Consider the following 72089-nt stretch of genomic DNA (forward strand, 5'->3'; position numbering starts at 1 on the left):
TCGCAGCATCTGGTCTGGGCCCAAACCTGGGTCCTGGCTTAGGCTATGGTCCAGGCATTGGACCTGACCTCCAGGTTGGGTCCCTGCATCAGGCCTGGATTTGGGCTGAGGCTCCTGCATCAGGACCTGGTCTCCGGACCAGGTCATGGCATTGGGCCTGTGCCCTGGCCTAGGCCCAGGCCCAGGCATTGAGTCCTGGCTTAAAGCCTGGGCCTTGCATAGAGTGTAGTCTGAGGTCACGGTGACCTACTGCGGACCAGACCTATGGAAGTCCAAGACTTCATCCTGGGCCTAAGTGTCAGGACCATACTGATGCTTAGGCCTAGGCTGAAGCCTCAGCATTGCATAGACTTAGGCCAGTGTAGGACTCTGAGGTTTCAGTCTATGCCGTATACAAGGAGCAGGCTTCGGCTTCCCCAGACTGGGTAAATGGGAGCTGGGGAGGATCCTGGCTCCAGCATTTTTTCGAGTGGGAGGGATGGGTGGGGAGATTGGGAGACCTTGGGAGGCCCAGTTCTGTGAGGGTTTTTTTTTTTTTTTTTTCATTTTTGGGGGATTTTTTTTTTTTTTTTAAATAAATGAAATATCTAATGAAATGAAATTTGTGGAAAATCAAACCCTAAAAATGAAATGAAAAATAAATCATTTTTTCTTCTTCCCACCCCTATTGATTTCCCATTAAATTCAATGGGGGAATCAATGTATAATATTTTGAGCTCAAAAACTTGGGGATTCTATGCAAGTTTTATGAAACTTTTGCAAAGAAGGCATCAGCAACAGTGGGGAAAACACTACAAGACATTGAATGGGACAAAGTGGCACCAAGAGTGGTAGGACTAGCCCGAGGCACTAAAAAAGGGGTAAAACAACACTAACAATGTCATGAACAACACTGTCTTGAGCATCCCAAGTATGCCAAGACAATGGGGTTGGACAAAGCAACCCAAACAGAGGCATGAAAAATTAAAGCACTGTGAGAAGAGCAAAGCAGCACTAGCAGTGGCTTGTAATCCACACCAGTCTTTTCCTCAATGTTTTGTGGCAGCAAAGACACTCACAGACATTGTGAAAGGGATAATGCATCATGAATGGTGAGCAGAAGCCCAAAGGATTTTTTGAAGGAGGTCCACAGCAATCCTGTCATAGATTCCCTACAGCATCAATGGTGAAAAAGAGGCCAGAAGGTCTGATTGACTTCCTCTTTGTTGTGCCTTTTCTCAAAATTGTACTGGGGGGGGGGGGGGGGGGGCAGTGTTCCCTTTCCCAGCATGTCAACCTTGCATATTCAGCCACTTTGTTCAATTGTGGGGAAGTGTGAACAGAGTCAGAATACATTGTTATATGTGCATTAAGGGCCATTGCTTACACCACTGACTGTTTCTGCTGGGAGGAGGGGGGGAAAAGAGAACTGGCTGGGTTTGGGCTGGAGGGAGAGTGCAAAGTTCATGCTTGAGGGGGCAGTGTGCTGGCATCAAGATCACTAGGATTGGACTAGGATCAGAGAGTGGGAAAAGGTTCTGGGCGGGGGGGGGGGGGGACCAGTTCCTTGTCAATCACCTTTAATCATCTCCACATTGCACCTCTCACACAGGATTGCAGACTGAAGAGGAAAGGCAGGAGAGAGATTTGGAGACAGAAGAGTTAGCATTTGAGCTCGTGGACTATTTAGAAATGGATGTGTGTGCTAGGGGCCAGTGAAAAAGATTACCTAAGACAATTTTGACACCAAAAGTAAAAACTATGATAAGTAAGATTATGAAGGCCATATATTTATAAAGGGAATATCTCTTGATATAAAAAAAATAAGTTGGATATAATATTGTACAGCAAAACTCATAAATGAGAGAGTCTTACCAACAAGGACACAAGGTCAGAAGAAAAGGGAACAGGCAATAACCCCTCCTTAGAAAAATATAAAGAAAAATAAAATTACTGCATGCAGAGGTGTCACTGATAGATCTCTTTCTCAAAGGACTGAAGATGCTAAAACAAAAGAGAAAAATTCAAACCTCAAGTTAAAACATGTATACCAACAGAAGACCTTAAATTTATATATACTTGATTAACAAATTAAAAATAACTGCAGAAACAAAAAAGCTGTATAGATATTTAGAAAACAGATGTGAGAGATATCAAAATAAAATATTTAGATTGAACCCAAAATAATTCTACCAGGAAATGGGAAAGAACATTAATATGGTTAAAATACCACCAGCCAAAGCTGAAGCAGAGGAGCTCTGGAGAAAGATGTCCTTGGTCATCTTGACTATTGTAGCACAATCTGTATAGACTTGCTGAATAAATTGATGCATGTTTTGCAGGTAATACAACACTCCACTGCACATCTAGTTTTAGGCTTATCGAAGTTTCATCATATAATGCCAACTTTGTTTGCATTACATTGGCTACCTATAAAGTATAGAATGAGGTTTCAGTTACTTATGTTAATCTATGTTGCTGCATGAGGAAACACCCCTATATTTTAAAAACAAATTTAATTAATATGTGCCAGCATGCATGTTGCATTCTCTAGAACAGCACTCAGTATGTGTGCCTTCTCATAGAGTTTATAGGCTGCAAAAAACGGGAGTTAGGGCTTTTTCTTATGTAGCTCCTGTTTATTGGAATGCATTATCATTACAGTTAAAAACAAAGTTGGATATTAAAATATTTAGAACATAAGAAAACAAGATTTGCCATACTGGGTCAGACCAAATGTCCATCAAGCCCAGTAAACTGTTTCCAACAATGGCCAAGCCAGGTCACAAGTACATGGTAGGTTCCCAAGGGGTAGATTCCAAGCTGCTTATCCCAAGAATAAGCAGTGGATTGCCACAACTCAACCTTAATAATAATGGTTAATGGACTTTTCCTCTGGCTATACTAATAGCTTTCATCACATGCTCTGGCAACAAATTCCAGAACTCTGGCAACAAATTCCAGAAAAATCAGCTCACCTATGTCAAGTAAAAGAACGAGCCCCTGAAGCCCACGATCGAGCCGACTGGACTGCCTCCCACCACCGAAGCTGCCGCCCACTGAACACCATGTCATCAGACGCGACGAGGGACAAGTTTAAAGGCCGGCCAGTGAGCCATAGGCGCTGTGCACTGGGCATCGCATCTTGAAGGAGTGTGAATAAGGGGCCTGCCCCTTGTTGCACCCTTTTGTGCAGCCCCCTTTGTGTGACCCCCACCCTTCCCAACCCACCCAGCACAAGCCGGCACCAGAGCTTTTTAAAAGGCTCCAACAGACCTGCGCCCACCAGTCAAGCCACTGAGAGGAGGAGGAGGAGCGATCCCCTCCCAACCACCGTCCCAAGCTGGATGGACCCCAGGCTGCTGCCACGCTGCACTGGCCTGATGCAGATGGCCACCCCCACTCCCTGACATCATCGGGAGCGCCATGGGCCAGCACAAGCTGGCACCAGAACGAGGCGTCGCGCACCGAGTGTTGTGTGCCGAAGGTGCGCGCCAAAGGCACGCAACAAAGGGGCACCACCCTTTGTATGAACCCCCCTTTGTGCGAACCCTTCCTATGAACCCTTCCTGTGAACCCTTCCTGCGAATCCTGCTGCACACAGTTACACCATCCTGTATACTAGCAGCACACAACATGAAAAATATGTCAAACCACCCGCTCCAATCCAACAACAGCAACAAATGCACCAACAGAGAAGAACCCACCATAATATCAAGAAACAAAAGACGAAGAAAAACAAAGACTGAAAGTGAGTACCACAACTTAAACATTACACACAGCAACCATAAGATCTACTGCAAATACATTTTCTATCATTCATTCTATTTAATGCACAGTCCCTAGTGAAAAAGATCCCCATAATTTCCGACCTACTCAGCGATGCAAAACCAGACTTCATAGCAATAATGGAGACATGGATAAAAAACACAGACACCATTCTAATCAATCAAATGAACAACCCAAACTATAAAACCTTCTCAATTCCCAGGCCGAAAAAAAATGTGAAGGAGTAATGCTAATCGCCAAAAAGAACCTTCAATTGAAAATTATCCCAACAAAAATATGCTTCCCATTTGAACGTGCCCTATTTGACTCAGCAAAATTACAAATATGTTTAGCAAACTGCCCCCCCGGGTTTTCTTGACCAAAATTGCTCCCCACTTATCGAATTTCTGATTGCCAACCTAATAAGCCCATCATCCTACTAGGAGAATTCAACATACACATGGACACACTGCCCCACTCATCCACATGTGAAACAATCACAGAAGCTCTATCAACCCTAGGACTAAAATAAATTATCAATAGCCCAACCCATAAAGCAGGACACACACTAGACCTTGTCTTTATCAATACTGACACCTGGTCAACACACCAAACAAACATAACTGAAATCCCTTGGTCAGACCACTCTCTAATCCAGACCACCCTGACCTACAACTCTAAACTCACAATAGAAATAAACAACCCAGTGACAATCTCTTACCGTCCTCCTTTTGATAGCGAAACACTGCAACAAAAACTACAACCAGAACTCATAAACATAGACCTAATGAACACTGAAGCGGCCACAACCTCATGGATCAATATCACCAAAGCTATAGCAGACAATATTAACCCCATCGTAAAAAAGACAATAAAAAACACAAAACACCTAAACCAATGGTACAATGACAGCATAAGAACTGAAAAACGTGAACTCAGAAAAAAAGAAAATACCTGGCACAAGAACAAGACACCATCCCTTCTCACTGCCTACCGAACACAACTAGCCCTCTACAAAAAAATGATACACAATGCTAAGAGAGAATTCTACACGAGCAAAATAAACAAATACCATCATAACCACAGAATGCTATTCTCAATAGTGCAAAGCCTCACCAAATCGGCAAATGAACCACCAACCAACATAAATAAATGCAAAGAATTTGCAGACTTCTTTACCGAGAAAATAAATAACCTAGTAAAGAACAATCTCAGCATAAACACCCATAACATAAAAATGATAACCAAACAAACCACAAGCTGGCAGAACTTCGAGCTGGCCTCCTCACTGGAAATATAGACAATCATCAAAAAAATGAATCCAGCCAATCATCCCATTGACAGCATCCTCATACCAACAATCAAGCTAATCGAGCCCGCCATAACCAAAACAATAACCAACATAGTGAACCTTTTCCTTGCGGAAGGAAATTAACCAGATTGCTTAAAGTCAGCAATAATTAAACCCCTATTAAAAAAGAATAACCTGGACCCAGAAAACTTACTAAACTATCAACCCATATCCAACCTACCTTTCATTGCCAAAATCATGGAAATAGTCGTCCACAACTAGCTCTCTGAACACTTAGAAAGGAACAACATTCTACACCCCTCACAATATGGCTTCAGAAAATCCTAAGAACAGAAACACTACTACTCTCATTAAATGACACCATACTCAGAGGTTTTGACAAGGGCCAAAGCTACCTGCTAATCCTCCTGGACATATCAGCTGCATTCGATACAGTAAACCACACAATACTTCTGGACAGACTAACTGAAATAGGAGCCACTGGTAAAACTCTACAATGGTTCACATCATACCTGGGTCACAGAAGCTTACAAGTAACATTCAACAACACCCTCTCTAAGAATGGAATCCTCAACACAGGAGTCCCACAAGGATCAACACTATCAGCAACACTATTCAACATTTACCTCCTTCCAATTTGTTACCTGCTGGATCGCCTTGGTCTGACACATTTTCTATAGGCAGATGACATACAAATACTAATCCCATTACACAACACCTTGGAAGCAACTTACAAAAAAGCAGCCAAATATCTATCAGAAATTAAACAACTGCTAAATGATCTAAAACTCATAATAAACATAGATAAAACAGAAATAATCATCCTAGACAGAAAAAACAGCAATGCTACTACAACACCACTCAAAATGGAGAACCCAAAATCTTCAATTTCGCCTGTCGCACATGCAAGAAACCTGGGAATCAACATCGACAGTGAACTATCCTTCAAGATCCACATCACTAACAAATTAAAAGAAGGATACCACAAACTACTAACCCTAAGATGACTCAAACCCTTCCTTTCTCAAAATGACTTCAGAACAGTTTTTCAACTACTTATTTTCTCCAACCTTGACTACTGCAACTCCTTACTATTCGGCCTACCCCTCACCACAATCTGTCCACTACAAATCCTATAGAACGCAGCCGCTAGAATACTAACAGAAACAAAAAAAATCATGACCATATCACCCCATCCCTCATGGCGCTGCACTGGCTCCCAATTAAATATCGAATAGACTACAAAATACTAACAATACTTCACAAAACAATCATAGGACTGCAAACCAGCTGGTTATCTAAAATGATCGAACTGCACACCCCAAAACGAGCCCTTCGCTCGACAAACAAAGGTCTCCTAAAAATTCCTCCCACTCAAACCACGCAATTCACCACAACTCGAGAAAGAGCCATATCCATTGGAAGCCCCAAGCTATGGAACTCCCTGTCAATCAAAATAAGAACACAACCAAACCTAAAAACCTTCAAGAAGGACCTAAAAACATGGATATTCACCGAAGCCTACTTAGATACTCAATGAAAACCATACATCTGGTTTCACAACCATAAAACCAAACGAGACAAGGACACATTAAATACTACAAGCACATTTTACACTTTCTGACTCACACAACTCTAAGAAGCTTGACAACCATCCCAACCATAACATTACTATAACCTCTCACAGATCATATTGTACTATCTAACTTAAATCTGTAATTGTATATTGTTTCTTTGAATATGAACACGTTGATATGTTAACCTGCTAACACTTTTGTAAACCTGATGGCAAACCCAAATGACGGTATATAAAAACCCACAAATAAATAATTACAATAAATAAATCTTTGGCAGGCACAAAAATTTGGAATTCCTTACCCACAGAGTTACGTCTCCATCCTAGCTCTAAAAATTTCTGAAGGCCTATCAGGATGCAACATAACTTTTATTCTTTTGATTTAATCTTTGCTTTTATTATAATTCAGAATCGATGACTTTCCAGCATTGTTAGTTTTATTCACATTCTAGATTTTATCTAGATTTACTTATATTGTTACTTTTATTGTCTGTTTCAACCGTAGGCTTTTGCTTTGTTTTAGTTTCATCTTTTATTCTTTTATATATCTTTGTATTTGTTATTTGCTCTTTATTTTATGCTTACAAATGATGTAAACCCTTGTGATGTTTCGCAAATGACGGTATATAAAATCATTAAATAATAATAATAAATAATAATCAGGCATTGAGTAAAAGATGATTTTCTTTTATTGGTTTTAAATGTTTTACCTAGTAACTTCATTGTGTGTTCCCTTGCTCTTTGTATTTTTCACAAGAGTAAACAACTGATTGTTTACTCATTCCATTCCACTCATTACTTCATAGATCCCTATCATTCTCCTCTCAGCCATCTCCAAGCTGGAGTCCTAATCTCTTTAGCCTTTCTTCATAGGGGAATTATTCTATCCCCTTTATCATTTGGATCACCCTTCTCTGTACCATTTCTAATTCTGCTATATCTTTCTTGAGATGTGGTGACTAGAACTGCACACAATATTTCAGATACGGTCACACCATGGAAAGATACAGAAGCATTATGATATTCTCTGTTTTATTCCCTATTCTTTTCTTAATAATACCTTGCATTCTATTTGCTTTTATTTGGCCACTGCTGCTGCTGCTGCACACTAAACAGAACATTTCAATATATTTTCAACAATGACACCTATATCCTTTTTCTGACTGGTGATTCCTAATGTGGAACCGTGCATTAAGTAGCTATAATTGGGGTTACTCTTCCCTAAGTGCATCACATTGCATGTGTCCACATTAAATTTTATTTGCCATTTGCATTCACAGTCTCCAAGTTTTGCATTTCTCACAATCCTCTTGTGTTTTAACAACTTTGAATAATTTTGTGTCATCTGCAAATTTGATCACCTCAATTGTTGCTGCCATTTCCAGGTGATATATAAATATATTAAAAAGCAGTGATCCAGATCAAATCCTTAGGGCACTCCACTATTCACTTTTACCCATTGGGAAAATTTAACATTTAGCCCTACTCACTGGGGCATGGTTAAAAGCAGGGCCGGTGCAAGGGGGTTGGGCGCTCTAGGCACCTTCAGCCTTGCGCCACCCCCAGCCGCAGCCCTGACTCCTCCCCCCCCCCACAAAAGAAAACGTACAAAATACCTGGAGGTCCAGGTGGGGGCCCGGGAGCGATCTGCCACTCCCAGGGCCTCAGCTGCTACAAAACTAAATGGCGTCAGTGGCCTTTAGCCCCTACCATGTGACAGGGGCTACCAGTGCCATTGGTTGGCCCCTGTCACATGGTAGGGGCTAAAGGCCACCGGCGCCATTTTGCTTACTGGAAGCCGAGGCCCCGAGAGTGGCAGATCACTCCCCGGCCCTCCACTGGACCACAAGGGGGGCGTCGGGAGGGTGACGCAGTGAGGCGGGGGCTGGCAGAATTTTGAAAGGGCATTTTGCCCTTTCAAAATTCTGTTGCCTGCCGTGGTGCCCCCTAATTCGCGACGCCCTAGGCATAGGCCTAGCTCGCCTAGTGGTTCCTCCAGCCCTGGTTAAAAGGTAAGGTGAAAGAGGCTATTTTAGCCAAAAGATCTTCATTCAAAAATGGGATAAAGGATCCAACAGTTGAAAATAGGATAAAGCATAAGCATTGGCAAGTTAAATGTAAGACATTGATATGACAGGCTAAGAGAGAATTTGAAAAGAAGTTGGCCATAGAGGCAAAAACTCACAGTAAAACCTTTTCTAAATATATCCAAAGCAGAAAGCCTGCGAGGAAGTCAGTTGGATGGTTAGATGATTGAGGGGATAAAGGGGTACTTAAAGAAGATTAAGGCCATCACAGAAAGATTAAACAATTTATTTGCTTCGGTGTTTACTGAAGAGGATGTGGTGAGATACCCGTTCGGAAGAAGGTTTTCATGGGTAATGATTCAGATGGACTGAACCAAATCACAATAAACCTAGAAGATATGGTAGGCCTGACTGACAAACTGAAGAGTAGTAAATCATCTGGACCAGATGGTATACACCCCAGGGTTATGAAGGAACTAAAAAATGAAATTTCAGATCAATTAATAAAAATGTGTAAGCTATCATTAAAATCATCCATTGCACCTGATGACTGGAGGGTGGCTAATGTAACCCCAATATTTAAAAAGGGCTCCAAGGGAGATCTGGGAAACTACAGACCAGTTAGCCTGACTTCAGTGCCAGGAAAAATAGTGCAAAGTGTTCTAAAGATCAAAATCACAGAACATATAGAAAGGCATGGTTTAATGGAACAAAGCCAGCATAGCTTTACCCAAGGCAAGTCTTGCCTCACAAATCTGCTTCACTTTTTTTGAAAGGTTTAATAAACAAGTAGATAAAGGTGAACCAGTAGATGTAGTGTATTTCAATTTTCAGAAGGCAATTGAAAAAATTCCTCATGAGAGGCTTCTAGGAAAAGTCAATGGTTAGGTGGTGATGTGCTTTCATGGATTACAAACTGGTTAAACGACAGGAAACAGAGAGTAGGATTAAATGGACAATTTTCTCAGTGGAGGGGGTAAACAGTGGAGTGCCTCAGGGATCTGTACTGGGACCTGTGCTTTTCAATATATTTATAAATGATCTGGAAAGGAATACAATGAGTGAGATAATCAAATTTTCAGCTGATACAAAATTATCCAGAATAATTAAATCACAAGCAGATTGTGATAAATTGCAGGAGGACCTTGAGAGACTGGAAAATTGGGCATCCAAATGGCAGATGAAATTTAATGTGGATAAGTGCAAGGTGATGCATATAGGGAGAAATAACCAATGCTGTAGTTACACGAAGTTAGGTTGCATAATAGGAGCTACCACCCAGGAAAGAGATCCAGGTGTCATGATGGATAATACATTGAAATCATTGGCTCAGTGTGCTGTGGCAGTCAAAAAAGCAAACAGAATGTTAGGAATTATTAGCAAGGGAATGGTAAATAAAATAGAAAATATCATAATGCTTCTGTATCGCTCCATGATGAGACCGCACCTTGAATACTGTGTACAATTCTGGTTGCCGCATTTCAGAAAAGATGTAATTGCTATGGAGAAGGTAAAGAGAAGGGCAACCATAAGGGCTCCCTTATGAGTAAAAACTAAAGGGAACATCTGTTCACCTTGGAGAAGAGACAGCTGAGGGGGAATAATATAGAAGTGTTTAAAATCACGAGGGGCCTAGAATGAGTAAATTTGAATCGGTTATTTACTCTTTCGGATAATAGAAGGACTAGGGGGTACTCTATGAAGTTAGCATGTAGCACATTTTTTTTTCACTCAACGCACAATTAAACTCGAATTTGTTGCCAGGGGATGTGGTTAGTGAGGTTAGTGTAGCTGGGTTTAAAAAAGGTTTGGAGAAGTTCTTGTAGGAGAAGTCCATTATCTGCTATTAATCAAGTTGACTTAGAAAATAGCACTGCTATTACTAGCAAACCTTTTTTAAACCTAGCTACACTATCTACACTAGCCACATCCTCTGGCAACAAATTCCAGAGTTTAATTGTGCATTGAGGTACTTTAATTCGCATTGAGGTGAACATTTACTTATATCCTGGATTGGTCACTGTTGGAAACAGGATGCTGGGCTTGATGGACCCTTGGTCTGACACAGTACAGCATGTTCTATTGTTCTTATGTTTTTACTGTTTTCTATCTTATTTATTTATTTCGGTGCTTTTATATACCGAGGTTTAGCAGTTAGCCTTCACCCCGGTTTACAGTAGAACAACTAGTTACATCGAACCAGGACACGGAAAATAGAGTGGCAGAGAATACATTGAATACATCAAATCTTTTAATCAGTTGGCAATCCACAAGGATACTGCACCCTTCCAGAACCTCCATCCTGCACTTTCTTATGCCATTGGTGCTCACAAGTACAAAGGCAGATGCCTCCTCTCCAGCACTATTTAAAATCTTATTTATGTGATGCATGTGGTCCGCCATCTTCGCACCAGGTAGGCAAGTTACCAAGATTTTTAAGAAGGCATTTGCATGATGTGTTAAAACTTTGTTTAATTGTTTTATAAATCTCATGGTCTTATGTTATTTGTATAATTTGTGGATGTTCTTATTTAAACCATATCACACTCAAAATTTGTTGAAAGTTTGTAGCATATAGGTTTTTAACTACATTTTATTTGAGGATGCCATAAAGCACAACAGCGAAGCAGAATAGCTACCCAACATACAGGAGAATATGGTAAAGGCAAACATGAAAACTATGGAATGGCCTTGCGTTAACAACAAAAGAGCTGGAACCCAGGTAAAAATAAAATAAAATCCAAAACTGAAAGAGCCCAAGCCCAGATGTCCAACATTTATCTTAAATATTTAACATCTCTGCACTAAGACCTGGCAAATTTAAAAAATCAATTGCTAAGACAGCCAGAACTAATACCACAATGGCTAATAACAAGAACATTTCTCTTTTCAAAGTGAGACTAAAATAGCATCTCTAAAAATTACCAAGGAATAGCGTGCCTACCTAAAATCTACAAGCCGCTCACTGCAATAGATGCAGATAGAATATACGATCAAATAGATATTAAAAACATCATGGTAACAGAAGAGAAGGGCAACAGAAGAGGAGCATTTGGCACTAAAGATCTGTTGATACTGAATAAATTTAACATGGCCATCTGTAAGAAAGACTGAAACCTAAGCATAGCGAGGATTGACTATAAAAAAAAAAAAAAGCCTTTCATTGCATCCCACACTCTTGGATCATCATTGTTTATTTATATCACACTTTTTCAGCCACAAAGTTCAAAGCATGTTACAGCAGAAATGATTTTACAGTTTATCCTGAGCATAGTGATCAACACAATTTAGCAATTTTAAGTTAAAGTTTAGATATTCTACAGACAAGCATATAGATACAGTATGTTTCATTGGCAGAATAAATTAATAAGGCAGGAGGTACAACAAAGATGGGCAGAGTTTAGTGAAAGTCAGCCCTTGTAGGTTCTGGTTTTCAAATTAATATGTTTTATGGCAGGCATGCAAGTAAAAGTTTCCAACAGGTTTAGGCTTAAGCAACAAGTATAGTACATGAACAAGACTAAGAAGGTGGCTCCCTAGGCAAATCTTTGCTCATGCTTCCTTCTCCCCAACTTAACTATTTGAAGCAGCTCCAGCACAACGCTCTCTGCTACTACCAGCTAGTGGTTCCAGCACAGATCTCCCTTCTTTGGTGGTAATGACTCTGGCATCATTGTAGACCTTAAAGCATGCCTAACTGTTAGTGCTGCGGGTGCCTGCCCTTATCCGCGGTCTGCCTTTTCAGGCCTCTGCTGGGCTCTGTGCCGCGGCGGCAAGCCAATGCCGCCGCTGCCTGGGATGTCCTGCTGCCATGCGGGCCCTGACACCGCTGGCCTCGACTCCTCCAGGCGTTCCTTAGCTCATTCGCGCCGGAGCTCTGCCTCTTAAAGGGGCCATGGCGAGAAAACATAGCCTGGACCTTACTGACGTCAGGACTCTCTGCACTTATAAGGAAGATTCTCCGGATACTCCTCTATTTGGCAACAAGTCTGCTTCACTTTGGTGGAGTCTTCTGTGCTTCATTGATTCCTTGGTATTAGCTTGACAAAGCGATAGCTAAAGCCAGAAGAATGCTGGGCTGCATAGAGAGAGGAATATTGAGTAAGAAAAGGGAAGTGTTTATTCCCTTGTACAGGTCCTTGATGAGGCCTCACCTGGAGTACTGTGTTCAGTTCTGGAGACCGTATCTCCAAAGAGATAGAGACAACATGGAGGCGGTCCAGAGAAGGGCGACCAAAAAGGTAGAAGGTTTTCATCGAATGACTTATGAGGAGAGATTGAAGAATCTAAATATGTACACCCTGGAGGAAAGGAGGAGCAGAGGTGATATGATACAGACTTTCAGATACTTGAAAGGTTTTAATGATCCAAAGACAATGACAAACCTTTTCCATCGGAAAAATATCAGCAGAACCAGGGGTCACGATTTGAAGCTCCAGGGAGGAAGACTCTGAACCAATGTCAGGAAATATTTCTTCACGGAGAGGGTGGTGGATGCCTGGAATGCCCTTCCGGAGGAAGTGGTGAAGACCAGAACTGTGAAGGACTTCAAAGGGGCGTGGGATAAACACTGTGGATCCATAAAGTCAAGAGGACGTGAATGAAGAGTGGGTGGCTCGTGGGAATGATGGCTACTACCTGGAGATAATACCCTTATTCAATAAACATACACACGGTTAATGCAACTCCAACATTGCTCTAAGACTCCAACATTGCTCTAAGCTTCAACGGCAAGAGGAAATGTGGAAAAAAGGATTTGCATTCACAAAAAAGCAGGGAGTAGCTTGCTTGTTATGGCGGTTACTACCCCAAACCAAATAAGCCTGATAGTTCACTTTCAATGCATATCCAGCATAGCTCTCTGCTTCAATGGCAGGGGAGAAAGACTGATACTTCACGCATATCCAGCATAGCTCTCTGCTACAACGGCAGGGGAGAAAGTCTGATACTTCACTTTCAATGCATATCCAGTATAACTCTCTGCTTCAACGGCAGGGGGAATGAAGAACAACCAACAAGGACTGAATTACATAGTCTGGGTAAACAAATAAGCATGGGTGTAGCTTGCTTATTGCGGTGGTTCTACCCCTAACTAATTAAGCTAGATATTTCACTTAGATGCAGCTCCATCACTGCTCTCTACATTAATGGTGGAGGTGGAAGGGAAAAAGAACCAAAAGGTTACTAAGAGCCAAGAGTAACAGATAAGAATGTTAAGTATGAGAAAAAAAAAATTTGCGAAACTTGCTGGGCAGACTGGATGGGTCGTTTGGTCTTCTTCTGCCGTCATTTCTATGTTTCTATGTTTCTGTGGTTCCTGTTCCTGCCTTCCAAGTCCTGTTCCTGTTTTCCGAGTCCTGTTCCTATCCGTGCTCCCACCCTTGGTTCTTACGGACAGATCTTCTGGCTTCTGATTTCGGACTTGCTTTCGGCGACTCTCTGACTTCTGACTCTGGACTGATAATCGGTGATCCTCTGGCTTCTGATCTTGGACTGACTTTGGACGATTCTCCCGGCTGTTACCCAACCTTCTTCACAGGGTCCCACCTAAGACCAGCCGGCCACCGCACCCAAAGGCTCAACCCGCAGGGAATGGGGTTGGTATTGGCGAAGCTCCAGCTGGCCCCTGCAACAGTCTGACCTCGCTTACCAACAGTAAGGACCTGTGGGGGTTCGCCCTCTCAGATTGCACCAACTCCACCTTGGGCAAGGGAGTTCACATTTCTGTCAGTTAATACAACACTAACAGCATGACCAAATCCAAATACTCCAAAAGTGCTAATGAAAGTGAGTGACCAAAATCAGTATCCATCCTAAAGCTTGGCTAACGGTTTTAATTAATAGAAGGAATGTATTTATTTTTACACTTGAGATATTCTGCCTTTTCCTAAAGGTAGGCCCAAAGTGTATTACATAAAGCAATAAGGGTTATGAGTTTATATGTAATGGATACATACAGATATAAGGCAGATTGCAAGTAAATAGATTAAAAGTAGGGAACATTAGTTAGGAATAAAAATGTGGGTGTTTTGGGTATACATTACATAAATAAAGCTAAGTAAGTTAATTGCCACCAGTATGAGAGATATGAGAGGAGCCACCAGCACAAGAGGAGAAAGAAGCAATAGAATTTGTAAAACCAAACTCTCTAAAAATTTGGACCAGCAAGCAAGGAGAAACAATTGGCAAAAATAATTAAATATAGTAGGTCGTATAGAGTTACTCCCAAAACCTGATACAGGAATGGATAAGGAGAGGTGAACTTAAACCGAAAGATATGGGATGGGTAATTATAGCAAAGGATAGTGGACTATGGGCCAGATGATTCAAAACCAGCATATAAAAGGCTTCTAACACAGATAAATAGTTACACAGTCTTTAAAACAGAACTGGAAATGGTTGCACATTTTATGTATGCCATCCAGTACCTTTGCATAGACAGAAAACCAATAAAATAAAACGTCTCATCACTGGCACTGGATATCATGCTAGTATCAGAAGGCCTGTATATAGAAATGCATAATAAGGTGGCAGGACTCATCCACTGAAACTGTGCAAATAATATAACATTACTGTTCCATAGAAATATTGAGATCATGATTAAGAAAGAACTGTAGATAATAGGGATGGACAACTGGAACATTTTTGCTTATTTTTTTATTTTGCTTTTTATCCATTAATTTTATTATTTTTTTTAGTTTGGTTAAATTTTAATTTCCTTATAGTGCTCACTAAATCCATATTAGGAGCTACCACCCAAGAAAGAGATCTAGGTATCATAGTGGATAACACATTGAAATCATCAGTTCAGTGTGCTGCGGCAGTCAAAAAAGCAAACAGAATGTTGGGAATTAATAGAAAGGGAATGGTGAATAAAATGGAAAATGTCATAATGCCTCTGTATCGCTCCATGGTGAGACCGCACCTTCAATACTGTGTACAATTCTGGTCGCCACATCTCAAAAAAAGATATAGTTGCGATGGAGAAGGTACAGAGAAGGGTAACTAAAATGATTAAGGGAATGGAACAGCTCCCCTATGAAGAAAGACTAAAGAGGTTAGGACTTTTCAGCTTGGAGAAGAGACGGCTGAGGGTGGGATATGATAGAGGTGTTTAAAATCATGAGAGGTCTAGAACAGGTAAATGTGAATCGGTTATTTACTCTTTCGGATAATAGAAAGACTTGGGGGCACTCCATGAAGTTAGCATGTGGCACATTTAAAACTAATCAGAGAAAGTTCTTTTTCACTCAACACACAATTAAACTGGAATTTGTTGCCAGAGGATATGGTTAGTGCAGTTAGTGTAGCTGTGTTTTAAAAAGGACTGGATAAGTTATTGGAGAAAAAATCCATTACCAGTTGACTTAGAAAATAGCCACTGCTATTACTAGCAACAGTAACATGGGATAGACTTAGTTTTTGGGTACTTGCCAGGTTCTTATGGCCTGGATTGGCCACTGTTGGAAACAGGATGCTGGGTTTGATGGACCCTTGGTCTGACCCAGTATGGCATGTTCTTATGTCCTCCACACCTCTGATATGCAGGAACTCCTTTCCTTTTCTGGATACTTGGGAGCTATTTCTGTGGTTGGGGGTGATGGGTGGACAGAGGAAAAAGGCCATGGGCATCTCTAATGTTCTCTACTAGCTGCTCTTACTGAAGGGCGACCATTATTCTGGCAGTTGTTTGAATCTGCTTACTAGAACTATGGTTCTCAACAGGTGTGTCGGGACACACTGGTGTGTCTCTAGTTCCTGGAACGTATGTTGCATGGCTAGCAGGAGGCTGCTCTCCTTATCAGCCTGGGTGGGAGTTGACTGACTTCTTTATTGGACCTGACAGGAGGCTACTCTTGCTTCCTTCTCCTCTTTTTGGCATAGTGGGAGGTTGTTTTCTCCTTCACTCAGATCAGTGTGAGATACTACCAACTCCTGCTCTTCTGGGCCTGACAGGACTTCAACTTTATCTTACTCCACTGGGCCTAGAAGTGATGCTGTGATCCTGTGATGCTGGGCAGGGAGAAGTAGAAGAGAGAGGGATTGTGGGGATTGTTGAGCAGGAAGGAGTGGGAAACAGGGGATCTGGCTAGGCAGGGAGGGGAGAAGGGAGGAAGAGGGCAGGAGAGTCAAGCAGGGGAGAGAGGGTGTACAGAGAAGAGGATGAGAGAAGATGTTGGGAATGCTGGGCAGGGATGTGAGTGTTACGATTGTCGCTGCCCGACGTCTCCACTTCACCCTCCTTACCTCTCTGGCAACTCCTCCCGAGGTTGATGGACGTTTGGTTGCCGCGGCGTCTACCTGCCGTCCTCTCCGGCATCCCCGATCTGGCTTGGGCGCTGCCTCCCGCCATGCTGTCCAGCTGCCTTAGGGCTCACACGCCATGCAGCCCTGCTTCAAATACTTTCTTTGGCGTGACAGGGGCTGACCAATGGCACCAGTAGCCCCTGTGACATCGTAAGGGCAAGGCTATCGGCGGCATTTTGAGTCATAGCAGGCCTGACAGCCCGACAGCATGGAGGGAGAGATCGCTCGCGGGTCCCCACTGGACCACCAGGGACTTTTAGTGAGTCTTGGGGAGGGATCGGGATGGTGGGGGGGGGGTTATAAGAAAGTAAATGTGAAGGGTTGATGTGGGGTTTTTTTCCGATTCGCGGTTTTTTTTCTGATTCGTGGTTTGGGGGTTTTTTTATTCGTTTTTCAGGTTTCGGGTTTGGGTTCCAGTTTTCTTTTTGGCGAAAAATGATTCGTGGGGAAAACGAGTTTTCCCACAAAGTGCCTGAATCGAAACCTGACCCGAGCCAGAAAAACAAAGCTCATTTCTACTCAACAAGACTGTGGTGCAGGAAACGTATTTATTATGACATCTGCAACTATTTTATCAGTAAGGAATTTAAATTTGGACACGAACCCAGTGTATTCAATGCCTTTATTTGGTCATGCAGCACTCGCAGAGAAGAGAGATTTTCTATTTCCCAGGGAATAGCAAAAGGATGTCAGTCACACCTTCACTGGGACCAGAAAGGAGCTTTTTCTCCCAAGCCAAAGGATCCATACCTTGGTGAAAGAGGGGTTCCTGCCCCAAAGAACTTATAAATACATTTATGGCCCCATCCATGCAGGACATGCCCACAGAGCTAAGAGTCATCTAACTAACTATAGCGCTCTATTTGTCATTTGTATTGTTTTTATATAACTATGTGTGTTTTTATTGTAAGCCATCTAGAACTTTGGATCATGCGGTCTATAAATGTTTACAAATAAATTAATTAATAGCATAGTCTCTCAGTCACTAGTAGTGGCTAGAGCTTTGTAGTGTTACAATAAATGTCAATTTTAAGCCTTAGAGAACAGGGAATTATGGTCTGGGAGGAGTCTGCTGGGAAGGTGTATATCTAGCTGGGCCCAGGAAGGAATAGGAGGCCCAGGAATAAAGGAACACAGAGAAGGCCCAGATCGAGAGACTATAAATGTTCTAATACTACTTTATTTATAAATTGCAAAGGTGTACAAAGCTGGTTTTTTTTTTTTTTCTTTGTATGTAAAAAAAAGTGCATGAAAGTCCAGCCAGAGTCTAGCCTGCATCTATTCCCTGGACATTCTGATCGCACACAGTTCCACAAGGTAATATTGTTCCAGTGTTTATCAGATGTCCCACTTGCTTCCCGTGGTTGATGTCCTTTAAGCAGTGAATACACTGCGCTAAATGTGTTTCCTCCCTGACTTTGAAGTACCTCCAGATCACAGATATCTCCCATGATTCTTTCTCTACATCCTTTGGGGTTGATGGTAGCACTGGAACTGAGGTAGAGGGTGGACCCTGAGGAACAATGCCAGGGGCATCACTCACACTTTCTGCCTGTGCTGCTTTTTCTTCATCACCAGCCTCACTTTGTTCTATCTCCCCCATCAATTAATTGAATGCTAAGACACAACTGTATGCTCCTCACAAATTTTCTTCTTCTAGTACCCCTTCAATGTCTTTTAATTCAGGCAATCCAAGAAAATATTCTTCGTCTGAATCATTTAATGAAAATATTTCTTTCATGGCCTGAGTGGTAGTGAGTTGAGAAGAGCATGGTACTGATTTGGGGCATTGTTCTTCTATCCCTCCTGCTTTGCTACTCTCTGTATCCTTGCATAACTCTCCCATATTTTCCCTCTATTCAGAAACAGAAGAGAGAGAAGCAGCTGCCAACTGCAGTGGCGCATGCTCTTCATATTTTAATTTCTTATGAGTAGAACTGCCTTCTGCCATTCTAGGCTTGATGAAGTCTTGCTTTAACTTGGGGTACAGGATGACAACTTTTGTTACTGCCAATTTTGCCAACATTTCCTTTCCCTCTTCTACCTTTCCCAATCTCTGACATGATGGAATTTGTCACAAGGGTTTGCTTTTTTAAAATGAAGTTTTATTTATTAGTGGTGCTGTAACTGACTGTACATCCACTTACTGTACCATGCTGATGTGTATGTGTGTGTGTGCACGGAGAAGTATCACACACACACACACACACACAGAAAATGCAGTGTTATGCTGTGCAGTAGTGCTGAGATTGCTGATACTGACACAGGCTCCACAAAAAACACTGGTAGCCTGGTATCAGTGCTGTACAGACTTTTGTTCAACTCACTAGACTAATGCATACTGCCCAGGCAGACAGAGACAAAATCAATAGCACCACTGCAGTCTCCCCACTCTCTCCCTTCCAGACCCAGACACTCCTCCCCCAAGGGAGAGAAAAGCAGCAGCAAAGTGCTACTTCCTGTCTTTCTCTGCTACCTGGCACAATGGGTGAAAGTAGTGCGGCACAGACTAAAATTGCTGGTAGCAGCCAGAAAGCTTTTCCTGAAAAGTTGAACTCTGTAGGAGCTTTACTCCACTGCATCCTTCCAAGGCAAAGTCTATAGAAGAAATGCACAGTAATTCACGTTCAAGCTCAGCCTTCAGCTTCAGCTTCACTGGATCCAGAGAGCAATTCTAGGCTGTATTAGAATAATAGTTCACACTGATATTTTGCCTCTGTAGTTTCCTTGACATGGCCTACCCAAGCTGTGACAAGGATTTAAGGTCATATATGACTAACAGGGAAGAGCTGGTTGATATATTAAACCTGTTCCATTTCCCCATTGATTCCTATGGCCCATAGACATTCATGGGCTATAGGAATCAATGGGGAACTAAACAAATGAGACAAATAGGATTTGTTTCATTCATGGGACTCTCTCATTCATTTTGGGGATTCATGAAAGAATCAAATGGGGGTCCCTTTCATTTTCGATTTCCCATTCATTTTAAATACATTCATATCCCTATTTGTTTCCTAATTCATGTAACATAATCTCCTGAACACCAAAACATTGCTCTTCTGGAGGAGACATGGTCAGAAAACTAGATGTTTTCACATGAATTGCAATTTTAGTGTGATCATTTAAATGATAAGAGATGGCACATTTTAGGTACCATTAGAAATGATTTTCTATCCAATCCCCTATATATTGCTTCTCAGATTTGAAAGGCAAGTGTGCATTTCTCTGTAGTAAAGTTATTTCTCTACATAGTACAATTCTAGCTTTTAAAGAAATGGGTATGATTTACAAGTGTATTAGACTTTATTCCAATCCGTGTTGTGCTTTTCTCATACTGTACATGAGTCATATCAATTGGAAAGCAGGTGGCATGCAATAAGTACTTAACAATGTTTATAGGGCCCAAATGCATCCTGTTAGTATAGGCACTTAGGCACAAATTTAAGTTTCAGGCAAAAGTAGGGCTCTGAAAAGTACAAACATTCTGTAAGTCAGATTGCATCCATACTTTTGAAATAGTGCATCTTTTATCCAAGGATTTAAAGTTCCTGTAACTTCTAGAAAGGAAAAAAAAAATCCATTGAAAACCTGCAAGTAAAAACATCTGCAAAAAGTACTGCAAAACTTTTGCTCAAGCTGTAAATTAGACGATTTGGGGATAAGCTACAACTAGTAGAGTGAATATTAACTGCTAGCCTCTGCTGACCTGGAGACCAAAGTTTTCATATGTACAGCTGCAGGGTAGCATTCTCCCAAGGCACAGAACTGGCTTATTGCTCTTTATTTCTTTTAGTTTTGTCAGCTTATTTTTGTCATAGGATTTCTTTCTCATCATCTTTTTTGTGTGTGTGTGTGGGGGGGGGGGGGGGGAGTAATTTAGAGGTGAATGTACAAAACTGTAAATAGCTTTGTAAATGCAATAAAGTGCAGAAAAGCAACCAATTACCAATTGTGAATGCTAATAATGGGTGCCGATGTAATAAGTCATGCTAAGGCTACCATGGGTTCTTACTCCAATGTTAGCATGGGTTTTTCAGCACTATCCTTACTCAGATATGTAACATAGGTTTTAGCTTTGAAAAATATCTATGCTAAAACCAGAGTACAAACCCATGATAGGCTTAGTGTAGGTGCATGTAAATACCATGCACACAACTATTAGCTATTACAGGGCAATGCAAAGAGCCTCATTTGCAGGGAGACATTTTAGTGTGCTTTTTAACATGTGAAATTTAACCCCTGGGTCAGGATAGGAGTAAAACTTAAAGCACATTTCTGGTGGCCATTTTAGTCCATTGCTTGCAAATGTGGCTGTGTGTGGGTGTTTCTCGGTCACAAACATTGATTATATACACTAGAGATGTTATTCAGCCGAAACTTTTGGTTCAGCCTTCATTAATGGCCCGCCGTGGGAAATTTCATTTTCCCGTGGCTTGGGTCAATTTTAATTTGGCTGCCCCCGAAACAAATTTAGAAACCCACCCCGACCCTTACAATTTAATTAATTAGAATGGGGTTGTAAAAAAAAACAAAACACCCAAACCCACCTCAACCCTTCAAATTTAATTTAAAAAATGGCATGGGCCATCCATTGTGCCTACCATGTCACAGGGGCTGACCAATGGCACCAATAGCCCCTGTCACATGGTATGGGCAAAGGGCCATCGGTGCCATTTTGATTAGTGGCAGCTGATGGCCCAAGAGGAGGAGATCGCTCCCAGGACCCCGCTGGACCACCAAGGACTTTCGGTAAGTCTTGGGCGGGAGGGTCGGGCAAGTCTTGGGGGGTCGGGAGGGTGGAGGGTTGCAATTAATTAAATTTGAAGGGTTGGGATGGATTTGGGGTTTTGTTTTTTTTTAATATGCCCTTTCTCCCCCCCCAAAAAAAAAAATGATAAGAAAACCACACAAAATTTTGTGTGGTTTTCTTATCGTTTTGTCACCCCTCGAATCGCGACAAAATAGGAAATATCATCTCTATTTCCTATTTCATCGCAAACAAATGCACATCCCTAATATATACAATTTTTTGAATGTTTGGTACATTTTATGGGTCAGCTGAAAAATTTTAGCAGCAGATGCTTTACAGCAAAGAAGAGAGAGGGAACAGATTGAAAGAATATGGTTTATTGTGAAGAAGAGAGGAGAGCCTGGCAGGAGCTGGACCTGGCTCAAGCTGTTTGCAGAGGGGCATGCAGGCAGTAGATATTCCACCTGAGGACAACACTGCTAGGGTTGCCAGAGATAGATGTGGTGAAGACATATAGACTGAGCTCCAGGGCAATTCTTTCTCTCTATGAACATGGTTGTGCTATTGCAAGCTTGGTCAAGCTTCTTGGTCTCTTGCATTTTCTCGCCATGGGCTTCTTCCATAACACAGTGGCTATAGTGCTTGGCTATAGTCCATACTTTCAAGGCATTTCTGCCAGGTATTGAGGGCCATGATAAAAAGGGTAAAAAAGTACATCAACTTTTCTCAGCAGTTTACAGATTGGTAGGAGATGAAGCACGCTTTCTTTGATAATGCTGGCATGCCGAATGTAATGGGTGGGACTGACTCCCCAATACCGGTTAGAAATGGCATATCATCTATCCCTGAGATCAAGATGGCCGCCGAACAGTGAGGGTGTGCGGATCGCAGCTCCTGCCTCGTCAATTTTCCTCCCAGCTAAATCCTAAGAAATTTTTTCCTATTGACGGTAATCTTTGGCGTTTCTTGCAAAGAAAATGCCGCATACTAAGAGGAAGGCGCGGGTTCGAGAAAATACCTCTACTCCTGATTATTCGAGGCAGATGAGGATCGAAGCTGCCTTCGCCCAAACGCCATCTTCAGACCCGGATGTTATGGTCGTTGGGGCTGTGTTGGAGCAGCAGCACAGCCCCCAGACTTTTGAAATATCTCTAAGCCCGGGATATCCAACGACTCCAGACCCGCCTAAGAGAACATCCGACTTAGAGAACGCTACCCAGAGAGGAGATGGAGACTTCCCCTCGGTGAGCCTGGAGGAACCAGGTTCCAGGGAGTGTGGGAAAGAGGCCCAACAACAGCAGGGCCCAGGAGGAGAACTCAAGTCTAGCGGTGAAGGACTTTCGGACGTAGGAGTTGCAGTGAGTAATATTTCTTTCCTCAATACCACTTCTACCTTAGCTCCTTCGTTGGAGGAAATTAAAAACATCTTGATTGTGATGCAAAAATCAATAAATATACTAACGCTGACTGTGAAAGAAGCTATGAACAAAACTATACTAGTAGAAGAAAAAATGAGTATGGTTGAGACAAGAGTGGCAACATTGGAACAAAAAGTAGAAGGGATAGAAAAAATACAAGGGAATCTCAAGATCGGAGAAAATGTTTCAAAATAAGTTGGAAGCTCAAGAAAATATATCGAAGAGAGCAAATCTACGTTTCTTAAATTTCCCGAAAACGAGACTACAGTCACCTTTGGACTTGCTAAGAAGTTATTTTGTTAATGTTTTAAAATTTTCATCAGAAAATATTCCAGTAATAGCAACTACATATTATCAAGAACAACGAGGTCGTGAGAAAGGGAAATTGAAACCTGAAGAAAATCAAGACATACCAGAGGAAGAAACCTTGGATATTACAAATTTTCTAGAAAAATCATTTGAAATGGACATTCCATTAAGAGCGACGCTAATTGTACAATTCTCCTCTAGGATAGAAAGAGACAATGTATTAAAATTGTACTTTAGATCCCAAAATGTGAAATTCTTTGGCCAGCCATTACGTGTATTCCCAGACATAGCTAGGATAACTCAAATTAAGCGGAAAAAATTCTTAGAAATGAGGAAAGAAGTGGTAGAAAGAGGGGAACGTTTTTTATTGCGTTTTCCTTGTTGTTGTTTAATTTCTCGTGGTGATGCAAAGTATATATTTGTAGACCCTGAACAATTACGGAAACATTTAGATATCTCTGTGCAAACCTAGTTAATCCCAAAGTGTTGGAAGTAAGAGTATTTAGGTAGCGTAACCCACTGTTAAATCGGCTATTTTCTTCTTAAAATTATATTTTCCTTAATTGTACTGCTATAATCACCCTTGATCTCCCGGTATTTCCTTTATTATATTAATTCAATGTACACAAACCAGGTAACATTTAAAATTTGTTTCTTGTATGTGTTCACATAGGTGAAAGAAAGTGCATTATTTTCTTTTGTAACCTGGATAATATGTGAAACATTGAAATTTCTTGTTTGTTTAAACAAAAATCAATAAAGATATACATTAAAAAAAAAAAAGAAAAGAAATGGCATATCATAATAGGAAGCATTTCCATTCCATGAATATACAAGCTGTGTGCAATGCGCAAATGAAGATCATCAGTGTTGTCTCAAAGTTTTCTGGAAGCACCCATGACTGCTTCATCCTTGCATCATAGGTGCTGGCTCAACATTTCATTGAAAGGAAATACAGCAAAGGCTGGTTTATCAGCAAGTTTGAAATACAAATCAAAACAAAGCTTATGCTAAAAAGTTGAAATGTAAACTCTCTGGGGTGGGTACCAAAAGCAGATTAGTGCACCCTTTGTGGTGTACAGTACCAGAAGTGCATACTATTCTGCTACACATGTAAGCTCTCTGGGGTGGGTACCAAATGCAGTTAATGTCACTTTGTGATGCATGGTGCCAAAAGTCTGTAGAATCAAGTGTTTTGGGGGAGGGTACCAAAGTGTTACTTGCCCCTAGACCCTGGGAGTTAAATGTGGAGGGTGGGAGGTGGTGGGGTGGTGGTAGACACTAGACACTAGGGATTTTGTTATCTTTGGAAGGGAGGTTAGGGATGGGCCATCCTGTATAAGTGAGGCAGAGGAAGGGAAAGGGCCATTGCCGCATGTATGGCATTTCTTTATTTTTCATTTTGGGGGTGGCCAGTGCTGCCTTGGTAGCCGGCGAGGAAGCAGATGGGGGTCAACATTGACCCCTAAGGTGAATTTATTTTGCTTTGGGGTTGTGTATATCAGCCATCTTGACACTTTAAATTTCCCACAGGTGCACTGGATACCTGCAGTGCTCCTATGGGAAAATAATGGGGCTGACTTTTTTTTCCAAGTGAGCCATGTTATTTATTAGCATTGAGTTATCTATCTATAAGCAATATTGTGGGATAATGCCGCAATATGGCAATATTACATGATAGACAGCATTTAACAAGTCCAATCTTTGAGGACCATGTCATCTAAGACAGACTGAAGTTCCAAGCAGGGAATGGAACGGGTGACTTGGATCACAGATTGGAAGCTTGGCAGCGAGAACAAGAGCCGGACTCGCTAGTGCAGGAAACCAGAGCTGGAGCTTCACACAAACTGGAACTAGAGCTGGAAGTAAGGCTGGAACTGAAACTGGAAAACTGCAGGAGGAATCAGAGTTAGACAAGTCTGAAGCTAGAAAAGAAATTTGGAGCAAAGTTTCACCAAGAAAGGGGAAAGTTTGCTTCAGAAAAGAGCTTGGGTTTCCCTCTGCTTAAAGTGGACAACTTCCTTTCCTAGAAACCCCTTTTAGACTGTCTTTGACCAATCTAGTTCTCTGGCAGGCAGGGCTATTAGCTCCCTTCTTGGCTTCTCTGATTCCTAGCTCTGCTTGCTTTTAGTTCACTGGCTGGCTCTGTTGCTAAGGCTCCAGTTCTTACTTCCCTGCTTATGGCTGTTTCAAACCCCCCCTAGCACCTTTCTTTAACAGATGGGTGGGGATGGAAGAGAGGCTGATTTGTATCTGTAGTGCCAAGCAATAGATAAATATAAGGAGTAAGTGTAGAGACAAGATGAAAGAAGCAGGTTCTGTTTTTGTGTGTGCCTGTCAACATTATGCAACCTCTAACTGCCTCCCACAGAAAAACCATGGGAATTTTTTGAGAGAATTCCTTCTCTAAAAAAACAATTGGGTGTATTTTTTAAACTTACGTTTTCTCTAGGCAAGTCAAACTTGCAATCGAGGGGGCGCTCTCGAGCAGCGACCAAGATGGCCGCTTAAACCATCGCGCTCCACCAGACTTCGCTAGCATTCTTGGAATAATCCCCTTTTACCTCCTTTATTTTTTGGTATTGCGGACGAATGCGAATAAGCCGACATGTCTGTACCCAAATCGGGGAAAATTGAAGCAGCGTTCGCGGCGGTTTCGGGCTCAAAACGTGCCAAACCGGATCCCCCAACACCGGAGAAACTCGCCGCGCAAAAAAGTATGGCGTCTGCTGAACTGGTTCTCGTCGAGCTTAAGCAATTAAAAGAAATGCTCCAGCTTAATACGGATGCAACCACAGCCATAAGATCTGATTTGCAAGCTGTCTCTCAGCAAATGGCACACTTTCAGATCCGGCTGGATGACGTGGAAGCTCAGACTTCTTCTTTGCTGCTTACGACCTCGACTATCCCTAAACTTCGACAAGATATGGAGCAAATGCAAGCAGATATAGAAGACCTATCTAATCGAAATAGAAGAAACAACTTGCGGATACTGGGGGTGCCGGAAGGCACTGAAGGCAACGACGCTATAGCCTTTTTACAGCAACTTATCCCGGCGTGTCTTAAACTAAAATTCGACAAGCCCTTTGAAATTGAAAGGGCGCATAGGATCCCAACTAGGCTGCTACGAGATGCCACTCGTCCAAGGCCTCTCATATTTAAAGTGCTGCGACACCCGCATACTCTGCTCATCCTCACAGCGGCGAAAAATCAAGCGCCTATTAATTATAAAGGTAACACAATTCTTTTTGTCCCAGATTTCGCTAAAGCCACTGCAGCTAAACGGAAAGGTTTTCTTGCGCTTAGGCCCCGTCTCAGAAATATGGGTGCACAATATGGCCTACTATATCCGGCCCAAATGAAAATCACCTACCGCAACCACACACAAATTTTTCACAGTCCAGCTGCGCTAGAAGACTTTCTACGCACCCAGGACCAACCCTCAGAAATGGTAACTTGAAAATGTTATAGGTACAAATTGGTATCCGTTTTTCTACATGCGCTGCTGAACGCAGCATTTGTATACCGGCTCTTTTTGGTTGTATATATTACCCTCCGCAAAAGTCAGAGTTCAGCTACTTTTCTTTGAGAACCCTTTATATGCTAACTTCACTCTCATTTTCAGAGAGTAGCCGGTGGTAGTTATTTCTTTTAATTTTTTTGATTCTGTGTTTTGGGAAATGGTCGACTTTTATACATCCTTTTTCTATTTTATTTTTCCTGAAACATCTCCCACCTAACAAGGGGGTTTAAACCAGATTATTTGTCGTCATAAGTCTGGAGGAAACTGATTGGTTATTGGGACCTCTGGCACTACGAGAGGCTCATATGCAACTAATAGCCTGTATGGCTTTGTTATCAGTCTTTTTTGGGCTGGTCATTTTTGTTTACTTTTCTTTTTCTGGACGACTTTTCTGGACTTTTTCTAATGTTCTTTCTCTCTTCACCTTGCGATTATTGCCAGTATCACCAGACTATTTGACCTGGCTCCCCTGCTACCTAACGCGAAGATTCCAACTTATCTCATGGTGACTAACATTAATGAGATTACTGTCATCTCTCTGAACGTCAACGGCTTTACACACCAGATCAAAAGGAAAAAAATCCTGACCTATTTACAATCACTCCATGCTGACATCGCGCTCCTCCAAGAGACTCACCTTACTTCTTTGGAGTCAAGCAAACTCAAACAGCAATGGGTGGGCCAAGTCCTCTATAGTCCCGCTATTCATAAGAAAAGGGGCACTGCTATCCTTCTACATAAGAGATTGGACGCACAAATCATACACAGCTCTGCAGACTGTGAGGGCCGATGGACTATGCTTCAGATACAGATAGCACAGCATAAATATACTGTGTTAAACATATATGCGCCTAATGCAGATACCCCGGATTTCTTTCATCAGCTGTTCACTCAACTGCTTAATATGCCTCTAGCACCTATTATAATAGGAGGGGACTTTAATCAGGTTTTAGATCCCTTTCTAGACCGGACTACAAAATTGAAGCCAACGATTTCTAGATCCAGCAAACTTTTATTATCATTACTACACTCACATGGCTTATCAGACCCGTGGCGTTTATTGCATCCCACGACTAAAGACTATACCTTTTTTTCTGCTCCTCACAACGTTTATTCAAGGATAGATTTTTTCCTAATCTCGAAACAGCTTATCCCTGCATTAAAAGCAGCCTCCATTCATCCCATCCTGATCTCTGACCATGCTGCGATTCAACTTACATTTAAACTTCTTTCTCCAGTCCCTACAGAGCATCGCTGGCGTTTCAATTCTTCACTCTTGTCTGACACTTCCTTTATTTCCAAAATTCAAGGCCATATCGAAGAATATTTTCGATTCAATTCTACCCCAGATGTGTCTCCAGCTACCTTATGGCAAGCTTTCAAGGCTACGATTAGAGGCTCCATAATCAGTCATTCTATCAGTCTCAGAAAATCCTATCAAGCTACTTTATCTGCACTTCAGCAAGAAGTGGAACGACTTGAACATAAACATATTGAGGATCCCACTCTGACCACCCTTACGGCTTTGTTGAGAGCACGATATAGCTACAATCAACATTTAAGTTCTCAAGTTCAACTCCACCTGAGTCGCACAAAAGCGACCTACTATGCTGAAAATAACAAGTGCGGACATCTCCTAGCCTCATATCTTAAGAAACGCCAGGAGAGGAAACGCATAGACATGGTGCTGTCTGCCTCCAAGGCGCCTCTGACATCCGATGCAGACATCCTACACGAATTTCGATCTTTTTATGATACTCTCTACCAATCGGAAGCCGACTCCTCAGCGGAATCTATTCAGAAGTTCCTGGCGAACATTTCCCATCCAGCTCTTACATCATCTCAACGCTCCTCATTGGAAATGCCTTTCACTATTGAGGAAGTTTCTGCAGCTATTACATCGCTCTCCAGCGGTAAGGCCCCAGGGCCGGATGGACTTTCTTCTGACTTTTACCATGCGTTTAAATCAATGATTGCTCCTCATTTACATCACTATTTTTCTTCGATTCTCTCTTCTCCAGATGGTCTTACTAGCTTTACTGAGGCATGTATCATAGTTCTTCCAAAGCCGGGAAGGGACCCCTCGGTTATCTCTAACTATCGACCAATATCGCTATTGAATGCAGATTACAAAATTTTTGCTAAAATCCTAGCGATTCGTTTATCCAAAGTCCTGCCCTCTATTGTACATCCGGATCAATCTGGATTTGTAAAAGGTCGGTTGATAGCTAACAATTCTCGCATGTTTTTTCATATATTAGAACAAGCACCCACATTGACAACCCCGGCAGTGGCCGTATCATTAGATGCAGAAAAGGCATTTGATCGTGTCGAATGGCCTTTTCTTTGGGCTACTCTCCAGTGGTTTGGCTTTGGCCCGACTTTTCTCTCCTGGGTTCAAACTTTATATACCTCTCCCACGGCTTTTCTTTTTATCAACACCCACTCATCTGCGCCTTTTCTTTTACACAGAGGTACCCGCCAAGGTTGCCCTCTGTCTCCCCTTCTTTTTAACCTGGCTTTGGAACCACTATTACTATCCATTAGACAAGCAACAAATGTACAAGGATTTGAGTTAGGAGGTGAAATGTTTAAATTATCAGCTTATGCAGACGATGTTCTCCTATTTCTTACTAATCCTGAGATGTCCCTCCCCTCCCTATTTGCTCTTATTTCCAGCTATTCTCTCATTTCTGGCTACAAGATTAATTGGCATAAGACTGAGCTGCTCCCTTTAAATTCCCAAGGTGCCCTATTAAAATTGGCTCAACTTCCCATACAAACTGTTAAGAGTGGGCTTAAATACTTAGGTATCCGTTTTCAAATGGATTCTAATTTAACTGTTACTCATTGCGAGGAAACCACCATTCAGACACTTCGTGACGCATTGATAGCATGGTCCCCTTTGCATTTGACTTGGTGGGGTAGACTAGACTCTATTAAAATGGTTCTTGCCCCACGGATTATGTATATTCTATCTATGGTTCCCATATTTTTCTCTAGTAACTTCTATAAACAGATTGACCGCCTGCTTACCAGATTTCTTTGGAAAGATAAACCCCCCAGAATAGCATTATCTAAATTGAAGCTAGCTAATACACATGGAGGTGTAAATTTCCCTGATTTTTACACTTATCACCAAGCCTACATGTTGCAACAAGGTTCTCACTATTTTAATCCTGATAGTCCTTCATATGTTCCCCCTAGATGGCTTTCTATAGAACGGGTGTTAATATCACCTGCTCCCATGAAATATTTTCCAGGAGTTCCATTGTCGTATTCTGTTAAACTTAATCCTATAATAAGGTCCTTACATAGAGCGATGATTGAATTTGATAAGATGCGATCCCCTACTTTGCCTCCTTGGACTGACTCAATTTATGCTCCGCTTTGGCATAACCCAAAAATAAAAATAGATAATCATACCATCAGCTGGCCAGCATGGCAAAGGTGTGGGTTATGGTTTTTGACATCCATCTTTCAGAATAATAAATTACTCCCCTTTGACCAGTTGCGCATTAGATTTGGTTTACCCACATCTCAATATTATGCTTGGCTGCAATTACAGCACGTTTTTCAAGATATTTCTACCTCGGCTCTCTCATCGCAAGCTGAACCTGCTTTACTGTCCTTTTTTTCATTGTATGGGGACCGGGGCCATCTTGCATCCAGGCTATACAGACACATCAAGAGCTGTTTAATGCAGACATCCTCTACTGGGGTACAATCATACTGGATGACTACTCTTCACACACAATTACTCCCCAGTCAATGGCAACACCTTTGGCAGAAATCGATACGAATCTCGCTCTCCTCGAGCTTAACTCAGACGGCTTATTTTATTATGCATAGAGCAGTGTGGACTCCGTGGAAATTACACAGGGCTGGATTAGCACAATCTCACGCTTGTTGGTCATGTCAAGAAGGCAATGGTTCACTTACTCATATGTTGTATTCTTGCCCCATAGTGCACAAATTCTGGAGACAAATTTGGTCTATCATTTCAGACATTTTATCGCTTACATGTCCCTTGACCTTTTCCTTGGTCATTTTGCGAAGTAATGATCCTTCCATCCATCTAACTAATGCTCACAGCAAATTGTTAGATTTTCTGTTATTGGTTGCCTTGCATAATATCATGACCAACTGGAAGAATAGCAACTCCCTTTCTGAACATATGTGGTGGAATTCCATATGCCTCTATATTAAATATGAAAAGGCTATGGCTCTCAAATTTCATAGGCTTGCATCCTGGTGTCAGGTGTAGAAGCCGGTTGATGACTACCTTTCCATGTTAAATATGGTAGCTGGGTAGCCTTAGTACATCCATTATCATTTTCAAATCGCATATAGTCATAATGTCCATGGTAGTTGGTTCTTCCTCCTACCTTCAGCTATGGTGATTTGTTTCTTTCTCTTTTTCCACTCTTTTCTTTCTTCTCTTTTTCTACTTTTTATGTTTTGTTTTATCATTTTTATACAATATACTATGAGGGACACACTTGAGCTTTGTTCATTGAATTGACTATTGTACATATTTGTTATATCTTTTTATATTATGTAAGATGTCCAATTGGTATGTGTGTTGCCTCTTAATAAAAACATACTTAAACTAAAAAAAAAACTTGCAATCAAGGCCATATAACAAAAAGTCACAAAGGAACGCATAACAAGGGCAAAAACTAATTGTATATACTTTGCATGATATAATTTGTAACATAGCTGGTAAACGCCAATCAGATTTCAAAATAAGTTTGGTCACTGTCTTTGAAACTAGTAGCTCCTAAACTCTTAGCAGTCAAGCCTCAGCTGTTAAAATCCGCAGTGTTTTAAACCTCATTAGGGTCTTTCAGAAAGGGCATAGGTAGTGTAGACCTAGTGGCAGCAGCTGAAGGATAAAACAAACTAATCTGCTGCTTTCCCTTTCAGTCTTTCCATTTTCTCTTGCCCCATCCTCTCTCCTCCACTAATCTTTCATTCTTTTAACTTGTTTCTATTGCTTGTTTATGCTATTTTTTTCTTCCATCATCTGAACAATGTTATGCCTCTTGGTCGCAGATGGCTGCGACCTCTCATGCTCACCTCTTTTTTCCCCACTCCATCAAGTCTAGGAAGAATGGCGGTGTCTGCCAGTTCACGCCGACCTCTCCGGCATTCCCGGGACAGCGTGGGCACTGCCGGCCGCCAGCTTGGACCCGGAGTTACCTAAGGCGTGCATGCGAAAGGGCCTTATTTGAATACATCATGGCGGGAACCTCGGGGGTATCCCCACCCAATGACGTCAACTCACTAACGTATTTAATTGAACCAGCCCTTGCCTTCCTCGAGTTAGAAAGGAGTTCCGTCTAGCTGTACTCTGCTCATTCAAGGACTTACTGTTCCTGTTTCAGCTTTGGCACTTGGACACTCTGAGTACCCGCTCCGAGGGGGCTCCCCTTTGTTCTTGGCTATCCGCTCCTTGGAGTGCCTTCCTGCCTGTCTGCTGCTGGATCTGCTTCTCAGATCTTACCCTGCTCCAGGAACCATCTATTGTGAGTATCTCTACAGATATCTTCATTTCTGTACTACACTGAGGACCCTACGCGGCGTACCCTGATCCTCGGGCCTTTCTTCAGTGAGAGCCTTTCATCCTTCCTGCTCTACAGTATTCCTACTTACCATCTGCACAGAACCACTTCCGGGTTTGGCATCGCTACCAACATCAACTGTACAGACTTCCTTGGCGTACCCTGCTCCATGGGTCACTACCGGATCTGCATCCTGAGGTGCCTACTCTCGCCAGAGGGGATCCACGGCGTACCCCGCTCCAAGGGCCATTACCGGATCTTCTCCACTGTGTCTCATTCTGGGAAATTCCCATTGCCCAGGACTGTACTTCCTTATTGCTAATACTGTGGACATTACTTTCTTTTTCCATATAATAAAGTCTCTTCCTTTAGCTGTGTGCCACACCACTGAGACAATGCCTGCTGATGGTGAGGCTCACAGGGCTTCTCCCTGTGGGTGGAGACATCGCTCTTCTCAGCCCAGGGGTTCACATTCTTCCTTATATATAACAGATTGCTAACTCCATGGACCCGGTTCAGCTCTCAGCCTTTCAGGCCATCCCTGGCCTGGCCCAGCAACTGGCTGAACAGCAAAGGACTTTGGAGACACTGGCTAACACCTTCAATCAGCTCAGTTCCCAACTGAACGCTATATCTTCACCTGACAAGGCTATCGCCTCTCCACCTACTGTATCCGTAAGACTTTCAGTGCCTTTGCCTGCACCCACTCGTTTTACAGGTGATCCCTTACGATGCAGAGGCTTCCTGAACCAGTGCTGTATGCACTTCTCCTTACAGCCTACTTACTTTCCAGATGTAGTGTCCAAAACTATTTGTTGCATCCGGACTCAGACGGTTTCGCCCGACATGCCTCACCTCTATTTCAGCCTTCTTCACCAACCTCGGGAGAATGGCATCTGTAGCATCTCCTTGCCGCACCCTCCGGCTTCCTCAGAGCAATGACTTTGTGGTGGACCTACCCTCTCCGGGGGCAACAACACTATCTGGGTAACGGTGGAGAGATTCTCAAAAATGGCTCACTTTGTGGCACTTCCTGGTTTACCATCTGCCAGTGAACTTGCAAAGCTCTTCATCTGCCTGCATGGAATATCAAAGCACATCGTCTCAGACAGAGGCATACAATTCACTGCCACATTCTGGAAGGCTCTGCAAGAAATTCTATATCACGCTCGACTTCACTTTATCTTACCATCCACAATCCAACCGCCAAACTGAGAGGATGAACCGTACCCTCAAACAGTTCCTCAGAGTCTACGTCTCTTCACGCCAGAATGACTGGGCTGAACTTTTCCATTGGCTGAGTTTTCCATCAATTCTCATCCAACAACATCTACTGGATCAACACCATTCGAAATGGTATATGGACGACTACCTTCACCACTTTTGCCACTTCCACTTTCAGTGTCGTCCACAGCAGCACAAGCCACCACTGATGAAATTAAACAACTTTGGAAGAAGACAAAGGAGATGCTCATCAAAGCTGGAAGTCGAGCAAAACGAGACTATGACATGCATCATGGCAAGGCTCCTGAACTTAAGCCTGGTGATAAGGTCTGGTTGTCTACGAAGCACCTCAAATTGAAGTTGCCATCTGCTCGCTTTGCTCCACGCTATGTCAGACCATTCCCCATCCTCCAATGTCTGGGCAATCTCTCCTACAGTCTCAAACTTCCACCAGCAGTAAAGATCCATAACGCGTTTCAAGTCTCATTACTGAAACCGCTCATACTCAACAAATTCAGCACCAAGACAACATTCCCCCTTCTGTTGACACAGAAGAGGACCTCGAGAACAAAGTAGATGCTATACTTGATGAACGGAAGAGAGGCAGAGTATGGGAATACCTTCTGTCATGGGAGGGCTTTGGACCAGAAAATAACTCGTGGGAACCTATGTCTAACATTTTGGACAAATAGATGCTGAACCAGTACCATCGTTCACATTCTCGGAAACCAAGACCAGGTGGTCTGGAGGAGGTCCTATGAAGGGGGGGTACTGTTGCGTCCGTCGGTCTCAGACAGCTTCGCCTGACATGCCTCACCTCTATTTCAGCCTTCTCCACCAGCCTCAGGGGAATGGCGTCCATAGTGTCTCCTTGCCGCACCCTCCGGCTTCCCTGGAGCGGCTCTGGCATGGCTTCCCACCATGTTGACCTGAGGCCTTCTAGGGCGCCCGTGCACACCTCACGTCTTGTAGCAGTGTTGGCGCGAACCTCGGGGTGTCCCCCTCAAGTGACGTCACTGCTTCCTTCTTCAAAAGGTTGCCAATTTGCTGACTCTCGCCGAGTTAGCAACAGATTGGATTTGCTCCGCTCTGAAGCTGCTCTGCTGCTTCTACTCTGCTGGAAGCTACCTTCACCTTCCAGAGTTCTACTAACCTGGGTACCCGCTCCTCGGGGGCCCTTTGCTTTCCAGGTGCCTATTCTAATTACAGGTACTCGCTCCTCGAGGGCCTGTGTGTCTATCTTGGTGCCTGCTACAAATTCTTCAACCTGCTGGAACACTATCTATCAGCTACAGAGAGTGAGTACTACTTCTCCCAGTCTGTACATCTACAGCTCCTCGCTGTCCATCTGCATCGGGCCCTACACCACCATTGTGGAATGGGTCTCCTCTGCCGAGGATCACAGACTGTTGATATCTATCCTCTCTCTACTGCTCACTGGGAACTCTATCTACTCAGTTACAAGGGAGTGTGTTATTACATCTGCCAGTCTCTCTCCTACAGTGCCTTACTGGACATCTGCATCCGGACCTTACACCACCATTGTGGGATGGGTCTCCCATGCCGAGGATCAGAGACTGTTGCTATCTAATCCACTCTCTACTGCCACCTCTGGTGAACCAGACAAACTGTATAATAAAAGATATATTTTCTGTGTTTGTGCATCTGAGTCTAGACCGGTGCTACAGATCCCTATGGGGCTCCTCCCCATAGAAGATACCATCACTGTTGTCCCTGAGAATCCACCAAACACCTCGATATCATAACACTACGTACATCCTGTGTCTTTTAGATGGGAAAGCCCTGGCCTGGGCTTCACCTCTCTGGGAGCATAATGATCCTATACTCAGCGATTTGACTGGGTTCCTCACCCTATTTCGTTAGTGTTTGATGACCCTGCTCATCAGACCATCGCTGGATCTGCACTCCTACACCTTCAGCAATGTACCAAACCCTTGACTGATTACATTATTGAGTTTAAAACTTTATCATCTGAGTTGCTTTGGGACCTGGGTTGTCTAAGGACTATTTTCCTAGAAGGTCTTAATTACCGCATTAAGGATGAACTAGCCACCCGTGAGCTCCCCGATACCTTGCACTCCCTCATTGATCTTGCAGGATGAATTGATCATCGTCTGCATGAGCATTCACAAAAGATAAAGGGCCCCAAGAAGATGACCTTGGGAGTTCCACGTCCTCGTCCTGCACCCGCTACACAGATCACTTCTACATCCAGTATCAAGGAGGAAGAACCCATGCAATTAGGCCACAGCCATCTGACAGCTGAAGAGACGTTATCGTAAATGATTTGGTATCTATATGTACTGCCGTCAGCCTGGCCATGCTGTACCCTCCTGCCCTATCTGTCTGGAAAACTCACAGACCTAGGATCCGCCGGTAGACTCCTCCTAGGTCTCACTTCTCCAATTCGTCCATTGACTATCCCAGTCTCTATCATTTCAACTACCCTCAAATTCCATATCGTAGCTTAGTGAACTCTGGTGCTGGGGGAAACTTCATACTTAAGCAACTAGAGGAGCACCTACGAATTCCCACCATCCGGAAACCTACACCACTGCTACTATCCTCCATACATGGCAAGTTGCTTCCTGGTGAGGTCACGTATTCAACTCAACCCATTCATCTCCATATGGGCTCGCTCCATTCAGAGACCATCTTTTTCCTGGTCTTGGATAAAGCTATTCACCCGGTCGTACTTGGTATACCATGGTTACAGATGCACTCACCCCAATTTGACTGGAACATCTTGGAACTGTCTCAATGGGGAAAAGACTGTCACGGAAGATGCCTTCAAGAAGTCACCCCCATGCCATGCCTAACTACCATCCCATCACTTCCAGGCCTACCTCAGCAATATTCATCCCACCAGGACGTGTTTCATAAAATGGCAGCAGATACTCTGCCTCCTCATCGATCCTTCGACTACACTATTAATTTGATACCCAATCAGAACCTCCAAGAGGAAAGGTATACCCACTTTCTCTGTCTGAGACTCAGGCAAAGTTGGCCTACATTCAAGAGAACTTGGCTAAGGGCTTCATTAGGCCTAACTTTCCAGCTAGGGTCTGGTTTCTTTATTGTGGGTAAGAAGGATGGATCCCTTTGCCCATGTATAAACTACCGGTGATTAAATGAGATCACCTTGAAGGACCGTTACACACTGCCACTGATCTCTGAACTGTTTGATCGGCTCCAAGGGGAAAAAATATTCACAAAGCTGGACCTCAGAGGGGCATACAATTCGGTCCACATATGCCAGGGAGATGAGTGGAAAACTGCTTTTAACACCCACGAATATTTAGTCATGCCCTTCAGCCTTTGCAACATCCTAGCTATATTTCAAATCATGATGAATGACATTTTCAGAGACATGTTGTACGCTTGTGTGGTTATTTATCTCGATGACATACTGGTCTTCACCCAAAACCTAGAATCATCAAGTAGATGTTGCCAATGTTCTTCAAAGGCTCCAGGATAATCACCTATATGCCAAATTGGAGAAATGCTCCTTCCATCAGGAATCCATTCCATTTCTTGGCTATGTGGTATCCAGACAAGGGTTCCAAATGGACCCGCAAAAGACCAAAAATATCCGGGACTGGCCCCATCCTACTGGTCTCAAGGCTTTTCAGAGATTTCTCGGATTCACGAACTATTACCGGTCCTTCATTCAACACTACTCCACTTTGACCGCACCTCTTACCGCCATGACACGGAAGGGAGCCAATCCCTTCTCACTGGTCTGCTGAAGCCGTTGAAGCCTTTGAGAAACTTAAGGAGGTGTTCATTCGAGAGCCATGTCTACTAGGGATGTGAATCGGGCTTCGGACGATTGAAAATATTGTACGATATTTTCAAAATCGTCAGAAATTGGGTGCTCCCCCAAAACGATAGGAAAACCCCACAAAATTGTTTGTGGGGGTTCTCTTATCATTTTGGGGGAGGGCAGGAAAAACGGCACACAAAAATAACCCCTAAACCCACCCTGACCCTTTAAAACTAAACCCTTAGCTTCCCCCACCCTCCCGACCCCCCAAAAAACTTTTTACAGGTATCTGGTGGTCCAGTGGGGGTCCCGGGAGTGATCTCCCACTCTCGGGCCGTCGGCTGCCACTAATAAAAATGGCGCCGATGGCCTTTGCCCTTACCATGTGACAGGGTATCCGTGCCATTGGCTGGCCCCTGTCACATGGTAGGAGCACTGGATGGCCCGTGCCATTTTTAAAGATGGCCCTGTAAAATCTTTTGGGGGGGGGGTTGGGAGGGTAGGGGAAGCTAAGGGATTAGTTTTAAAGGGTCAGGGTGGGTTTTTTGTTTATCGGCTCGGGCACAGCCGATAAACAAAACTGCGATCGGGCCGGACGAAAAAAAAAACACGATGTGAATCGGAACCGGAATCAGAACCGATTCCGGTTCCGATTCACATCTCTAATGTCTACACCATCCCAATCCCCGACAACCATTTATTGTCGAGGTAGATGCTTTGGATGTCGGAGTTGGTGCTGTCCTTAGTCAACACAGTGACATCCACACATTACATCCCTGCTCCTTCTTCTCTCAGTGGTTCTCTCTGGCCAAGTGGAATTATAGGATAGGAGACAAGGAGTTACTCGTCATCAAATTAGCATTCGAAGAATGGTGCCCATGGCTCGAAGTTGCACAACACCAGATAACGGTCTACACTGACCATAAAGATCTTGAATACCTTCGTCATGCGCTATGTTTAAACCATAGAAAAGCGTGCTGAAGTATTGTTCTGTGGAAAAGAATACCAGGGCAGATGCACTCTCCCATTCCTTCGTCCCAGAGGATGTGCCAGACACACTGTGACACATCATTGACCCTACCAAAGTACTGCTTGCAGCTACCCATACGGTTCCCGTGGGAAAACAGTAGGGATGTGAATCGTTTTTCTGACAGATGAAAATATTGTACGATAATTTCTCATCTGTCAGGTATTCATTGCTCCTACCATGTGATAGGGGCTGGCCAATGGCACCAATAGCCCCTGTCACATGGTAAGGGCAAAGGGCCATCATTGCCATTTTGGTTAGTGGTAGCCGATGGTCCGAGAGCAGGAGATCCCTCCTGGGACCCCCACTGGAACACCAGGTACTTTAGAAAAGGTTTTGGGGGGAGGTCTTCCCTGCGGAGAGACCACGACGGCAAGTGAGAGGGTAAAGAAGGACTGATATTCACGGTTGTTTGAGAACTAAAACCCCACCCCTTGGTTAACACCAGGAAGTCAGCACTGCGTCTATTTAAAACTGGATGCAGTGGCGCACAGCCGCAGGCGTGCTGCCGAAGCCACATGCCAAAAAGGTGTGCCCCTGGGGAAGAATTTGCTGAGAAGTTTTTTGATCCATTCTTAATGGGGAAAAAAAGAAAAATGAAGATCGCTGTATCCACTCTGGTGCCTAAGGAGGTAAAGGGCCTGATGGACTCCCATCTCACGAGAAGGGTGAGTCAGACCTCGAGAGAGGTCATACCTGATATATCTTTTTCATCGGGGGCCACTGCTAATCCTGCCCAGGACCAAGTATCCAATGTAACTCATGGAATTGATGAGGTTAGTGCTATTTTAACTACCACTAACTTGAGAGACTTGACATCTAAATCACCAGCAGGGGTTTCAGATGAGAATGCAGTGGGTAGAAGTGGTTTGATGAGAAGTGGAGGAGAGAACCCACTGGAAATAGATCAGGAACCATCTGAACCTGAAAACATCACGCTGGTAGATGTGTGGAGAGCCGTTATATAAATGGAGAGAAAATTATCTCAGTCCATGACCCAATCTACTAATCTTGTCGATGAAATTAAGGAAAAGCTGGAAGACCATGGAAATCGGATAGAGGTATTAGAAGTATCAAGTGTTGCTTTGACATTGCAAATTTCCTCTTTGAGTGTACTGGGACTTCCTTTATAAAGGACTCATTGATTATATATAAACAACTAGAAAATGTAGATAATAATTTGAGAAGTAAAAACTTACGGTTTTTGAATTTCCCATGTACTAGACTATTGTCAGCACAGGAATTATTTAAGAAATATGTAAAGGAAATACTAGGTATTTCTAAAAAATTCTTAATTTCAATTTATTACTTAATAAAACAAAAAAGAGCCGTAGTTGCCCCTGAAGGGGGAAATAGATGAGCTGTTAGATCAAAGCCCTAATTTAACATCCTTTTTAGAGGTTTCAGTAGATGATATTCAATTTAGAGCCACCCTGATTGTAGCTTTTAGTTTGGAACAAGATAAAAATCTAGTACTACAAAAGAACTGTAGAAATAAAGGGTTTACATTTTGTGGTCATTTAATCCAGGTGTTTCCTGGTTTTGAGACAGAGAGTGTTAGCCATAGGGGCTACATTCTTCCTCAAATTTCCTTGTAAGTGTTTGATTACATTTCAAAAAAAAAGTTTGTTTTTCTAGAACCAGCACACTTAGAAGTATTTCTTTCAGATAAAGGAGGTTGAGGGATTTGTAATAACTTTTATTGGATAATGTTATTGGTCAAAAGTAAATAGCTCAGTATATTCATGTTGATATGAAAATTGCCTTATTTTGTTACCTAATGTTTAGCCTCCCAATAATGAGGACTAAAAAGTTGGGATTACATGTGGATATTATCTTTTGTAAGTTTGCCTGAAAGTATTTTTTATGTAATGTAACCCAAATTTTCTTATTTTCTTTTCTCATTGAAAAATGTTTTAAGAACATTTACCGTTCTATGATGACACATGGTTAATTTGTAATCTATACCACTTATATTTTTCGTTAACGTGCCTTTTTGTAAACTGTTGTGATGGTTATCTAACTCAACGATGGTATAGAAGAGTTTTTAAATAAGCAAATAAATAAATAAATACATTTCACAACTTCTCTCTGGAATCCTAAAGGAATGCTGCCAATTACATTTTACATCAATCAGCAGGTATGATGATTCTATTAGAATTGGGTGGAATCAGGTAACTTGCCCCCCGACCCCCCCCCCCCCACCTTGCATTTACCCATATATGGAACAGCTTCAGGTGTGCAGATAGGACTACCTAGGAATGTCAGGTGAAACAGGCCCACTAAAGTTCTGAAGATTGCATAGCCTGCTCCTCCAGTATGGTACAGGTGAACCTGGAATGTAGGTTTTTTACATCTCGGGTTAGAGTTGCTCATAAATTATTTCTTATTGTCATTCGTCTGTTGAAGAGTTATGCCTTTGGTGAAAGGCAAGCCCTTGTGAGACAGGATACAGGTATACACATAGAAACATAGAAATTGATGGCAGAAAAGGACCAAACAGTCCATCCAGTCTGCCAAGCAAGCTTATGGTAGTATCTGCTGCAGTCAGCTCCTTACTTAGTTTCCCAAACTATCAAAGTCAGGGCCTTTATTGGTTGCTGTCTCAGTCCAATTCCCTGTTACCTCTTGCCGTTGAAGCAGAGAGCAATGTTGGAGTTGTATCCAAAGTATGAGGCATTTTGGTTAAGGGAAGTAACTGCCACACCAGCAAGCTACCCACATGCTTACTTGTTTTCTAGCCATGCTTATTTGTTTTCCCAGACTGCAAAATCCAATGTTGCTGTCTGAATCTAATTCCCCTTTTCTGCTTTTACAGCAGGGGGAAAAGAAGAAAGCAATAATGGAGTTGTATTAATAGTACGAAGGATTAGCAAGTTACCCCCATGCATAATGTTTCTTTATGGCCACTAAGTCTAGCTAATGATTGGAAAATAAACAGTTTAATGTCTTGCTTGTTAAATATGTCACTCAGTGGGCATTGCCTGAACTGTATATACCTTTACTAAGACCCTTACACAGGCAACACTGTGCTGGTGCATGGATTGATGAATGTGTTGGTTCATGGAGAGATGGCCAATAAGAAGAAAGTTGCTGGGTGTTTTCTACTACTCCTACCTTAATACCTCTGGAGTATACATCTGATTATCCAGACTTCACCATGTCTATCTGGACCTGCTGCACATTTCCACCTTATCTCTAGTTGATCTATGACCCCTAAGTATGGTTCCATATTCCTGGATTGCTGGCCTATGCCTTTCCTCCTTTCACTAATCTGTCTGCTTCAACACTTCACCACCACACTCAGTCTGGCTCCTTCTCATCAGTTTCATTACCTAAAGCAAAGACATTACCCTTCCTGGTGTTCTTCCTCATATTTCCGTGTGAAGCCTTATCTATTTTCTAGTAGGGATGTGAATCGTTTTTTGATGATTTAAAACAATCGTCAGATATATTTTAAATCATCAAAAATCGTTGAGTCGCGATACAATAGAAATCCCCCCGATTTATCGTGCAAAATCGTAAATCGGGGGGGGGGGGGGGAGGGCGGGGAAAACCGGCACACCAAAAAAACCTCTAAACCAACCCTGACCCTATAAAATGAATCCCTTACCTTCCCCCACCCTCCCGAACCTCCCCAAAACTTTTTACGAGTACCTGGGGTCCAGTGGGGGCACGGGGACCGATCTCCCACTCTCGGTCCATCGGCGCCATTTTGGCTGACACTCAAAAATGCCACAGATGGCCCGATAAAAAAAAAAAAACACCCGATCCTTTAAAAACGACCCCTTAGGTTCCCCCACCCTCCCGATCCCCCCAAAACATACCTGGGGGTCTAGTGGTGGTCCCGGGAGCGATCTCCCGTTCTCAGGCCGTCGGCTGCCACTCATAAAGATGGTGCCGATGGCCCTTTGCCCTTACCATATGACAGGGTATCCGTGCCATTGGCCAGCCCCTGTCACATGGTAGGAGCACTGGCTGGCCGGCGCCATCTTTAAAGATGGCCACCGCCTTCATAAAGATGGATGCCGCCATCTTTAAAGATGGCCGGCGCCATCTTTAAAGATGGCGCCGGCCATCCAGTGCTCCTACCATGTGACAGGAGCCGGCCAATGGCACGGATACCCTGTCATATGGTAAGGGCAAAGGGCCATCGGTGCCATCTTTATGAGTGGCAGCAGATGGCCTGAGAACGGGAGATCGCTCCCGGGACCACCACTAGACCACCAGGTATGTTTTGGGGGGGCTCGGGAGGGTGGGGGAAGCTAAGGGGTCGTTTTTAAAGGGTCGGGTGGTTTTTTTTTTTATCGGGCCATCGGCGCCATTTTTGAGTGGCAGCCAAAATAGCGCCGATGGCCCAAGAGCGGGAGATCGGTCCTCGTGCCCTCACTGGACCACCAGGTAATCGTAAAAAGTTTTGGGGGGGTTCGGGAGGGTGGGGGAAGGTAAGGGGTTAATTTTAAAGGGTCAGGCCTCACTACAAAAAAAATAACGATGTGAATCGGAACCAATTCCGATTCACATCACCCACATCACCCACGATCAGATATTTTCCCCCCTCTAGCCGAACCCAATCGTTAAGACGATCGGGCACACGATTCACATCTCTATTTTCTAGTGATGTACAAAGGCAAATGTTTCGGTTCAGGCTTCTTTTTTGGCCTGCCACAGAAAATATTATATTTCCCGTGGTTCAGGCCTTTGAAATTTGGGGGGACCCGAATTTCGGGTTAATGCGCACTAACCTGAAAATGAATTTTTCCCAAAATTTCAAGAAAAGTTTGTCCAGGGTTCGTTATCCCCGAAACAGTACGAATGCACATCCCTACTATTTTCCGCACATCCTACCCCAGATATACTATCCTTCTTTTCTCACGCTCAACTTCATTGTCACCAGCAAAATTAGGAACAGGGCCTGGTATGCAAGCTGCAAAATCATGTAGGTCCCACGCCCAGGATTAGCTGAAGCTGTGTTGCTGGCATGTATTAACCTCCTTCAAAATTGCAGATTAAGATGAAAGCTATCCCTTGGTGTCTATCATCTGTCCTCTATAACCACATTCCTCTTCTGCACCCAACTATGCAGAATGAGAGACTGTGGAGAGAGGAAACCTGAGGGAAGTTCTTGAAGAACAACCCTTTTGCTCTACATCTAATGCATGAAAGAGTTTGTGAACTGCCATCATGACTATTCCCATAGAAAAAAAGCCATAGAAATCAATATTCAAAGCCATTTAGAGGGATAACTCACAAGTTAGCCATGTAACCAAGTTATCCATGTAACTATTGACTTTGGATTAATCACCTTATAGAAAAAATCAGCACAGTTTAAATCCGACAAAGTTTTTTAACTGTAACACAATTTTATTAACTCTTAAACATTTTTTGAATACATACTCTAATGAACAAAACAAACAAACAAAAAAAAAACAAGGGATGGGGAAGGGAAAGCTAGGGAGAAAACTCAGACACAAAAAAGAAAAAAAAAACAGGGAGTTAGGGACAGCTGCAAAGAAAGATTTTGGAGTCTGCTCAGGATGGCTGTTGACTGCTGCCCTGAAGCCACATGGCCATTCCCAATATCCACAGGGCATGACCATGGCAGCACACCATCCTATCCAGACTTTCAAGGAATGCCTGTAATCTCCTCTGCTCCTCTGCCATCACCTGCACCACAGCTTCAAATTGCCACCTAGAAAGAGGCTGTTTACCGGGAGCAGGTGCCGCTGGAATATGGATGATGGCAGAGGCAACAGAGGGGGATGATGGCCTCCCTCAGCCAGCAAAGGTTGGCCAGTCTGTGTTGCTGCATCCCTAACTCCCTGGGCCAAAAGGGGAGGGGGCCCTACAGGGAGGGGGGCTGAGGCTGTTCAGGGCCAGGGTGCACCTGCTGGAGGTGGAGCTGCTGGACCACCACCACTGGTTCCCTTCATGATGATTGGGAATGGGGGAGGATCATACTGCTCTTCCCCAAACTCTGCTGCATCAGTGGCTTCAGCTGCTAATTCAAGGTTTGGTGCTGAGGCTTCATTGCAGTCATCTGGTCCATCTTCTTCATCCTCATCCGAGGAGGAGGAGAATGATGAGTAGCAGCTATCTGTGAAGGCAAAAGCAAGTGTATGTCATGTTGTCTGATCACATGTTGCAGAGTATGATGCACAGGGGGACTGAGGCACTAAGAGCACTTGCCTTTAGAAGAAAAGGTGAAGGCAAAGGGAAGCATAGCTAGGTATGGGACAACCCTGTCATCCAGATGCTTCTTTCAATTTTGGTAGGTGATTGGACATCCTGTTCTTTGATGGAAACATGATGTATATTGCTGGGATCTACTATGTGCGAGGGAGTGATGGCAATACATATGCAACAGGGGTCCAAATCACTGGAAGAGGTGTATATAGCAGGACATATAGAGTTGTGGTGATGCACATTGTTGTATTGGACATGAGCAATGTTGGAAACATGGGAACTCATATTGGAGTTTGAGTAAAGACCCTGAAAGCATGCCAGCTAGGCTACAGAGTGTCTTTCCTAAACACTTTCAGGAGAATGGAGCCTGAAGAGATATGTGAAGGAAGATTAATGTAAAGCGAAGAGAGACACCAAGTGCGACAGAGGAGGGATGAGTAAAGTGATACTTGACACAGAGAGGATATAAATGGAGCTTGTTAACCAATCCAAGCTGGCATGAGGAATATCTTACCTCCAGCCCATCCCACCATACAAGCAGCTGGTTCAACCAGTGCTACCACTTCAGGCGCATCTCCCTGGCCTCTTTCTTCAAGTCTTCAGTCTATAGGATAACAATATATGATGTACATTATTAGTGCATGGTTGCTGTCATTGTGAGTGCCATACTGGTATGTTAATAATGATTGTTACTCATTCAGATTGAGTAGCTGTACCACACTAAATACCACCCTTAGTAGTCCCCCTATGCATGGCCTGACCCTCACGACATGATTAGCCCCATTCTACTTACTTCACATGGGTTGGATGCACTATGATTAAGCAAGATGCAGAGCTGCATCCAGGAAAGTTTATTGTGCCTCAGGTCCCAGTGTTCTCCTGCTATATAATATAATTTCGCTTTGTTGGCCACCATCAGGGACACCAGGCAGATGTGGAAAAATTGGGCTGCCAGGTAAGATGAGGTAGTTTCTCATCTACGCCCCTGCAGATCTGGAAGTGGATTGGCACTCAAGGATACATGTCGCCCACAGTGCAAATGTGCTTGCAACATATGTTGTGCGCACACATTTTGCAAAGTGTGCATGTACTTCGGCATAACAAAAATTCTAGTTCCTCACCCACATGTGCTTACATAAGTGCACATGTGAGTGATGCGCAATTGTTTTAAAATTGACATTTTAGTGAATAAGATCTTAAGTTAGTTATCCAGCTAATTTTAAATATTGATCTCTTGGTATTTTGAGTCTTGCACTAAGAAGTATGGGAATGAGCTCCCTGGGTTTTGCTGTATCTCTTCATGCAGGATTATGCCTAATAGTGAAAGGATGCTTTGAGAAGGTTTTCTATGAAGCCAGACTAGTTTAGTGGTGATGATGAAATAAAATCATATATGCTAATCATAGTACAATGAGATTGCATTGATCAGACTTGTAGAAATAGTCAAGGCTGTTAAAATGCTAAAGTATGTTAAAGGTTAACTAGTATGTTAAAGGTCAGAATGAAATTTTAGAGATGTGTATTCATTTTTCCAGAATTAGGCAATTTCACTGAAATTGCCTAATTCGGTATGGTTCAGGAGAACCGAAAAATGAATGAAATGTTTCCGAAATTTTGGAAACATTTGTTTTTCATGTTAGTGCGTTCTAACTCCCATTAGCATGCGCTAACTTTGACCCGTTAGTGCACACTATCGGGAGTTAGCACACACTAACAGGAAATCAGGGCCCCCTGAAAAGAAAAAATCCGAACTGAGGGAAAAATGACATTTCCAATGGGGGGGGGGGGGGGTGCCCGAAACAAAGCCCGAGATGATAGGGCATAACGATGTACATCCCTGTGAAATTCTGTTTCTATATTCTGGGCTCAATTTACAAGAAATCATCTGACTTTAAAGAATCCAATCTTGTTAGCATATATGAGTTAAAAGTAGAATGTCAACCAGTGACAAAATGTTGGCATAGTATAGTAACAAAGGTACAAATTAGCAATAAGAGAGCACTTTAAATAATTTCAGAAATTACATAATAGTACATTTTTAGTTGGTACAAGCTGGATTCTCTTACTTATTTTGGGTTGTGTTTACTAAAGTGCACTAATGGTAATGCAGGCATTTAAAATCGATTCAATGTCTGTGTTACCCCTTAATGCACATTAAAGATCATTAGTGCTAAAATGCAAATTTTTCCATTAACATATATTAAGCAAATAAAATATTAAAATGAGCTACTGAAATGAAAAAATCATACAACACAGCTTGTGTCAGTAGTGATCATCCTTATTAAAACAGCCATTAACACAAAATATTATCTACACCAGTAGGAAATTGTTACATTTGGTAGTCTGTAGACTGAACTCGTGGACATCTGCACTCACCTCCTCAGCAGGGGGCTCCCTGCCAACTCCCAATATGTTGCCCAAGCCTCAAGCAATGGCCCACTATGCTCCACCACAGCAAAACACTGCCAACTCTCCACATGGCCAGATGCTGTCAGCCTTAGCTGACGCATACCTACTTAGGCATGCGCCCACCGGATATTTGCCAACTTAAAGCGCCAATGGCGGGAAAATCCCTGCTGTGCCAGATGATGATATCACTGCTAAACCCTATAAAGGTCTAACTTACGTCTGCCTTCAACACCTCAGCAAAAGGTGCACCTACTCCTCAGCAAACCATCCAGTCTTCAAATCTAGCATCATTGACTTCAGTTTGTCATCTTCTTCTTCATTGCCCACCTGTTCTTATCACTGCCTACCTGTCCTGTGTATCCATCCATCCTTTCCTCTTGGACAGATTCCCTGGTTTGAACTCTGCCTGATCCTGTATATGTCTGACCACTGCCTGCCTCTAAACACTGCCTGATTCTGACCTTTGCCCAGACCTTGGACTCACCTTACGTCCACCTGTCTGTGATCCAAGAAATCCTAGGATCTCTTCTTCTGCTATCAGCAGAGATCCCACCCAAGTTTTGCTGGCCCCAGATCCCAAAGGTTCAACCTGCTGGGAACAAGGGCTGGTATAGGTGAAGATCCTGCCGGGTCTCTGCTCCTTCTGGGTCTGCCTGCCAATAGTGGGAATATGCAGGCTTCCTCCCTGCAGGTAGCACCAATCCTGCCTTGGCCCAAGGGTTCATGAATGCAATAGAAATATAGTTAAACTTTTTGTGACTTAGTTAAAAGTGCTCATTAATGCACTTAAGGCCATGAAGCCTACACTAAACTTTCTGCTAAATAGTACATTAAAAAAATATGCTATGTGCTTTTAGCACACTATAGTAAATAGGCTCTTGTGTGTTGTTTTGAAATAGGGTAGTTTATAGAAAGACTGAAGTTTTTGTTTCTGTTCAAAATAAAGTAAATTTATTCCTGGAATATGTGCACAATTATGTGTATAGAGAGCAATATATAATGATGAATAATGAAAGAAAGGAGAGAACAATGAAATTCATAATGGAAAGAACAATAAGATAATACTAACAAGTATTTTAAGCCCACAATGTTAAAGCATTCCCACTGCCCCTATAATCAAGAGATTAGAGGATATAAAACACATTGTTCTTTTCTACAATTGGATCAATAAAGTATTATTCATACATCTGCTCATAAGAATGTTTTCCTTCTTTGGATAAGTAAGGGACTGTAAATTTATAATTTTTGGGCAGAGAAAATGAATAAATGCATTCTGGCATTACCCAGATTGGGATCTTACAAGAAATAATGGATAAACCTAAAAATGAATGAAAATCAACTTTTGAAAGGATAAAATATCTCTAATGAATCAGCCATGTGTTCCAGGAAACATACTAGATAGCAAGCATATGGATCCTGTGGTGTGGTGTGATACCATTGTATTGTAGATGTGTATTCAGTGCTTTCAATGTAAAGCTGAAAATAAATAGCTGTGAAGTTCTGCCTCTTTGTTAACGAGAATGATGTGTGGGTATCTCATAAAACCGATGACATCTTTTTTTCTTTTAAAAGTTTCAAACTATTTTTTGCAAGGAAATAAAATCTGAATTTAGAATGTTAAAAGCAGAAAATACTGTGCTTCATAGTCTTATTGTCATGAAGTGATGGATTTCCATGAAAGCATCTATTGGTGATAGGAAAAGGCCTGATACACATACTTTTGATGTGAGACTTAAGATGAAGAAATTCTGGCACCAAAAGGAAGCTACAGAGCTCAGACTATTGTCATCATCATAAGCTCTGTCAGGGTCCTGCATTACATAAAGATAACACCTTCTATATTTTTAAAGGGAAATTTTGAAAGAGACTTCTATGGATAAAACACTGTCTCATGCGCAGAAATGAGGAATAATGGTGCACTGGGCATGATTGAAGTGTACACAATGTGTTGAAGAGATGTCATGCCTTACTGAGACCTGGTAAGCAAAGGTGACTATATGCTTACATCTTATTTGCCCTGAAGATGTTGCTTTATACTACAAATTATATACTTAGGGTAGAGGAAGTAGAGCAGCGATTATAGTTTATAAAATATTGGTATTAAATCTAATCTCGACTGACCAGGTAGGGGGTTCATAATGATTATTAGTGAAGTGTTTGGATGACCAGGCTTTTGACCTTTTAGTAGATGATTGTTCACCTTCAGTAAATATATTGTCCACTTTAGTTGAATTAAGTGGATTTAATTCTGATATTTTATTGTCCTTTAAAACTGTTATTATTGTTGGAGACTTTAATATTCATGCAGAGATCCAGGAAAAGGACCACCAACAGAAATTGGGTTATATTGGTTGACTGATCAGCAATCCCATGATAAAGGTCATGCACTTGATCTGACTTTTAGTACCTCTGCAAATAATATTCCAGAGCAAGGGTCTCCAAACTAGGTCCACAATAGATTTCCATAATGAATATGCTTGAGACCTGGAAACTTTGAGTTCTGTTCACTCTGAGATTTCTCAAGATTAGCAGTGGTTGGGGGGGGGGGGGGGGGTCAGGAAGGAAAGAGCAGGGGGAGGAGAGCAGATATTGTTTATTACTTAGTCATCATTTTAAATTAATTACTGAGTACTGAGTGACCCCCTGTCTTTCCTCTCTGTCACTGAGGTTACATGGTATGCAAAACATGGGGAGCTTAGTGGTCTGAGTGTGCAGGGCTGCAGGCAATTCTCTGCCTCTTTTGCTAGGGTCTATAGCATCCTAGGCCAACTACTGTAACATCTCCCCCCACTCAACCCCCCCCCCCCCGAGTTGAAAGTGCCCCTTTTACAGTGCTCGCTCTCATACCATCATGTGCACGTCCTACTTCATGAATGCTGCCAGCTGTACCGCTCATGTGTGTGAGAGGAAATAGAGCAAACCAAAGCAAAAAATAGTAGAGATGGGCAAAGCCCGAACCTTTTGGTTTGGGTTTCATTTTCGGCCCACCACAGGAAATTTCATATTTCTCGTGGTTCGGGTCTTTTAAATTTGGGAGGACCCAAATTTTGGATTAGTGCATGCACTAAAGGGAGTTAGTGCGCACTAACGGGGAGTTAGCGTCCACTAACCCTGTTAGTGCAAACTAAAACCGAAAACAAATTTTTACCGAAATTTTGGAAACACTCTTTTGGGTTTTGGGCTCCCCGAACCAGGACGAATGCATATTCCTAAAATATAGTGGCCCCACACCACCCATAGATTTTAGGGTCCTACCCATTTGTCTAAATTTCTAGAGTCTCTGGGCTAAATCTGTAGAGTTCAGAGGTCTGAGCATACTCATTGTGGAAATTCTGAAAGCCTGACTGAGCTGTGGCCTTTCACAACTGAGTTTAGGGATCCTTCTTCTAATGGGTAGTATTTCTATTCATCCTTTACCCTGATCAGATCATTTTACATTAAATTTACTGTAACCGCTAAGCCTGTACAAATGATAAGAACATAAGAACGTAAGAAAATGCCATACTGGGTTAGACCAAGGGCTCATCAAGCCCAGCATCCTGTTTCCAACAGTGGCCAATCCAGGCTACAAGTACCTGGCAAGTACCCAAAAACTAAGTATATCCCATGCTACTGATGTTAGTAATTGCAGTGGCTATTTTCTAAGTCAACTTGATTAATAGCAGGTAATGGACTTCTCCTCCAAGAACTTATCAAAACCTTTTTTAAACCCAGCTACACTAAGGGCCGGATTTTAAGACGTACGCGTGGGTATACATTTGTGTGCGCAACCCGGCGCACACAAATGTACACCCGATTTTATAACATGCGCGTGCAGCCGTGCGCATGTTATAAAATCCGGGGTCGGCATGCACCTTGCGCGCGCCGAGCCCTAGGGGAGCCCGATGGCTTTTCCCATTCCCTTCGAGGCCGCTCCGAAATCAGAGCGGCCTCGGAGGGAACTTTCCTTCTGACCCCCACCTTCCCCTCCCTTCCCATACCTAACCCGCCCCCCCAGCCCTACCTAAACCCCCCCTAACCTTTATTTTACAAGTTGCGCCTGCCTCCGTGCAGGCATAGGTCGCACAAGTCGGCCGAGTGCCGGCGTGTGATCCCCCGGCCTAGCGGCCCTACGGAAGCCTCGGGTCACGCCACTGCCCGGCCCCTTTTTTCAAGCCCTGAGACATACGAGCGTCCCTGGGCTTTGCACACGTCGCCGGGCCTATGCAAAACAGGCTCAATGTGCAAAGGGCTTTTAAAATCTGCCCCTAACTGCACTAACCACATCGCCTGGCAACAAATTCCAAAGTTTAATTGTGAGTTGAGTGAAAAAGAACTTTCTCTGATTAGTTTTAAATGTGCTACATGCTAACTTCATGGAGTGCCCCCTAGTCCTATTTTCTGAAAGAGTAAATAGCAGGTAATGGACTATGTCAGTGAGGGCAAAAGTAGCGCCGGCGCCATTTTGAATATTGGCAATATGGCCCGCGTGCAGGAGGTCGCTCCCGGACCCCGCTGCACTTTTGGGAAGTCTTGTGGGGGTCAGGAGGCCCCCCCAAGCTGGCCAAAAGTTCCTGGGGGTCCAGCGGGGGTCCGGGAGCGATCTCCTGCACTCGTGACGTCGGGTGACAGGAACCAAAATGGCGCTGGCGCTACCTTTGCCCTGTCATATGGTAAGGGCAAAGGGCCACTGGCGCCATTTCTATTAAAGCAGCCATGGCCCGAGAGCGGGAGATCGCCCCGGGACCCCCCCACTGGACCCCAGGTAATTTAAAACATTTTGGGGGGTTCGGGAGGGTGGGGGATTTGTTTGAAAGGGTCGGGGTGGGTTTTAGGGTTGTTTTGGTGTGCCGGTTTTCCCGCCCTCCCCTCCTCCCACGCCGGGACCTTTCACTGGACCCCAGGTAATTTTAAATATTTTGGGGGGTTTGGGAGGGTGGGGGATTTGTTTGAAAGGGTCGGGGTGGGTTTTAGGGTTGTTTTGGTGTGCCGGTTTTCCCACCCTCCCCCGATTTATGATTTTTTGACCATAAATCGGGGGAATTGCTATTGTATCGCGGCTCTAACGATTTTTGACGATTTAAAATATATCTGACGATTGTTTTAAATCATCAAAAAACGATTCACATCCCTACTCTGTATCGCTCCGTGGTGAGACCGCACCTTGAATACTGGTCGCCTCATCTCAAAAAAGATATAATTGTGATGGAGAATGTGCAGAGAAGGGCTACCAAAATGATAAGGAATGAGGAAAGACTAAAGAGGTTAGGACTTTTCAGCTTGGAGAAGAGACGGCTGAGGGGGGGATATGATAGAGGTGTTTAAAATCATGAGAGGTCTAGAACGGGTAGATGTGAATTGGTTATTTACTCTTTCGGATAATAGAAAGACTAGAGGACACTCCATGAAGTTAGCATGTGGCACATTTAAAATTAATCGGAGACAGTTCTGTTTTACTCAACGCACAATTAAACTCTGGAATTTATTGCCAGAGGATGTGATTAGTGCAGTTAGTATAGCTGTGTTTAAAAAAGGAATGGATAAATTCTTGGAGGAGAAGTCCATTACCTGCTATTAATTAATTTGACTTAGAAAATAGCAACTGCTATTACTAGCAAAAGTAGCATGGAATAGACTTAGTTTTTGGGTACTTGCCAGGTTCTTATGGCCTAGATTGGCCACTGTTGGAAACAGGATGCTGGGCTTGATGGACCCTTGGTCTGACCTAGTATTGCATAATCTTATGTTCTTATGGTTAATTTTACAATTAACTTGCTATGTTTTGAATATCATTAGTTAGGTTTAGGTGTCCAGCTTTGTGTGGCCAGATAACTTTAGCCTTATCTAGCCATATTCAAAGAGTATAGTTGGTTAAGTGGTGATGATGACTAAAAAGAGGTAACTCATGGGCCTTACAGTTGAAATGATAACTCTCCATCTAAGCTCTAATTATGGCCTGCTGGACTGAGCATCCCTGTCCCTCTCTCCCACTCTCTTCCACCCCAAAAACCCTCTAACAGAATTTTAAACTAAAAGTGGAAAGCACCCTGGGCTAGCCTCCACCTCCCCCATTTATTCCTTGGTTCTACATAATTGTGCCTTCTCTGCCTCCATCCATCCCCCACCCCAACACTAACTCGTCCATCCTCCTGGTACCTTTGAGAATCTCAAACTTCAACCACGATCATGGTATGCTACTACCACAATTCTGACTAGTGCTTTCTGCATTGACATTTTGCCTTATTGAGTTTCTTGTTGGGTTAGAGGAAAAGCAAAACTAAGGCTTACTGGACTGTCATTGCAATGTCTACTCCGATGGGCCCAATTGATAATCATCTCTTTTGCCTTGGTTCCCTTTAGGAAAGTTCCATCCAGCTGTGGTTGGGCAGTGATGAAGCTCAAGGTTTGCCTTCTCGTGCCTCTGATGAGCTCCATCACTATCTGCAGAGCAGCATTGTACTCCCCTGCAACCTGTCACGCTGTTGGCTGGGGAGGTGGAGTGAGTATTGCTGTTGCTGTCCATTTACATCAACAGGCAGTCCAGGATAGCTTTCCAGCTTCTGTGGATGTGGAAGCAGCAACAAGTGGATGTGCAGAGGCTCCTGTTGATCTTTGTGGGGCCGAGGGAGGATTCTTTGTTCCTTCCTTGCATCTCCTTGGTGAAGTGCCTTATTGAACACAGTTGGGGACTTTACCAATTAAGATACTATTAAGTTCTTTATCCAAGCCCCCTGTGATTACTCTTGAGGTGATATTGGAAGCTATTACCAAGCTTTCACAGTACCTGGGTCAATTTGTAAAACAGATGCATGGTATATCTGCGAGTTTAAAACAGATCCAAGAACAGACAAAGGTTTTATCTCAGAAAATAGATTTGTTGGAAACAAAGATTTCTCCTATACAAGACATTGTGGGGACTAGAGTCAAGGAACATATTAATTGTGAATTTTGAAAGACCGGAATGCAACAAAACTGGGAGATATGCACACAAGTTGGGTTGGCGCATGCCAAGCAGTTTTTTAAAAAAGTGGCAGGGAGTGGGCATGATCTGGGTGGGGCATAGACATTCCTGGATTTTAACTTGAAATTAGTGTGTAAATGATTACGTGTTGCGTGCCAGGGTTCCCTGCTGAGAAATTTTATTTCTGCTATGGATGATGTGTAAGTTGTAAAAAAAAAAATATATATTAGGAAGGTCAGCAGGGTTTTGAAGGTTGGGGCTAATGGGAAAAGGGAGGCTAATAATCTAGGAGCCTTTGGAAGTCCTATTGCTTATCTGGGTGAACTGGGAAAGCTTGCAATGTTGTCAGCATGCGTGTCTTTAAAAAAAACAAAACACTTATGCAGTAGAAGCGGCATTTGCGCGTATAGGTGCATTTTGACTTAATATTGTGCGTACATGTGTGCACAGTCAGTATATTTTATAACATGCATGCACACATATTTGCATGACTATGCTGTGATGGGACTCAATAAGTTAATAACATTATTGGAATTTGCATTTCTGCAAAGCAAAAAGCACCTGTGCTTGGGTCACTTACAGAAAGAACAATGATTTAACATCGGCATTGGGATAATTGGTAGAGACCCTTGTGTAGGAATATTTAAATGCTTGTAATATTCATAGGTGTTTCCTGAGTAACATTGAAAAAGGGTTTTAGCAAACATTTGGGAGTGAGTGTGGTGTGTTTGCATGAATGCTGAGGTTTTAACTATACTAGAAAGCAATTTATCCACTGTGGGCAATATTCATCAGTTTGAATTTTTTATTGTGTGAATTATTTGTAAAAAGAACATAATTTTGCAGATAGGTGCGAGGATGTGGTTTGGGGTATTGTGTGTGTGTGTTTATGTATGTATATATGTATATATATATATATATATATATATATATATATATATATATATATATATATATATATATATAAATTATATATATATATATAAATAAACCCTATAGTTAGAAAAGTAACACCACTACTAGTATATTGGTCAATATGAATTTCTGTTATTACAAATTTTATTATACAATATCAAAATATCTCTCATATCATTCCAATATTAGAGAACAAAATCCACACCCATAACACTTCACAAACCATGCCCTAATCAATCATTATCATTATCCAACAACTAAATTTGAGGAGAGGGCATGATATTTCCCTCCAGCTACAAAGGAGGGAAGGGTGTAATATTTATCAATGTGACACAGTTCACCCTAATGGATTAAACAAAGCTATAGAATGGAAAGCATTTTATTTGAACAATTTTTCAATACTGTGATGTTTGTTGTCAGACATATGGGACTATAAAGTTTATACAAATCAAACCTGGATATAAAGGGGCACTCCCCTTTGGGCACCCCTTTGTGTTATTTGTTTAATATGCTCCTTGTTATACCTTTTGCTTAATTGTTAAGAACTTTGATTTTGATGATTTTATTTTTGTAATCTCTTAGCCTCAGGTACAAAAATTTTAGATTGTAAGCCCTTTTAGGGGATAGTGAATTACCTATTGTACCTTATTGTAAACCGATGTGATATCTCTTTTTGAAATGAACATCGGTATATAAAAATCGTAAATAAATAAATAAATAAATAAATACAAATAAAAAATAAAATAAACCTGGATATAAACAGCTTTATTCTGGCAGGTTGCACTACCAAAGGACTTGAACTGAAATGGTGCATTAGAAGCAACCATGGGCAAAGACCCATATCAGAATATAAATGTTTTTGATCGCAGAGTGTAGGTAATATATGGACAATACTCTTGCAAGTTTGCTATTAAGACTGTGATTCAAATTTAAAATTCAAAATTTATAATGTAAAACTTTCAAAGATTTTATAATTATTTTAACATGGGTTATCATTAATAATTTGTATGAATATGTTTTGTTTTTAGAAAATAAAAGTTAAAATCAGATATATCGCATATAAGCAAGCACGCTATTAAAGTAGCCACTGAGCAGAGAAATCGCCACATAAAGGTTAGCCAAGTATTTGTTTAAAGTTTTGCCTAGCTAAGAACAATAAGACATAATTACAACAGCAATATAGCTTGTAATTTTTAATTTTTCAGTACAACAAGCAAGTCAGGAAATACAGTTTTACCATATAAAGTCGTTGTATAAACAATTGCGTTGTCACCACTGAAAGGGTTGTGTTAAGATTCTTTCCCCTGATCAAGCTTAAGACAGCAAAACAGAGGTTTTTGTAGGGATGAAACAAAGAAGTGTACTTTATAGTATAACTGCTAAGGTTTTACAAAGTATCCTTTTTTGGAATTGTGCTTGAAATATATCCATTTCAATGAAGGTGCTCTTTTATATACCTTATTGTCATCTACAACATATCCTTTATGTGTATCCTTTTCTTTGAAAGTGTTCTTTATATATGCTTTATTGCTTTTCGATATATGTAATAGGTTTAGGGCGGGATTTTAAAAAGGTTACGCGCGCCGGGCTATTTTCAAAAGGCCCGGCGATGCATGTAAAGCCCGGGACGCCTGCAAGTCCCGGTGCTTTACTAAAGGGGGGGTGGGGGGGGGGGCGGTCCGGGTGCGGGGGCGGGGCCAGAGGCCTCTGACAAAGCATCCATTTGCTGCTGTGTCGGAGGATCGCGTGCCGGCAGGTTGCCGGCGCTCGCAATTTGCGCCTGCCCAGAGGCAGGCGCAAGAGGTAAGACTAAGGTCGGGTGGTTAGAGTAAGGGGTGGGAAGGTCAGGCTAGGGGGTAGGGAACAGGGGAAGGCAGTGCGGCTCGGCACGCGCAAGGTGCACAATTGTGCACCCCCTTGTGTGCACAGACCCCCGATTTTATTACATGCACGCGCGTAACCAGCCTTACGCACACTGGGCCTGTTTTCAAAACGTCTGGCGATGCGCGTAAAGCCCCGGGACGCATGTAAGTCCCGGGGCTTTACTAAAGGGCAGGGCGGGGAGGTGCAGGGCAGTCCGGGGGGGCAGGGCAGGGGCGGGACCAGAGTCCTCTGACACAGCGGCCATTTGCTTCTGTGTTGGAGGATCGCGTGCTGGCAGGCTGCTGGCGTGCTCAACTTGCGCCTGCCCAGAGGCAGGTGAAAAGATAAGACAAAGGTCAGGGGGGGTTAGAGTAGGGCTGGGGAGAGAAAGATTAGGGGAAGGGTTGGGAAGGTCAGGGTAGGAGGAAGGGAAGTTCCCTCTCAGGCCGCTCTGATTTCAGAGCGGCCTGGGAGGGAATGGGGGAAGGCAGCGAGTTCTGCGCATGCAAGGTACACAATTGTGCACCCCCTTGCGCGCGCCAACCCCCAATTTTATAACATGTGGTGCCTACCAATCATACAAAATAAATATCATATTCTGGTGTCATTTCAGTAACATTTAAACAAATCCCTTGCAAAAAAGACACTCAATATCTACACAGAAAACCAGTCATACCATACAGAACTATTGTTTTGCTGTCACTGCAGCTGCTCTTTAGGGCTCTACAGATGCTGCCATCCTAGGAAACTGCCTAGTTTGCTCATGGTTAAGCTGGCCCTGCTTCGTTCATCTAGGTTATGTTAATTATAAGATATCTGGATATATCCTGACTTTACAACCCATGAAGGTCTTAGTCCAGTTTCAAAAGATTAATCATAGCACACAATTTTTGTCAGTTTACTAAATGAAATTTACCAACAATGACCCAGTACTTGATGCAATTTCTTTAGAATTTTCAAGTTTATGAATCAATTAAAGCAAGTAAACTCCCAAAAATTTCACATAAATCTGTTCTAATATTTCCCAAACACAAAAAAATATTGCAAAATAGCATCAAGAAATGAAAATGAATAAGGATTCAAAAAGCTCACACTCTCCATACCTGGAATCTTTTCATTTCCATTCACTTTGAGATTGTTATGGATTGGGAGGAGGTGGGAGATGCACAAACTTTATTCGCTCTCTTTCTCTCCCTCTCTCTTTCTCTCTCTCTCTCTCTCTCTCTCTCTCTCTCACACACACACATATTCATTCTTTCATACACTCTCACATGTACTCACACCCACACTGCCACTCTCTTCCTCACACACAATCCCTCTCTCTACCTCCAATACTCCATCTCTTCTCTCACATACATTTTCTCACACATACTACCTCTCTCACCTTCACACACACAAACACACACTCACACACATAGGCTTGCTTGCTAGCTCTCTCATACACATGTAGGCTTTCAGACACACACACACACACACACACACACACACACACCAGCTCCCTCTCTCTGTCTCTCAGATATATGCAGGCTCACTATCTTACATACACAGGCTCTCAACACACACACACACACAGGCACTCTGTCTCTCGCATATACAAATGCAGGCTTTCACACAAATATGCCTGCCTCATTATCTCTCATACATATATGCAGGATCTTTCTTTCATACCAGTGGAGAAGCCACAACTGATTTTTAGGTGGGCAGAAGGCAAACAGGTCTGAACCCTATTATTTGTACTCTTATCAATTAAATAATGCCCTAGAGTGCACCTGCAAATGGATTTCTAAGTAGTCTGCAACAACCATTATGCATCATGAGTGAACCTTAAAAAATTTTAACTCATTTATTTCAAGCATTTACCAATAGTAAAAATTCCTTATTGTATATTAATTAATTTTATATGTATTGCAGTTTACAAATACCACAAGTTGAATATCATGTAAAAAGCAAACAAAGAACATATAAAAGAAACAGCAAATCCAATTATGTAATAAAACAAATATCCATACATTCTTTCATGAATCCTCTCTCCAGAAAGGCAGAGATCATCATAATCACAATAAAATAGTCATAATAATAATAATAAGAAGAAGAAGAAGAAGAAGAAGAGGTGTAGAGAAGAATTAGGACAGCTCACATTACAACTGAATATGCAAACAATATAAGGTAGATTTTAAGAGTCGAGCACGGGCACACCTGTGCATGTTTGCTGGCGCACCCATGTTGCCCGTGCCCATGGGCACACTGATTTTATAACATGCAAGCATCTATGTGTGCATGTTATAAAATCTGCTACCCGTTGGCACATGCACGTGAATCCCATCTCAAATGCGTAAGCAGGGGATTTTAGTAGGAATGTGCTGTGTTGAAATAGGCCTATTTCCCAGTTCCCTCCCAGTTCTCCCAAGTAAAGGAGCAGACTTCCTAAACCCCCTATCTAACTTGCATCCCTTTTACCCTACTAGCCCTCAAATTCCACTGACTTCCCTTTTTTTTTTTTTAACTACTTACACGCTTGTCCATAGCCGAAGCAAATTACACGGTTGAGGGATCCCGGTTCAAGTTAGTGTGCATAACTTACTTCATGGCTAGTTGGCTACAGTCCCAGCCCGCCCATGCCCCACCCCTTTTCCACCATACATTTTTAATCCATGTGCCAGGAGATATGCGCATGGCTGTGGGCCTCTTAAAATCCACGTGGCCCGCGCGCATCCCAGTCACGCACATATCACCTGATTTACCACACGTACAGCTTTTAAAATGTGCCCTTCTATATAGATATACAGCATATATACTGTATACACTACACTGACATTTTTCAAGCATTAAATTAACTATTTAAAAAGCTTATATACAAAAATAAAAAAATACAAAATGTATCCATAAAAATCTTGATACAAGAATCTCAGCTCATACCACAGTATCAAAATTAAAATGATAGCACCAGTTTTACAAATATACCACTTCTCTGGAGTCCAGAGATGAAAAATGAATACCTCAGAATGAATTGATCATCCAATCCAAAACTTGAATAAGGCTTGAATGGTAAAAAACTGAAAGTCATGATATATCTTGAATCATGTAGACAACAGAAGAGTTTCTCATTCCCCGACAAAGGACCTTTGTTTTGCTAGTAATGGCTTCCTCAGAAGAGGAATTATGATCATATCGAGGATTCTAAGATTATAGAGTAATCACAGAATAAAAGACTTTACTATATTACATAAGACAGCAAATAGCAGTTCTGAAACCGCTACTAAAAAAACCAAACCTTTCAACGGATGACCCTGCAAATTTCCGCCCTATCGCTAACCTTCCCCTTATCTCAAGAGTGATGGAAAGATTCGTCAACAAACAACTGTCGGAATACCTGGAGGATAACAACATTCTCTCCCCTTTCCAATTCGGCTTCAGGAAATCCCAAAACACGGAAGCACTCCTAACATCGTTATCTGACACCATACTTCTTAATCTCGAAAAAAAACAACCCTACCTCCTCGCTCTTCATGACCTATCCGCCGCATTTGACACAGTCAACCATACCATACTACTCGAGCGGCTATCCAACATAGGAATTCAAGGAGAAGCACATAGCTGGTTGCAATCGTTCCTGGAGAACAGATTCTACAAAGTAAAAATCAACAATGAAGAATCGCATCCTATCAAATCAACTCGAGGAGTACCACAAGGATCATCTCTCTCTCCTACGCTATTTAATATTTACTTGCTTCCACTCTGCCACTTACTCTCTAACCTCAAGCTAAAACATTATATTTTCGCTGATGACATTCAGATTCTCATGCCCATCACAGAATCACTACAAAAACTTGGGCGCATTGGAATATCTGCTTACAAACCATCAACTCTCTCCTATCCAGCTTAAACCTCATACTTAATCCAAACAAGACAGAAATCATCATCATCTCACCAGACGAAAATCACACCCCCACCAACTTTCAAAGCGCAACTCAACTCTCTTATCCTAACACTAACCTATCCACCTCCGTCAGAGACCTGGGGGTGCGTCTCGACAACAAATTTAATCTAAAATCCTTCATAACCAACACAACTAAAGAATGCTATTTCAAACTCCAAGTGCTGAAAAATCTCAAACCTCTTCTTCACTTCAGTGACTTCCGGCTAGTAGTCCAGTCTTTAATTCTGTCTAAGCTGGACTACTGCAACTCACTACTGCTAGGTCTCCCAGCTTTATCCACCAGACCATTACAGATGGTGCAGAATGCAGCAGCAAGGCTACTCACCAACACTAATAAAAGAGCCCACATAACACCTATTCTTCACAGCCTACACTGGCTTCCTATAAAAGCTAGAATCACCTACAAGACACTATCAATGATCCACAAGGATATAATGGGCATCGCCCACCTAAATCTAAATTCGAATCTCCGCCTCCACACATCTCAAAGACCCATCAGGCACAACTACAAAGGTTCCTTATATGCTCCCCCGATCAAAACCTCATTAACAAAACGAGCACTCTCAACAGCCGGACCCACACTCTGGAACTCACTACCGCCAGATCTACGCCAAGAGACCTGCCATCTAACTTTTAAGAAAAATCTAAAAATGTGGCTTTTCAGGCAATCATATACAGAATCACAAGTTTACTTAGACACCGGCCAAAAAGAAAAATAGCCCAAACACCAGATCCTAGTTTCACCTATACACCCTTCAAGACCCAACCACGTCAGATCTGAACTTCTCACCTGTTTAAGACTTCTTCGCTGATTCATCAGTCTTCCTTAACTCATGCACTTCTCGCATATTTTGCACATCAACATGGTCTATGTACCCATATATCATAATTTAGTCTACCCTATAATTTCTTCTAGACATTTATTCTCGCTATAAACATGCCGAACATTTTCCTACGTCCTGTTGATGAGTTACTATTATTATTATCTATGTAATATTTAATTTGTTATTAATATCTATATGTTATAGGTTATATGCTATATGTTATACGTTATATGTTAAGAAACGCTGTTCCATGTAACGCCTTTTGTGCGAAAGTTTTGTTATATGTAAACCGACCTGATTCGATACTTGTATTGAGAATGTCGGTATATAAAAATCCGAAATAAATAAATAAATAAATTGTATCACGTAGCAGATAATTAAAATAGCTTTAATTTACTTTACATCTAGAACATATTTAAAATTTCTCTGTTTACCCAGCGTTACGTTATGAAACGTTCTTACCATAAATTCTCAACAGCTTGGTTATATCTAAAATTTTTATATACTAGTTAAAGCAATTAGAGAGGGATTTGAACTATAAATAAATAGGGGAAGAGCTATCCAAACGGAACCTACCTCAGCTTTCCTTCTCCTTCTTTCCACAGCTAGAAACTCAAAATGAGGCTGAATCAATTTTAAATAAGTGTAACAGACACCCAGTTCTGTTACCATGAAGGCCTGGGTGAACCCTTACAGGTGAATTTTCAAGTTAGATGTGTAAATGCAACATATTATCATAGCAATTTTCAAAAGCCATTTACGTGCATAAAGTGCACTTATGCAGGTAAATCCTGTGGACAATTCAATGGCATATATTGCAGCAATTTTCAAAAGCCCACTTACACGGGTAAAGAGCATTTACATGTGTAAAACACAGTTTTGCACATGCAAATGCTTTTGAAAATCAGGCCCATTGTTACTAAGATGATCATTCTAATTTTGGTGTGCGGGCGCATATGTGCGCACGATTGTCAGCTTGCATTTAGAGACATGTCTATTTTATGTCATATGTGCATGTTATAAAATATCCTGGACGCTCGCACATTTGCGCACAATTTTAAATGAACATGCGCATGTGCGAGCACATGCCACTTCTACCACATAAGTAATTTTATAAGGAATGCATGCTGACACCACTACCAGTTTTCCCAGTTAATTCCTAGTTTGCCCAGGTAGGGGATAGGACTTCCTATCCATCCTGGTTATATTGCCTCCCTTCTCCCCTGTTAGTTCTGACCTTTAAAACCCTGCTGATCTGTTTTGTTTTGTTTTTTTGTTTTATGACTTACATACCATCCATAGCAGTAGTAAAGTTAATTGGCAGGGGACCCCAGCACACGCATGTGCACATAAATATTTATGCACACATTTCTTGGCCTTTCTCTGACATGCCCATGACCTGCTCAGACCACGCCTATGCCCTTTTTTGAATCTTTTTTTTGTGTTAATTCTTTATTTATTGTTTTTAACATACTTAGACAACTTTACAATTATCAATGAACCGGTCATAATTTCAACCAAAAGTTCTCACAAATATTGGTGTACATAGAATATATAAAGTAACAGATAATTTTCTTGTAATATTTTCTAAGGCAATATTTATACCATTTATCTTTTCTAAATATTCGAAAGAAATATCAATTTCAAATTTTCAAAACGTTTATACCAATATACTATAATGACTTGTAAAAGGAAAACCTGATGCTCTAAAACGTATTTACTGCACATCACCAAGAAATTTTAACCAGAAATATGCGAACCCTTTCTCTTATTCTCCAGTTTCTATTTTGGATCACTTACTTCTCTGGGAGCTTTTGCATTGATAAAAGATCTCAACTTAATAGGCTCAAAGAAAACATATCTATTATTATTTAACCTTATTACACATTTACTTGGGTATCACACTATAAAATCAGCTCCAAGGTTTCTGACTTCCTGTTGCATTGTTAGAAAACCTTTGTTTCGCAATTGCATTTCCCTGGCAATATCAGAATATATAATATAACAAATCATAAGAGAAAAGTGTACAGCTTTATTATCATAATTTTCAATAATATTTTGGAAATGTGTCCATAAAATATCAAATCACACACACACTCATTCACACCTTAAAATCATACAAATGCACAACAGAGGTCAGCATATAAGACTCCGAGTCTATACAATATTACAATACACCTTCAATACACGATTTTTCTTAAGTTCCCTGTGGATATACCCACTTACAATCTATGTATACCCAACCCCCACATCTATTTCCTAATTCACCTGCACACTAAATACCAGACTAACACGTAATACAATGTTTCTTCGTTCTATAGCTGACCCCTGGTGGAATTTCTTCTCTTTGGAATATCCGTTCTGAACTTGATTATTGATGTTAATTCACGTGGTCTGACCCCAACAAGCGGCCCCTGTTTCACATGCGTTTGCTTCCTCATGGGGACAGCAACCACTGAGAAAACCAAATCTAAATTTTAGATGCAAGACCATAGGACACACTTACCACTATATATATTTAACAAATATTTACCTCAAAGTCATTTATACTCAAATATTTCGCCAGACTGCTCAACAGTATTCACACTCTCCCAAATTTTCTTAAGACTTCTGTGCTTAACATTTCCAAAGACTATTCCTTTCAAAGCGCAGCAGATATCCCAATCTGTAAGATCCCAAACATGTATATACTGAACTTCAGGTGTGAATGAGTGTGTGTGTGATTTGATATTTTATGGACACATTCCAAAATATTATTGAAAATTATGATAATAAATCTGTACACTTTTCTCTTATGATTTGTTATGTTGTATTACATAGAGAAAATAGTTCTTGTTACCCAGTGAATATCAGGATATATCTATATTTTCCCTCCAAGAAAACTTTTTGAATGTTTGCGGAAGAAATGTTTTAAAACTAAATCTCTATCTGCTTGAAATATGAATGAAACCAATAGTGTTCCTCTGAAATCTACTTGTTCTGTCACAGATTGTTCCAAAAACTCTGTCAGATTATCTCCAACACCTTGCAGTTGTTTACTATTTTCCTGTATTCTGTTGTCTTTCCTACCTTCATTTAGGAAATATATTTTTGCAATTGGTGGAATTGCTTCTTTAGGAAGTAAGATAATTTCTATGAGATACCTTTTAAAAATATCTAAGGGAAAACTTAATTTTATACAGGGAAAATTCACAATTCTCAAATTTTTATATCTAATCTCATTTTCTAAGGCTTCAATTTTTCTAGAGTTTTGTGTTTCTCCCTGTATTATTTTCCCCTGTATTTCTTGCATTTTACATACCTGGTTCTCTATTACCTTTACCTTATTGGTGTTCTCATTAACCACAGGTTCTAATTTACATATATGGTTTTTAGTTTCTGACATTATTTCTGCTAACTTTACTATTGAAGAATCTAATGAAGTCAGAGCCTTCCATACCAGTTCCAATGTAATTTCTTGCTTTGATACCGACTGCAAACCCAGAGACTGTAAATCCAATTTAGATTCTTGAACCTGTCGTCTCAGATTCAAGCCCTCTCTATCAATCGGTGATGATGTCCTTGGCATATAATCTGGAATATCACCCCCCACTGCTCCAGGTATTTGCTGTTGCAGTTGGGTTTCCTTTCCAGACTCTCCAATGAACATATTAGCAGCCATTTATCCATCTTTGTTCACCCCAAGGGAGATGCTATCAGTCACCAACTTGGGAAGACCTGCTGTCTCAGACATCTGATGCTGTTGGCTACTAGGATGAGAGGGAATATCCGGAGCTCCAGGGCTTAGAGATGTATGAGGGTCCAGCATTGAGGATGTGTGCTCGTCATTTATCAATGCAACGGACTGCCTACTCGGAGTTGTTTGATTCGCAGGAGAGAAAAAAAACAGTTATGGCAGGTTGAAAAGGTACTGTCACTGGGGCAGAGACCCTAATCTTCCCCTTGCATTTTGTATGAGGCATACATTTTTGAAATTTTTATACCTTCACTTATTTTCCCTCTACCAGTTACTCACAGTTACAGCATCAGAGGAGGTTGAAGAAGTTGAACTCCAAACGAAAAGAAATTTCAACTGCAGACTCTCCGAAGCAGATGAAGCCGAACAGACAAAGCTGCGTATGCGCCTTTGTCGCACGCGGTTTCATCAGCGCACCGGCGTCGACTGTGCACCACAGGAAAAACACTTAAATACCTTCCTGAGTCTGCAATTGTGAGGTCAAGTTGTCGCACCGGAAACAGTCCCAGTAGAAACAAATGCTCCGCTGTAAAATGTTAGCCGTTGGAGCCAGCCACCGCTCAACCCCTGGTAGGGCAGAGTTCTTCCAATTCGCTTCAATAAGAAAAGTAAAGGAAGGCACTTAAATACCTTCTGAGTCTGCAATTGTGAGGTCAAGGTGTCGCACCAGAAACAGTCCCAGTAGAAACAAATGCTCTGCTGTAAAATGTTAGCTGTTGGAGCCAGCCACCGCTCAACCCCCGGTAGGGCAGAGTTCTTCCAATTCGCCTCAATAAGAAAAGTAAAGGAAGGCACTTAAATACCTTCCTGAGTCTGCAATCGTGAGGTCAAGGTGTCGCACCAGAAACAGTCCCAGTAGAAAAAAATGTTCTGCTGTAAAATGTTAGCCGTTGGGGCCAGCCACCGCTCAACCCCCGGTAGGGCAGAGTTCTTCCAATTCACCTCCCTTTGAATCTTTTCACTTTTGCGCACAGTGGGAGATATGCGTGTCCATTCTTATTTGGAGCAGGGAGAGCTACCTGCTTCAAAAGGTTCCCTCCCATTAGGGATCTGAAAGAGATTCAGAAGATCTACTAACCATAAGTGAAGAATCCAGCATTCATTGAGGATACCCATCTGGCATCTTCACCCCTGGAGAGAGGATTTGCCTCTCTGTCACAGATAGTGTTAACATTTTTTGCCAGTGCTGGATTGATTTTCCTGCCCACATAACGATCCCTCCCTCCACCTGGGAACTTTACTTTTCCATGCCCTGGAGGGTGACTACCCTGCTTTGGTGCAAGATACTCCTGCACAGATAGAGTAAAGAAAGACTGAATTGCACAAGGAATAATGGGGTGCTGAAGATAAAGTTTTTGTGCCATACCTCACCAGTGTTTTAACAGTAAAGACTTTATTTTGGGACACTAGCCAAGTGATTCCAGAGTGTTTAATTTGACACATACAGCACACAGTGAAAATACATACCTTATCTCCCAGGGTTAATGGAAGAAAAGTCACCTTTAGCATTCGGGGTCCAGAAAGTTAACTCTTCCCCCTCCACAAAAAGAATCTGTAGCCCGGGGAAAGAGACTGAAGGAACAGCTCGCAAGGTTCCATCCCCAAGGAGATTACAAATAAGTTTATGGTCCCTTGGAATGCAGCCTGCCTCTTCGAATGGGGTTACATAAGATTGACAGGGCTGAAAATATTATTGTATTACAGGGCAATCTAGAATGAGATCTGATGATAAGTTGCCCAATGATATTACTGATGAGTGAGCCCAGATTTATAAAAAGGCTTCCCACTCAATTGCAATATTTAGTCTGGCAGGAGCAGAAGTTTATCAACTACTGGGGCGTGAATAAAGAGGAGGCAGCAAAACACTGCACAGAGCAGCAGTAGCCACAGAGGCATTCACGGAGCGGGATGCCAGTGGCCAGTGGTTGGTGTTCCACCTTCACAGAGCGGAAGGATGGAGGGCTGCCATCTCCAAAAAAAAAACAAAAAACAAACAAACAAAAAAAAAAAAAACCAGGGGTGGGTAAGAGTATGGGGCAGGGGTGTGGCCTGCTTGTTACAGCGGTTGCTACCCCTAATTGAGCTGGATGTTCACTTGGATGCAGATACGGCGCTGCTCTCTACATTGGTGGTGGGGTGGAGGGGAATTAGGGCTGGAGGGTACTGGAAGCCAATAGTAACAGGTGGGAGAGAGAAAAAGTGAAATAAAAAAATGGATAAAGTGCGTAGCTTGCTGGGCAGACTGGATGGGCTGTTTGGTCTTCTTCTGCCGTCATTTCTATGTTTCTATGATATATAAATTGCTGTTCTTGGTGCTGGAGCTGTAAGGACGCATTACTTCCTTTTGGCAAAGTAAATGCTGTATGACAAAGAACTTAGATTAGCTTAATAAAAGTCCATAATCCAACCACATTTTTATTATAGGGCATTCAGTTTCCTCCATCTTTATGCAACTTTTGTGCTGTTTGATTCATGTTGTGTGTGAGAATATCCATCAGATATGGACATTTAGCCATCCGACTTTGCCTGTTAGGTTTGAGTTGAGAGGACACTATGGGGGTCATTTTTGAAATTGCGTTAGGGCCTTATTGTGGGTGCTAGGGCCCTAATGCCAAAATAAAGCCATAACACATGCCATACATAACGCATCACGTGATACGATTGCAAATCTAAAAAATGTAGTCAAGTGGCGGAGTTTATGAAAATGAGGGGTGCTTAATGTTGCATTTGATAGCGTGATGCATATTACTGCAGGATTCAACAATGGAAATAGCTACACCTTCTTTTCTGGTGTTAAGCTGTGTGTTATGGCTGAACTTGGGTTTTGATATTTATTGTAATCCTATTTTGGAGAGGGAGAAGAGAGGGAGAGGGAGAGGGAGAGGTAAAGAGAGAGAGAGACTCTAGGGAGGTACACATAAGAACATAAGAAATTCCATACTGGGACAGACCAAGGGTCTTTCAAGCCCAGCATCCTATAGCTGTTAGAATTCCCGGCTGTGGCCACCCAGGCCAGGTCCCCTTACTTCTACCAGGAGGCTCCCAGGTCCAGCTCTCCCCCATTTACGGCCGCAGTGGGAGCTGCCGACCTCTGCTAATGCGGCCTGCCTTTGCAGTGTGGCATGCCGCCGTCCCTCTCTCCCCTATGCTGCACGCCATCGGGCTTAATTTAAAGGGTCCAGGGCAAGAAAGTTCCCTGTGGCCCATGAAGTTGATGTCAGCCAGGGAGGGTATATATACCTGCCCTGACTCCAGCACTTTGTCTCAGCCAAGGGTCCTGCACAGATATTGAGTCATGTGCATTGTTCCTGATCCTGCATTCCAGCCTCGCCTTCCCGAATCTGCTTTCAGTCCAGTCTCCTGTTCCTGTGCTACTGCCTCGGTTTCATTCCTGTTCCTGCTCTCAGACTGACTCCCCAATTTTTGGATGTCTGCCTGGTACTTCGTTTACACTTGACCTCCGCCTACCCTGACCTCCAGCTTGTCTCTTTGACTTGCCTGCCTGCTGCCTGTCCTGACCTCTGGCCTGTTCCTGGTTTCATCTGTCTGCAGCCTGCTTCAACCTTTCCTGCCCAATGCTATGCTGTCTTCTCCTTCGACTCCTCGACATGATAGACCCACAGCTCAGTCCTGCTGGCCCCAGCAAACAAGGGCTCAACCTGCAGGGAACGTGGGCAAGTAAAGGTGAATCTCCAGTTGGGTCTTCTCCGATTGCACAGCCTTCCAATGACGAGGACCACTGGGGTCCTTCCCTTGGTGGCGTTATCAACCTTGTCTCAGCTGAAGGGTCCACATATGCAAAAGTTTCCAACAGTGGCCAATCCAAGTACCCAAAAACTAGGTATATCCATGCTACTGATGCTAGTAATAGCAGTGACTATTTTCTAAGTCAATTTGATTAACAGCAGATAATGGACTTCTCCTCCAAGAATGTATTAGTCAACTTTTTATACCACTGTAAGAGGGGCCATTCTGAACTTGGGGTGAGGTTTTGGTGGTGGACTAGGTTTTGGAGGGCAGTTTTACTTGCACATTCAGAGGTACAAACAGCATAGTTACCATCATTGAAGATTTTATGTGATTTGGAGTAATGAAATGTGTACCATGTAATCTTAACTTAGCTTTATGCACTCTCTAACTAGCTGCTATCAAGCTAGCTGGAGAGTATGTTGTACAAATCTCATCTTTACGTACCGTGCATCTCTCCAAGTCACATAAAATCTTCACTGATGTCTACTGTGCTGTTCGTACCTCTACTGTGCATGTAAAACTGCCCCCCCCCCAAAAAAAAAAACCTAACCCACAACCAAAATATCACCTTGAGATACTAGCTGCCAATCTTACAGTGTATAAATAGTTTACTTAAATGAGAAACTTACAAAGAGGTTTTCTCTCTCTTTCTCTCTCTCAGCCCAAAATGCAATAAAAGCCTATTTGGGCACTTCTCAACATATGTTGCAATAAAATAGCTTTGTGATGTGGTATCAGGAAAATTATCTTAACTATACCCCTTTTTTTTTAATCACAGGTGCTATTTTTCACAAATTTGATAGCAAAATGATAAATCTAGGCCTATGATTGTTATACCATGCAGGCATAATATGCCATATTATGACCATGCTCAAACTTGTACATTGGACACATAAAGGGGCCGATGCAATAAAGTTGCATAGAAAGCGGGCGCTGAACAGTCAGTGCCTGCTCTCTTAATGTGCCCCAGGTGCCCCCAAGGGGGGCGCTATGCAATATTAAAATTAGGGGGTCATGGAAGCGACCCTAGCGCTTCCTTGCTAACTCGAACCCAATCGGTTTTTGTGACCGCCGTACGCCAGTCATGATAACCGACGCCGTGTTTATCAGCGTTGGTTTTCCTTACCAGTGGACAGCCACAAAACCAACGCTGATAAACCCGGCGTCAATTTTCGTGATCGGCATATGGCAGTAAGGAAACCGATGCCGAGCTTTTTGTTTCTTTTATTTTTCATCCTACTTAATATCAGAACAATATTAAGTAGGAGGCAGTACAGAAAAGCAGTTTTTTCTCCTTTTCTGTACTTTTTTTATGCGCACAGCTATTAACGGCTGCTGCAGGCAGGCGTTAATAGTTGACAGTTAAATGTGCGTCTGAGATGCACTTTTTTTTTTTTTGCAGCGGGAGTGAATGCCTAATAGGCTCATTCACATGCATTTGTATGTGATGAGTACTATTAGATTCACTCTGCATTGGACACATGTTGAATATGCACTAATCTTCTTATTGCATTAGGGGATTGATTAGTGCCTATTCTTTTTTTAAATTCTTTATTTTCAAAACTTTTTGAACATTTATTCCAGGAAGAACTCCTTACAGAAAATTCAATGTCCTAACAAAGTATAATATTCTCAAATATACATATTTTAACATCATATATATATATATATATATATATATATATATATATATATATATATTTCGGACATTTAAATTATAAGAAATAAAATGTAATTAGGAGGCAGAAGGAGCAATCTCATCAGAAAAACTTTAACATAATGTCACTAAAAATAGATACGCCTAGAGTACTGCTTCATTTTACTTTAAACTGGATCTGTTGGAGTAACCATGGGGGATCTTCCAGCCAAAAACAACTTCAGTTGATCTGGTTCTAGGAATATATAATTCACATTTAGGTATCTGATGCATGCTTTGCAGGGATATTTAAACATGAACTTTGCTCCTAGTTTCAAGACATCTGATCGCATAGAGAGGAATTCCTTCCTATGGGTCGGAGTAGTTTTAATCACGTCAGGATAGATCCAAATAGGACTGCCATAAAAAGGAATTTGACGATATCTGAAGAATAGGCACATTACATGATTTCTCTCCATAAGGAATGCAAATGACACCAGTAGGGGTCTCCTCTGATTAACCTCATAATCAGTAGACATTTCCAAAATATCTGTTAGATTTCAGAAGGAATTTGTTCTTGATCTTGATGTTGCAAATAAAAGGCTTTTGTAACCACTGGCAAAGCTTGGTCAGGAATTTTCAAGTTCTTTTTCTTATAGACTTTAAATAACTCAAGTGGAGAGATATAATTTATTACTGGAAAACTTATTATATGGAGATTATGTGCTCTTAATGCATTTTCAACTGTCTCTAATCTTTTTGAGGTTATTCATTCAGAGTCCATTAGTTTTTCTTGTTTTACTTCAACTTCAACCATTCTTCTTTTCAATTCTTCTGTTCTATTTATTTATTTATTTATTTATTTATTTATTTAAGTCTTTTCTATACCGTCATTAAGGTGGGTACCGTCACAACGGTTTACATAAAGTCACATAAAAGTAATGCTATTATAATCTTTCATTTTACATAGGTGCCATAAGGTTCGGTAACAGTTTTTTAAACAAGATTATTAGAAGAGTGTAAAACATGTCCAGGTCAATTTTTATAGCAGTTTGAGTACAGGACTCATACTATAATTGTAACTTTATCCTTTACTGCAGGGTTCACTTAAAACTGCACACTTAGAAATTACTGTTGTGTGTGCGGGTGCTCTTTGATTGTACCTTGCACTTCTTTGGTTTTCTATTCTCTCTTCTCTTTTTTAAAAGCTTGTTTGAAGAGCCAGGTATTTGAAAAACTTGTAATCAGGTTGTTATTCTTTACAGATTGATTTTGTATCTCCACTGTTAATTTAGACAAAGATTACTGGAGCTTTC

Source organism: Rhinatrema bivittatum, chromosome 2, assembly GCF_901001135.1.
Source record: "Rhinatrema bivittatum chromosome 2, aRhiBiv1.1, whole genome shotgun sequence".
In the NCBI taxonomy this organism is placed as follows: Eukaryota; Metazoa; Chordata; class Amphibia; order Gymnophiona; family Rhinatrematidae; genus Rhinatrema; species Rhinatrema bivittatum.